The sequence below is a fragment of the Xenopus tropicalis genome, chromosome 4 (genome assembly GCF_000004195.4).
Source record: "Xenopus tropicalis strain Nigerian chromosome 4, UCB_Xtro_10.0, whole genome shotgun sequence".
Taxonomy (NCBI): domain Eukaryota; kingdom Metazoa; phylum Chordata; class Amphibia; order Anura; family Pipidae; genus Xenopus; species Xenopus tropicalis.
Genome location: NC_030680.2, coordinates 79879770 through 79951858, shown reverse-complemented (window position 1 = coordinate 79951858; position 72089 = coordinate 79879770). Strand labels below are relative to the sequence as shown.

Below are 72089 nucleotides of genomic sequence, written 5' to 3'. Positions count from 1 at the left end.
TCTGCAAACTGTGCTGCACTATTCATAACATAAAAATAGGCACAACATCGATTTGAAAAGTGTATGACCTGAAAGCAGGTGCCTGTATGGCTATTCCAGCTGGACCCAATAAAGCCCTATGTGGGTTATATGAGAGACTTTCCATACAAGGCTGGCTGGCCACTCTTATATCATGTATACTAACTGTATAAGCACATCGTTCCACAGTCTTTAAATGTTGATTGCATCAATGTTTTAAACAGATTTTGTGTCTGTATGTCTATGTATATCCAATAATATATACGTAATTATTATTACTTTTACTTGCATTATATTTTACATTTTGGTCCCAAAGCGGAAACAAAAACTTGGGCTATATTGCAACAATATTTATTTTTGATTATTAAAAGGAGTGTAAGTCGTTTTTTACACACACCTATATTACACCTAAGTATTTGTACTTATGTTACACCTGTCAGCGGCAAGGCTTTTACTGTAAATAAGTATGATTCTATTATAGGCACATATATTGTAGTGTCACCCACTGTGACCTACAGCACTTATACTGTATTTGCCTATTTGTGTCTGTAAGTTACCCTCCCATATAGATTGTAAGCTCTACGGGGCAGGGACCTCCATCCTCTTATGCCTTTGACTCTTAACTTATTGCAACTGTATCTCGTATTTATTTGTATTTATTATTATACTTTGTATTTATCTATTATTATATTAATAACCCCCTGTTTGTATTAATGTATTCTACTGTACAGCGCTGCGTACATAAGTAGCGCTTTATAAATAAAGATATACATACATACATAGAGTAACCTAGTGCATAAACTTGAGCGCAGAAGTAGAAGTTACATCGGTCATTAACACAGCTCTCCTTACCAAGCCTTTGCCTACCCTGCCACAGACAATCTAATGTGGTGTTGTGCACAGTTTATAGATTTTGCCTTTAATAATTAATTTAAAATTAATAAATTAAATGTTCTGTGCAACACCCAGGTACAGTTCTCTGACTTCAAATATTTTCCATCCAGACAGGCACTCAGACCAGCAATAAAGTTTTTGCCTATGAACTTTGTTCTTTGCAATCCAAAAAAGAATGACTTTGGCCAATGAACCCTTTACATAAAAGTTATTATTTATTATAGATATTGCCTTGTCACTGGCCTGATGTTGCGTCGAGTGCGTGTTTTCAGTCGCCTCAGTGCAGAACGTGTCCTGGGAGCGCAGAAGGCCCGTCACAGATATCTGCATAGGCGGAGGGTGACTTTTTTGTTTGGGGAGGCTAAAGATGGCCCATACACAGACTGACCTACAGCTAATGTGACACTTAGTGGATTCACTGCTGGCATAAAAAGTTAACCACCCAACACCTCTTGCTGTTCCTACTGACTCCCAGGGATACTGGGGGGGGGTGCTTTTTTTTACCCTAAAATGTTTAGGATGTAAAAGTATTCATACATGCACTTCTGTTAGGGGATCTGCAAACATTTGTGTTTGTGATCAGTTAGCTTAAAGGGGTAGTTCGCATTCAAATTCACTTTTATTTTTAATGGTTTTTCAGTTATTTAGCTTTTTGTTCAGCAGCTCTCCATTTGGTATTTCAGCAGCTATCTGGTTGCTAGGGTCTTATTTACCCTAACAACCAGGTAGTGGTTTAAACAAGAGATGGGAATATGAATAGTTAAGGGGCCTACTTGGAAAAATAAGTAATACAAAATTATAATAATAATAATAATATTGTAGCCTCACAGAGCAATATTTTTTGGCCCCCATTTGAAATCTGTATAGAGGCAGAAGAGAGGCAAATTATTCAAAAAAATTAATTGGGAAGACCAATTGCAAAGTTGCTAGGAATAGGCCATTTTATAACATACTAAAGGTTAACTTAAAAGTGAACCACCCCTTTAGATGTGTTTATGTTAGTTTTATAGCAAGAAAGGCAGTGGGTACTGACTCCGCATTATATACAGTGAGACGCAGTCCTTATTTACAAAACCAGCACATTATATACAGTGAGAAGCAGTGGGTACTGATGGCAGATATAGTGCCAGGGCCTGAATAACACTGGCACTGATACACAACATTGGCTCCACTGTAACTAACTAGAAATGAACAAAACAATGACAAAAAAAAAATAGTAAGTGCAAAAAACAACAACAAATATATAAACACACAATGAGCTTTTTCAGAGGGAAAGAGTTAACTTACCCTCCATCTGTTAGGGTAGGGGATAGATTATAAATTATTATAGATGTCAGGTCAGGAAAAAAAAAATTAATGTCAGCTAGTGATTCTTTAGAACTGTATAGTACCTGTGTATAGTGCCTTGGTATAGTGCCTGTGTATAGTGCCTGTGTATAGTACCTGTGTATAGTGCCTGGGTATAGTGCCTGTGTATAGTACCTGTGTATAGTACCTGTGTATAGTGCCTGGGTATAGTGCCTGTGTATAGTACCTGTGTATAGTACCTGTGTATAGTGCCTGGGTATAGTGCCTGTGTATAGTGCCTGTGTATAGTGCCTGTGTATAGTACCTGTGGGATGAAAACTGCAGCAAAAGTTGAGAGTTGGTTCTTAGGTAAAGTTACAGCTGCAGATTCTTCTTTTCAGTCTTCATTTCTGTTTCCAGTTTGCAAAATCTCCCAATCCCTGTGTGCATCTGTGCTCTGATTGGTCAATTTTACTGTCTGTCAAGAAAGCTGTGCTCTGATTGGAGAATCCACAAGAAGAAAGATCCAATCGGAGCACAGCAAAACGGGCTTGCAAGGAACAAATTTCCAGCACAGTGCAGAAACGGAGTAAGGATTTTTTTTTTGTTTTTTTAATGTGCCAAGCAGGTTTGGGGAGGCTTAGCCTCCCCTAGCCTTATGGAAAATCCGCCTATGCTTGCAGGTAGGGTTGCCACCTTGAATTTTAACAACCTTGTCAGTAAAAATGATGCTTGATGCCAATGTTATTAATAGGGTAAAAAGATAAAAATATAGGAAGGCTGGAATTTTTTTTCCAGAAAAGGTGACAACCCTACTTGCAGGTACATTTGTAAATGACCTCTATAAATGGACAAACAGTGGTATAACAATGAAGTGCCCAGTTTACCCCATTACCCAGCATCACACAACAAAGTACAGACTGCATTACCGCTGAAGACATGGGTCTTTTACTACTAGAAAACATAATAGTCCTCATAACCTTTTTCAATATAGAATGAATTACTTTTTTGATTATTGTGCCTTCATAACCACTCCTGTTATTCAGTGTAAGAAATACTGAATACTGTCAGAAAACCCCACATGTGAGAAAGTGATCAGTAGGAGCCTATGTGCTGTGTAAGGGTGAGGTCAGACGAAGCGTGTCTCTGCTTCTCTCAGCCCTGCGCTTTTCTGCCTGGCTGAGAGAAGCCGATCCGTTTCTGTAGGCTGCTTTGTGTGCCTGCACTAAAATGTATGGCAACAGAGTGGAGCGGATGTCGGCTTGGAAAACGCGAAAGCGAACGTTTTCCAGGCTGAGAGAAGCAGAGATACTTTGTCTGACCCCACCCTAACACTGGTAAAGGATGTTAGTGACTTCCTGGAAACCAGAAGCCATGTTATAGTGAACACAAGATGATTTTATGAAATACAGTGTACAAACAGCACATACTATATTGCAGCTGAAAGTCCTTATAACAGGCAAGTTGTTGAGGCAGGCAGCAGTCAATATCAAGTTCAGGCACGAGGTGTGGGCTGGTGGGAAAACAAGAGCAAGATTGTGTAGCAGGGCAGTGGTTGAGTTAGAAAGCAAACAAGACCAGTAGTTGAGGCCAGCAGCAAAAAAGAGCAAATCCCAATAGCTGGCCAATGGTCAAGGCAGGCAGCAAAGAAGAGCATTACCGTGTTCAGACCAGGAACATAGTAACATAGTAACTTGGGTTGAAAAAAGACATAAGTCCATCACGTTCAACCATAATGCCTATATACAGTATAACCTGCCTAACTTCAAGTTGATCCAGAGGAAGGCAAAAAACCCCATCTGAAGCCTCTTTAATTTGCCACAGAGGGGAAAAAATTCCTTCCTTACTTCAAGATGGCAATTGAACCAGTCCCTGGATCAGCTTGTACTAAGAGCTATCTCCCATAACCCTGTATTCCCTCACTTGTACTGAGAGCTATCTCCCCTACCCCTGTATTCCCTCACTTGTACTAAGAGCTATCTCCCATAACCCTGCATTCCCTCACTTGCTAAAAAGCTATCCAGCTCCTTCTTAAATTAATATAATGTATCAGCCAGTACAACTGGTTCAGGGAGGGAATTCCACAACTTCACAGCTCTCACAGCAAAAAAATCCTTTCCGAATATTTAAACGGAACCTCCCTTCTTCTAAACGGAGTGGGTGCCCTTGTGTCCGTTGGAAGGACCTACTGGTAAATAAAGCATTAGAGAGGTTATTATATGATCACCTTATATATTTATACATAGTTATCATGTCACCTCTTTAGCGCCTCTTCTCCAGTGTAAACAGACCCAACTCGGCCAGTCTTTCATCATAACTGAGACTTTCCATACCCTTTACCAGCTTAGTTGCCCTTCTCTGGACCCTCTATAATTCATTAATGTCCTGTTTGAGCACTGGAGACCAAAACTGAACAGCATATTCTAGATGGGGCCTTATCAGTGCTCTGTAAAGGGGAAGAATAACACCCTCCTCCATTTATGAACAAGTTAAACAAAAGTGGACCCAGTACAGAACCCTGAGGGACTCCACTGAGAACCTTATTCCAAGTAGAGAATGTACCATTAACAACCACCCTCTGTACCCGATCCTGTAGCCAGTTTTCTATCCATGTGCAAACGACTTCACTAAGACCAAAAGACCTTAGTTTAGAAAGCAGTCGTTTGTGGGGAACGGTATCAAATGCTTTGGCAAAATCCAAGTAGATTAAATCTACTGCATCCCCACTGTCCAGCTTCTTACTCACCTCATCATAAAAAGCAATTAAAATGGTCTGACATGACCTGTCCTTCATAAAGCCATGCTGATTACTGCTCATAATGCCATTCTCCAGTACATAATTTTGTATGTGATCCCTTAACAAGCCTTCAAATAACTTGCCCACCATGGATGTCAAACTTACAGGCCTATAATTGCCAGGCTGAGATCTTACTCACTTTTTAAATATAGGAATGACATTCGCCTTCTTCCAATCCCTAGGTACCATACCTGATGAAAACGAGTCTGAGAATATCAGAAACAAAGGCCACTGTAAATCTGCCCCTAGCTCTCTCAGTACCCAAGGGTGAATTCCATCTGGCCCAGGTGCCTTGTTTACATTTATTTTGTGTAACCCTTTAAGCACCATATCCTGTGTCAACCACTGCGTAGTTGGAGCTGAGGAAACAGTGCAGCTATTGGATGGGACTTGGCCCTCTTGCTCCTCTACTGTATACACAGAAGAAAAGAACTGGTTAAGCACATCTGCCTTTTCTGTATCCGCTGTAACCATATTGTTACTATAACTCAATGGGGCCACACCCTCAACCTTCATCTTTTTACTATTAATATACTTAAAAAACTTTTTGGGGTTAGTCTTGGCCTCTGCCGCAATGTGCTCCTCGTTTACTATCTTAGCCTTCCGGATTGCTGTTTTACAACACTTGTTATAGTGTTTATAATCATTAAACGCAGCTACTGTCCCCTCTGACTTATATTTCTTAAAAGCTTTCCTTTTTTTCCCTGTTAACTTCTTTACCTCAGAGTTAAGCCACATAGGGTGATTCTTAACACTTCTACTTTTTCTTATTAATGGAATGAATTGAGAACAGTAATGATTTAATATCATTTTAAATGACAACCATTTCTGCTCTGTGTTTTTATCAGAAAACATAATGCCCCAATCTATGCCCTGAAGTGCTGCCCTTATGGGGGTAAAATTTGCCTTTCTAAAATTCAGTGTCTTTGTTGACCCAGTGTAATTTTGTTTCCTGCACCAAACATAAAATGAAATAACATTATGGTCACTGTTACCCAGGGGTTCAACCACTTGCAGGAAATCTGACAATACAGGGGCAAACGTAAAGTTGGAGGAGTAGGCCAGCTTATATATATCCACTTAAGTGGGTAACTGCCTGCAGCTGCACCTAATGCAATTGCAGCTGAGTGCAAAGTCAGTCACAGACAGAAGGAAATAAAAATTACCATTGCTGCCCACCCTGGGACCTCCCTCCCAGTGCGGGCAGCCTAGTAACTTTTTTTTAAAAGTATTGTTTCCCCCAACCAGAGTGCTAGCTATATTAGCCCGCACATCCATATCTCTTGACTTATTTGGCTTTAAAGTGCTCAAAACAATGAAATTTGCGAATTATTAGATCAATACTTTCATTTAACATCCAAGGTCAACAGCAGTAATACATGTGGTAATGCATTAGTCACTGGAAATCTCGCAGGGCTCTGTGCTATGTCATACCAACCATAAATAACCATTTGAGTGCTAGTTAAATTAGAAAGGTTGATACCTGATATGCACAAAGTGGTTCTTTGCTAGTAACTAATAGCATGCCAAGTTTGAGTCTTGAGTTTGCTCATTACTAAACATATGATTCATCTGCTTATTTTTATAGACCAGCTGAAACCAAAATCCTCACCATGTAATAAGGATTACTGGGCAAATAGTCTGCATATTAGAATATCATGTTTACATTAATTTATAATCACAGGTCTGAAATAAAATTGTTGTTCTCGACAGCTAATTACTAAGCCACATACCTGTGGGGGAAAATTAAACAGTATTGCTTAAATTATTTGTATCAGACAAAGCCACAAGCTGGTTACCACGTTAAGCAGCTACTTGTTGTGCCTACCAAAATAGACAATGCTAATCATTTACTGATAATTGTCTCTATGTGTGTTTTAGGAGAGGCAATTCTCAGTATTGTCTATGGTGGGGTATTTTCTGGTGTTTAGCAGCCGTGAAGAAGTAGCTACTACTAGTAGCTCCATGTGTCTTTACACTACAATGATAAAACTTTCATATATGCTTTATAATTGCAATTCAGCTGCCATAGAAATACTAGGGGGTAAGGTGTAAAGGTATTACTTGCATTCCACCTTCCACAGTTCCTAGGAGCAGGTTGAAATACAACCTTTGTTTTCAAAAATGGCATACAAAAAGGGCGGGATGTGGGTAAAACTAGAGTGCACCTTGGCATGCCCTTAGATTGTGTGTCATTTAGAATTTGCCAGAAAGCCCGTTGGGAAATTACTTGGAAGCCTTGAGCTTAGCACCAGCTTACTAGCCAAAACTGTATTCTGTGTGTATGAATGCAAATTAACTTTGATGCATATTTGCTTTTTACAAGTGTGAAATGGAAGGCATCTTCCTCACTTTATTAACTTTATTAAACAGTGATTATCACTCAGCAGTCACTCCTTACATCCATAAAGACTGGACTCTTTTTTTGCCTCCTTCTTTACAAGAAAGCAGCTATTCCACACTGCAAGGCTCCCTCCCCTTCTCTGCCATAAACAGTTTTTCTTAAAGAAAAGAAAAACTTTATGCATCAAGTATACAAGATAACAATATACACTAATAATAATAGAACAACATACAGTATGTGTTAGTGCAGCGCACTGTATTTTTTCTAAAATGATTGTTTGCTGTACCGGTGGCACATTATTGTTGTGCAATGTGGGAACAGGTGGCACATTCTGGAAAATACTGGAGTAAGACATGCCAATTATGCACAAAGACCTGTACAGAAATTATGTACTGGGTAGTATGGGGAGTGTATGACAAGACAAACTGGAGACAGAAAGAAAGGAATTATAATTATATGTAATTACATTTAAGTAAATAAAACTTATGACAAATACTTTGCTTTTCAGCATTAGTGTGGGCAGAGGAGAAGAGTAGTTAGTGTGTGCATACTTCATTAAACCAACCACGTTGTTAGTTTGTGGAAAAATGTTACATTACTTAAATTGATTATATGCATTTAAAATGCAAATTGCAGATAATTCATATAATGAGCTCTGTTTGTTAAGATATACTTGAAGCAACTGAGCCAATGTGATAGCTCTTAATTTAGAACTGGACAAGATTCATCGGAAGTAAATAAAATGTTCTCTGTTTGTAAATATCAAGCTCTGCTTTTAACCATTATTGCTTTACTTTTGCTTTTATGGATATAATTTAGTAATCAAGGGCAATTTTTCTTTGGCATACCATAATTTCTCATAACTCCTATGAAAAATGAACAAGATGCAACTCTGTTGACTTACTGACTAGATGTTTTTTTTTCTCAGAACAGAATCATTACATTGTCGTTTTTCGGTTTATGGAGTATATCATGAAAAGATCACTATGAGTTGTCATGACAACAAAGGCATCAAAGATCTATTAATATGTCAACCTGGTCTCACGATCTAATTCCAGGTTGCGGTTTTAGAACAAAATGATGTTAGAGTGCTAAAAATGCCTCTTAGTAGAATCACTGCTGATGTGGTCTTTACAACATTATCTACTGGTTTTCTAATCATTCACTTTAGAGAAAGACAGCAGAAAATAAGCAATACGTATGTTAGGTTATTAGTTTAACTCTATAAATATACCCACTTATATTTGTTATTATACTGTAAGTCGTGTAAGACATAGGGGCTTGATATGACAATACCAGAATAGGGAATCTTGTTAGTCCCAGTAATTGGATATTTTGCCCATTTAACAAAATGTTCCTGGCTGCCATCAAGCATTTTTCTAACAGTCAGGAAAATTTTATCAGATGGACACATTTTTCAAACCTGATAACTCTGTCAATTCATTAGAATTGTGTTCAAATGCTTTCAACTGACTTACACCAGTCTGCCATGTGACATGATAGATCTCAGTTCTGCACTCAGTAAATCCCTTTGGTAGGAATGATTGGATCAGTGTTTTGTGGCATGGGGGATTAAATAAAGAAATAAACTGTTGTCTGTATTGCCATATTACCAATAAAAAATGGGCTTTGTTGATCAAAGTGTTGCTGCCAAGAATGAAAGAGATAATGAAAAATGTTTAAAGGTGGCCAAGCAAGCACCAACCTGTCATTTATCTGACTATAGATCCAGAAATGTAGACCTTTCCTTACATTGTTTGGTGTGTTTGTCTGGACAGGATAGCTGAGTCAAAACTGCTACCCATTATAAAAAAACACAGATAGAAGACAGTATTGTCATAACTGGCCAAACTAGTTATGTATGACTTACCTTTAGAGATATGAATCCATATTTATGTAAGCAAAGTGCAATACTATTCTCTATGTTTTTTACCCCACAATAAAATTTTTTCCAAGTTTTATGTCCAAGCATAATTTCAGGCACATGCTAGGAACCTTATGCACCTTATGCACCGTATGCACCAGTATGGATGCAAATTCGCACTGAATCACTTGGTGCAAGTCCTGCACTTTATTTTTTGTTTAAATGCTTCTAGTGTGCCACATTGATAGGACATCAACATCAGATACTAGAATAGCCAAAGCACACCCCAGCAAATTTAACACACCACAGTATAAGCAAAAGTGAGAAAAGGCTTTAATATATTTACATTACAAACAACCAGGGCCGGATTTCTCTCTGAGGCACCCCGAGGCCGCCCCTGTGGGTGTCCCCCTCTGCACATGTGCGAACGCGCCCCCCCAGTGCGCATGCGCGAACGCGACCCCCGTGCGCATGCGTGAACGCTCCTTTAAACTCCCATACGGAGCAGTGGGGAGAGGTCCCGACTGCTCCGTATGGGAGCCAAATTTAAACATTTTCTTGCGGCGGGGCGGCATGCCGCCCCTAATCTTCTGCCGCCCTAGGCCCGGGCCTTTGTGGCCTCTCCACAAATCCGGGCCTGCAAACAACTGCAAATACACATCACCAGCATTTACAGTGCAAATTAGCAAATGTGTTAAAATGTGTTCTAGATGTTCAATCCCATTCCTGTATTAAGTGTGTCATATGATATGATGCATTAACTGGTGAGCCATCTACAGAGAGGGTTGGACAGCGTAACAGAAATAACTAAAATATGTTACCGTGTGCATTAAAATGATTGACTGCTATAATGGAGCACTTGTACATGTAGCAGAGAAGGAAATTACTGTAAAGTGTTACTGATTTCACAGGGAGATTTAGTTTTCTATAGTCTGCCTTGAGCTAAGGATTCCAGGTCATGCAATTACAATACAATTACAATTCATGCAATTACAATACAAATCACATATCTGATGAGATTTTCCTATTATCAAAGCTAAATATAAACTTTGAAAAGGTTCTAATTTAGTGGAGTATGGTGCAAAAACATCAGTTTTTACTGTTGGTAAAGTCTTGGCTAAATTATGCAGAATCCATACTGGAAGAATAATTCTACTGCCCCTTTCAGGTTATTTGCCTTCTGACTCCTTCCAGTTTTCAAATGGGGGTCACTGACTCCAGCAGCCAAAAACTTTTGCTCTGGGAGGCTACAATGTTATCTCTATTGTTACTTTGTATTTCTTATCTTTCTATTTAGGTGCTCCTCTGTTCATATTCCTGTCCCCCTTTTAAACCACTGCCAGGCTGCTAGGTTACATTGGACCCTAGCACACATATAGCTGCTGAAAGTCCAACCCAGAGGGTAGCTGAACAAAAAGCTAAATAATTCAAAAACTGCAAAAAATAAAAAATAAAGACCAATTGCAACTTGGCTTAAAATAGCACTCTACATTATATTGGAAGTTAATTTAAGGTAAACAGCCCCTTTAAAGTACTTTGGTCCAAAATTGTATAGAGATTGGATTAGACAGCAATTGTAGTATATTGCTCCTCACTGCAGGCAGCATGGTGGTGTGATGGTGGAACTGCTTCTTTGCGATGTGCACCTGGGTTTGATTTTGTATATTCTTTCGATGCTTGTGTGGGCTTTCTCCAGGTACTCTGGTTCACTTCCAGACTACAAAAACATACACGCAGGTTAAATCGTTCTTGATAAAATATACCCTAATGTGTGTGAATGTGATAGGTACCTTATGTTGTAAGGTTTACTGGGAATGATAATCATGTGAAAAGCCCTTTTTAAATTGGACTTCATGCAGCACCAAAGCGTTACACATGCAAGCAATTTGTTTTATTATGTAAAGAAGCGAGCTGGCTGCAAGTTGTCCTTAAACCCAACAATAAATGTAAAATATTGATTTGTTTTTTGTCATAAAATGCAAGAACATTCCAAAAATCCCCACACTGAAAGCTGAGGAGAGTATTGATAGTGTCCTTAACCTTATTTTTACTTCTAGTCTGTGAGCTGGAATCTGGCTTCTGTTTGGAACATCATGTCCTCAACAGATTCCAAGAATGATGCTCCTTGCTCTGTGATCTATGAATATAAAGTTCTTGGACCACCCCTTCAAAAAACACAACGGAACTTGGTATTGAAAATAAATCGCTGGAATTTGCACTGTTTTTTTCCGTAATGCAAAAATCTTTTTTGGGCATAGTTATGACAAAGCAAAAAACTTTTAAGGGCATGTATATAAAGGGGCAGATTTATCAAGATGTTAGATTAGAGTTCATCATAGAAAAATGTACCCTTTTTCTATTCATTCCTATAGGATTTTTAAAAGTATGTTTATCGAGTGGTGAATTCTAACTTTCAACTTAATGATAATTACGGCACTAAAAATCCCATAGCACTTAATAAAGAGCTGTGAAACCTCCCTGCATTTCGCCTTTGGCAGATTTTTTCATGAAACGCGTCAAAAATTTGCTGCCCACGTCAAATGTTTTTTGACGTGCAATACTTTCTCTGACAGATTTTAGGACAGATTCACTCATTATTAGTGGTGAGCTTGATTTTCACTATTTTAAAATAAATATGCCTCTTTAATTGCTTGTTTACTGTTAGTATGTGGTTGATTCCTACTGCTGCTTGTGGGCTGCTTCCAAGTACAGGACATGAGTGCTTGAGCAATGTCAAAAACAGAGCAGGAAAAGACACAAACCATAAATCAATGCATGTATGTAATGTGTTATACTGTATGTATTGTAAAATAATACTAATGATCCTGTAGCATGTCAGGCAGTTAAGAAGCAATTACATTGCAGTGCATGGTGCTGCAGTCTAAAAGGTAAACATTGTAAGTGGATTATTATGCAGAATTAATAATGTATTCCATAGTAATATACCATGGTCCCATGTGTAACAGATCTTTCTCTTTACCCTTCGCCAGGCTGGAATTCCTCTTATTGATTCTAACTGCAAAGGATTACTGAAATTGTCAGCCTAAACCACACTTCTCACTCCGTTATTCCCTGAAGAGCACAGACTGATGTGACAATTGTTAGAATGTAATTGGATACTATGAACTGTGCTCTCCAGATGGCGAAGAAAGAGGACGAGTGAAATCGATAGAATACATGCAGAGTATGTTAGTACAATGACAGCTTGTGCTTGGCTCTACAGTGAATTCACTTTCCAAAGTTCCAAAATCCATAACTGGTGATGTCCCTTTAACAGTCACTTGTCTCCCATGTGGCTTTCCATGTAACAAAGCTCCTCACATTTCTTCTATGTGGCTGAGAGTACCAGGCCCATTAAAATCCTAACTGATGAGTAATTTCGCCATAAAATATATGGGAACAGCAGGTTATTTTCCTGAATGCTTGGGGAGCCCTAAAAACCTTTTTCTTTTGGGCCCAGTAACGTTTAAATAAACCACTATTTTAAAGCCTTATTCTACATTCTTTTTTTTTTTCATCTGCAATCTTACCTTCTTCTTTTGTGTTTCATATTGGATGATATATAGTATTTGTTTTTTATATTTATAGTTCTCTTTCTGTAAAAACAAGGAAAACCAGCTAATTAACTTTTAGTGAAGATTTTTCAGATATTATTGGATGTGTGTGGTAACCAAGGTGATGGACAGACAGTCTATGCAGCAGTAAGTAGTTTATTTTTTTTCTTCATGGTGGATTTGCCAAGCAGGAATGGAAAAACACAACCTGTATGCATGTAAACTCCTTATTTAAAAAAAGGGTGGAAAGAAAATACACAATTACCATCACCTCATGTTACTAGGAATGCTCTTGTGTTCCAACCAGATGTCCACCCACAAGTTTTTTTTACCCCTGCATAATGAAAAAAAAAATGTTATACTAAGCAACTTTTTTCTAAGGGTATTTGTAACTTAATTTGTAATTAAATGACGTCTCTGGTTGTTCTTTTATTGCTGTTCTTTTATTGTTTATTGCTGTTATTGCTGTCTCAGTTTGCCAGACTACAGAAACATTATGGCATATTAAAAAGTGAAAATAGAGCTTATTACAGGCACCAGAGTGAAATTTCACAACTTGTTATTCACATTTATGGGATTTTTAGGTGCATATTTATAAAGAGACGAAAGTGACTGACTGAAATAGAGAGCTGTCAAATTTTATTCTAGTAAACAGTACAAGCTTTATTGTAAAACTAAAGGTGGCCATACACGAGGCGATTTCGCTCGTTGTGCGATGAACGATTATATCGACAAACGATCGTATGGCGATCGAGTTCCCATACGATATGCCATCCACGGGCAATGATAATTCGGAAAGATTTTGTCGCATCATTATCGTAAAATACCTACGATCGTACATCTACGTACGATCAATGTCGTTGCTGGCAATCGTGACATGCGCAGAGAACAATCGTTGAAAGACAAATGTCTGACACTCACACCAACTGGCAGATTTTATCGTTAAACGACCAAAATTTTTAAACCTGGCCGATCGATTTTGGGGACGATAATGTCGGCTCGTTTAGTGGGCCGACGATCGTTCGTACACCACCAACTATACGATAACTTAACGATAGCATCGGATCGTTCGGGAATCGGTCGTTTGTAAGTAAAAAATCGGTCCGTGTATGGCCACCTTTAGGGTATATTTAAGACCAGTGAAACTAGCATTGATAGTAAACTGTGATGAACTCAACATTGATAAATGAGCCTCAGTATATCAGAACTGATCTTTCATTCAGGAGAGATCCAGTTTCCTTAACTGACATGTCATTTTGCCATCTGAGATTTAAACATTTTAAAGATTATGTTTTAGGCCACGCACAGTTACTTCCAGACACATCTTGATCCAACATCAAATCCCTGGCCCCTTTTGGCACTCACCACCCATTTTGGGACCCATGATTTAGAACAGTCTTGCCCAGACCGTTTGGTGTAAACATAGCACTCTCACAGAGCAACACATACAAATCCTTAAATAAGCAACTCTTGCTCTTTTGCAGAGACCTAGTAAAACCTTGGGTTCTCAAGTGTTGAGCAAAACTTTAAAAAAACATTTGATAGAAGCAAACTTTGTGTTCTCATAGCATGTCTCAAAGTCTTGTATACAGTGACATATGACTTAAAAGATGAAACTTAAATCTTGAAGAATCTTGTAGATGAATACAGTATCAGGGATCCCCAACCTTTTATACCCATGAGCCACATTCAAATGGAAAAAGTGTTGGGGAGCAACACAAGCGTAAAAAAAGTTCTGGAGATGCCAAATAAGAGCTATGGTTGGCTATTTGGTAGCCCCTATGGGGACTGGCAGCCTACAGAAGGCTCTTTTTGGCATTAAACTGGGTTTTTATGCAACTTAAACTTGCTTTCAAGCCACAAATGAACACCTACTTTGGGGCCACTGGGAGCAACATTCAATGTGTTGGTGAGCAACATGTTGCTCTCGAGCAACTGGTTGGGGATCACTGCAGTATATCATCAGCATTGTGCCCACACAGAAAGAGATTAGGATATTTTCTCCCTGAACAGAAAGAGACAAAGCAAACACACACACATAGGGGCAGATTTATCAAAACACGAGTTCAAATCCCGAATGGGAAAAATTCGGATTGGAAACGAAAATTTCTGAAGATCGCCAATATCACGAAAATGCTTATGAAAAAATCGTATTAGTCACGATAATATCGTATTGGCGATCCGAAAGTCCCGAAATTTTCGTACCGAACAATTGTAAACAGCGGCAAAACCAATCCAATTTTTCGCACTAAAAATACGCACAAGGTATGAAAAAGTCGCGGAAAATACAATTGGACTGATCAAACAAACGCTCGGAGCGTTCGTGGATAAGTAAATGTGCCCCATTGAGTTCTAGGGTTGCCATCTTGCCCATTTAAATTTGCAGGATACATGCACCCTCCAAAAGCTAAGGCTGACTAGCTGCGGCAGAATAAACTCAGGCTGAGAATCTGCCCCTACACTGCAAATACAGTGAGCAAATTGCAATCTCCAGTGCATTTATAATGTTTTTCCCTACAAAGAAGCATTTTTCCCAGAATTCCAACATCATTGTGGTCGCTAGAGGTGATGCATCTGATTAATCAAAATTACTGCAACTGTGCGCACATTTCAATGCAAATCAGACACAACTGCGTGAAAGTCCACCTAGGTTCTGGGTTCCACCTAGCACTAGGTTCAAAGGGAATGCTTGAGCTACTGCCTGGTCAGGAGGTGGTGATTGCTCCAGGTTCCCCTGCTTCAACTGATTTAGAATGGAAGGCAGGAGGGAGAGCAGCATCTAATGCAAATATATGGAAGTGTAAGCAGCACATTTTTACACAAGTACCTGTAATATGGGGTTTTACTCGCAACAGCATTAGGGGAGATTGCAGGGACTACACTGGACTTGTGGACATACATGAGCCCCATAAAGTTTTGTTAACCTACATACTATCATACAAACCTTGCTTTCATACAGCAATAGAAATTGCCAGTACTTGCACACTCATTAAAGAAACCCCCACATACTCATAGGGAGACATTAGCAGATTTTGCTCCCTTTGATAAAATAAATGCAAACCTATTAAGATCAATTTACAAAAACCCTGCCAGCACTGCTACTACACTCTGCATCTTACACTTTGCAGCTGAGCTTGAGTTTGTACATTAACACTAATGTATAAAACACGTGCACTAGTACCTATAAATCAGACTTAGATTAAAAGCCTCTGGACCCTATCTTCAGTGGACAGAGAAGGAATATATAATAGCTTCTGAAATCACAACTTTTTGTGAGTCCGGACTGACAGTTTTCTAACAAAGAAGACAACTTGCCAACACTAATACAGTAACTTAGACTGCTATGATTACAGGCTTGATTACAAGAATAATGCCTGAATTATGAAATCCATTAAAATGTGCTGTCCTAGATATAGATAAGCACTGAATTAAATTGCTGTATTCCAACAACACTTCCTGTAACATAAGCAGGACATAAAATACACAATAAATAGGCCCTTTCCAGAATTTACTAAAAGCAAAGCATTCAGGTGTGCAATGGCAGGCAGTGGGTAGGGAGCCTACAGCCAAACTGATTTATTTCAGCTGCAAACATCACAGCATCATACATATGCACTTCTCTTTTTTCTGGTTCATTTATATTTAATGCACTGCCGCCTAGAGATGCCTGTGACTGCCTTAGCTGTGAAAGATATAAGAAAACTTAGTAAAGCATAGCACAATGTAATTAAAATAAAAACACACTTTCAGAGCATGTATAAGTAATAGATGGGCTTATTTTGATAAAAGAGTATCTTGATTTTTAAATATATTGGTAGAAGATCCAAATTCTCTGATTGCAATTATACACAATGGTGGTGAATGGAACATTTTCTAATTGAGCCAGTGTGGTTAGTGGAGTACCGCAGGGGTCAGTCCTTGGTCGTTTGCTTTTTAACTTGAGCTGGAGGTGGGCATAGAGAGTACTGTTTCTATTTTTGCTAACAATACTAAATTGTGCAAAACTATAAGTTCCATGCAACATGCTGCCACTTTGCAGCTGATAAAACTGGAAAACTGGGCAACAAAATGGAAAATGAGGTTCAGTGTTGACAAGTGCAAAGTTATGCACTTTGGTTGAAATAATATAAATGCAAGTTATACACTAAATGGTAGAGTGTTGGGGGTATCCCTAATGGAGAAGGATCTGATTTTGTAGATAACAAGTTGTCTAATTCCAGGCAGTGTCATTCTGTGGCTACTAAAGCAAATAAAGTGCTGTCTTGTTTAAAAAAGGGCATTGACTCAAGGGATGAGAACATAATTTTGCCCCTTTATAGGTCCCTGGTAAGGCCTCACCTTGAGTATGCAGTGCAGTTTTGGGCTCCAGTCCTTAAGAAGGATATTAATGAGCTGGAGAGAGTACAGAGACGTGCAACTAAACTGGTAAAGGGGATGGAAGATTTAAGCTATCGAGGTTGGGGTTGTTTTCTTTGGAAAAAAGGTGCCTGCAAGGGGACATGATTACTCTTTACAAGCATAGGCGGATTTTCCATAAGGCTAGGGGAGGCTAAGCCTCCCCAAACCTGCTTGGCACATTAAAAAAACAAAAAAAAAATCCTTACTCCGTTTCTGCACCGTGCTGGAAATTTGTTCCTTGCAAGCCCGTTTTGCTGTGCTCCGATTGGATCTTTCTTCTTGTGGATTCTCCAATCAGAGCACAGCTTTCTTGACAGACAGTAAAATTGACCAATCAGAGCACAGATGCACACAGGGATTGGGAGATTTTGCAAACTGGAAACAGAAATGAAGACTGAAAAGAAGATTCTGCAGCTGTAACTTTACCTAAGAACCAACTCTCAACTTTTGCTGCAGTTTTCATCCCACAGGTACTATACAGTTCTAAAGAATCACTAGCTGACATTAAATTTTTTTTTCCTGACCTGACATCTATAATAATTTATAATCTATCCCCTACCCTAACAGATGGAGGGTAAGTTAACTCTTTCCCTCTGAAAAAGCTCATTGTGTGTTTATATATTTGTTGTTGTTTTTTGCACTTACTATTTTTTTTTTGTCATTGTTTTGTTCATTTCTAGTTAGTTACAGTGGAGCCAATGTTGTGTATCAGTGCCAGTGTTATTCAGGCCCTGGCACTATATCTGCCATCAGTACCCACTGCTTCTCACTGTATATAATGTGCTGGTTTTGTAAATAAGGACTGCGTCTCACTGTATATAATGCGGAGTCAGTACCCACTGCCTTTCTTGCTATAAAACTAACATAAACACATCTAAAGGGGTGGTTCACTTTTAAGTTAACCTTTAGTATGTTATAAAATGGCCTATTCCTAGCAACTTTGCAATTGGTCTTCCTAATTAATTTTTTTGAATAATTTGCCTCTCTTCTGCCTCTATACAGATTTCAAATGGGGGCCAAAAAATATTGCTCTGTGAGGCTACAATATTATTATTATTATAATTTTGTATTACTTATTTTTCCAAGTAGGCCCCTTAACTATTCATATTCCCATCTCTTGTTTAAACCACTACCTGGTTGTTAGGGTAAATAAGACCCTATCAACCAGATAGCTGCTGAAATACCAAATGGAGAGCTGCTGAACAAAAAGCTAAATAACTGAAAAACCATTAAAAATAAAAGTGAATTTGAATGCGAACTACCCCTTTAAGCTAACTGATCACAAACACAAATGTTTGCAGATCCCCTAACAGAAGTGCATGTATGAATACTTTTACATCCTAAACATTTTAGGGTAAAAAAAGCACCCCCCCCCGCACTTTTGTACAGTATCCCTGGGAGTCAGTAGGAACAGCAAGAGGTGTTGGGAGGTTAACTTTTTATGCCAGCAGTGAATCCACTAAGTGTCACATTAGCTGTAGGTCAGTCTGTGTATGGGCCATCTTTAGCCTCCCCAAACAAAAAAGTCACCCTCCGCCTATGCAGATATCTGTGACGGGCCTTCTGCGCTCCCAGGACACGTTCTGCACTGAGGCGACTGAAAACACGCACTCGACGCAACATCAGGCCAGTGACAAGGCAATATCTATAATAAATAATAACTTTTATGTAAAGGGTTCATTGGCCAAAGTCATTCTTTTTTGGATTGCAAAGAACAAATTCATAGGCAAAAACTTTATTGCTGGTCTGAGTGCCTGTCTGGATGGAACATATTTGAAGTCAGAGAACTGTACCTGGGTGTTGCACAGAACATTTAATTTATTAATTTTAAATTAATTATTAAAGGCAAAATCTATAAACTGTGCACAACACCACATTAGATTGTCTGTGGCAGGGTAGGCAAAGGCTTGGTAAGGAGAGCTGTGTTAATGACCGATGTAACTTCTACTTCTGCGCTCAAGTTTATGCACTAGGTTACTCTATGTATGTATGTATATCTTTATTTATAAAGCGCTACTTATGTACGCAGCGCTGTACAGTAGAATAGATTAATACAAACAGGGGGTTATTAATATAATAATAGATAAATACAAAGTATAATAATAAATACAAATAAATACGAGATACAGTTGCAATAAGTTAAGAGTCAAAGGCATAAGAGGATGGAGGTCCCTGCCCCGTAGAGCTTACAATCTATATGGGAGGGTAACTTACAGACACAAATAGACAAATACAGTATAAGTGCTGTAGGTCACAGTGGGTGACACTACAATATATGTGCCTATAATAGAATCATACTTATTTACAGTAAAAGCCTTGCCGCTGACAGGTGTAACATAAGTACAAATACTTAGGTGTAATATAGGTGTGTGTAAAAAACGACTTACACTCCTTTTAATAATCAAAAATAAATATTGTTGCAATATAGCCCAAGTTTTTGTTTCCGCTTTGGGACCAAAATGTAAAATATAATGCAAGTAAAAGTAATAATAATTACGTATATATTATTGGATATACATAGACATACAGACACAAAATCTGTTTAAAACGTTGATGCAATCAACATTTAAAGACTGTGGAACGATGTGCTTATACAGTTAGTATACATGATATAAGAGTGGCCAGCCAGCCTTGTATGGAAAGTCTCTCATATAACCCACATAGGGCTTTATTGGGTCCAGCTGGAATAGCCATACAGGCACCTGCTTTCAGGTCAAACACTTTTCAAATCGATGTTGTGCCTATTTTTATGTTATGAATAGTGCAGCACAGTTTGCAGATTCATTCTCTCTGCTTATGTAACAGTCCCCCTACTCATACAGGTCTTGGTGCAGCCGGCTTTAACCCTGCATGTTTCCTTCACACAGTGACGACATCACCGTCATATCTAAGACAAGAGAACGAATAGATCCTCTTATACTCGGGAGGTCCCAGGTAGCCGAGTGGTAGGGAGTCCGCCCTCAGTAGGGTCAACCCCCACTGGGACGCGGGTTCAATTCCACCCTTGGCCGCTGGCTGTACCCTGTGATGTTGGACAAGTCACTTCACCCAAAGTCCGGGTTGGCTGTATAGCCTTTTTGACTTTTTCAGTGGCTACATTTACCTTTCCCCACCAATCCTCTTTTTGCATTTTGATACCAGCTATAAAATTGCCTGCCTTAATTATGGCTGATTGTCCCTGCCACAGTTAGTGGAACTGAGCTGTCTATGGCAGCTGAAAGCAACTGTCACAGGAAAAATCTGTTTCTTTCCACTGGCAATAAAAAGTCAATTGATACACATCCCTGATGCTTGTGATATAACTATGAGAGCCCACTAGATATCAGACCAATGCCAATGGCAGTAAGAGACTGAAAGCAGTTGCATATCAGCAATAGCTGGATATCCTGAAGACAGGGGCGCTGCTGCCATAAGCCTGCAAGAAGCCACTCCTGGTAGCTTTAAATCGGATTTTTGACTCTGTACTAGCAATGTGGCCCCCTCTTTCCGCTATCTGGGAACCTGTTATCCAGAAAGCTCTGAATTACTTAAATACATTTTTAAAAATGATTTCCTTGTTCTTCAAGATAATAAAAGAGTATAGTGCTGGGCGGTATGACCAAAAATTTATATCACGGTATTTTTCAAAATTATATCGGTGTCACGGTATTTGACGGTATTTTTTTTGGTGGCCACAGAACGCTCTTAAAAATGTGCTATACTAAGCAAGATCCACATCCCAAGGCTGAATGAGTTCGAACACAGTGAATTCAAGTTTGGAGATGCAAGCTTTCAGTATAAGAATTTGTCTCCAGTGTGGGGGGGTTTCTTTAATTTAAATAAATGAATTTACACATATCCCTGTCATTTGTATATATTTACTATCAATTTTATTCAGACATTGCAGATAAATTCTGTCTTGTTAGCAGTTTATGTAAAACCTTAGTGTATTACTGGCTATGTCTGGGCAAGGTGGAGTGATTGGATGCTGTGGGGTGAAATACAAGTAGTCAGTCACTCTTGTAGCATTGTATAGGGTGCATGGTGCAAAGTAAAAGGAAGGAAGGTGGTGGATTTGAGGGTATTTTGAGGGATTTTCAGCTTGGTGGGTTCTAAGTAGTGCTGGGCGGTATGGCTAGCGATGCGGTCCGTGCCGCTTCTGGTGCGTACTGACGTCACGTATGCACGGGGCGCAACACAAACTACACCGGTATGGGGGTATTTCAAAAATTAATATCAGTTTTTTTTTAAAAAAAACGGTATTTGGTATATGGCGGTATACCGCCCAGCACTAAAAGAGTACCACGTATTTGATCCCAACTAAGATATAATGAATCCATATTGGAGTTGCATCCACTGTACCTATTTATATAGAAGGACATTTTAAGTTAACCTTTAGTATGTTATAAAATGGCCTATTCTTAGCAACTTTGCAATTGGTCTTCCTAATTAATTTTTTTGAATAATTTGCCTCTCTTCTGCCTCTATACAGATTTCAAATGGGGGCCAAAAAATATTGCTCTGTGAGGCTACAATATTATTATTATTATAATTTTGTATTACTTATTTTTCCAAGTAGGCCCCTTAACTATTCATATTCCCATCTTTTGTTTAAACCACTACCTGGTTGTTAGGGTAAATAAGACCCTAGCAACCAGATAGCTGCTGAAATACCAAATGGAGAGCTGCTGAACAAAAAGCTAAATAACTGAAAAACCATTAAAAATAAAAGTGAATTTGAATGCGAGCTACCCCTTTAAGCTAACTGATCACAAACACAAATGTTTGCAGATCCCCTAACAGAAGTGCATGTATGAATACTTTTACATCCTAAACATTTTAGGGTAAAAAAAAGCACCCCCCCCCCGCACTTTTGTACAGTATCCCTGGGAGTCAGTAGGAACAGCAAGAGGTGTTGGGTGGTTAACTTTTTATGCCAGCAGTGAATCCACTAAGTGTCACATTAGCTGTAGGTCAGTCTGTGTATGGGCCATCTTTAGCCTCCCCAAACAAAAAAGTCACCCTCCGCCTATGCAGATATCTGTGACGGGCCTTCTGCGCTCCCAGGACACGTTCTGCACTGAGGCGACTGAAAACACGCACTCGACGCAACATCAGGCCAGTGACAAGGCAATATCTATAATAAATAATAACTTTTATGTAAAGGGTTCATTGGCCAAAGTCATTCTTTTTTGGATTGCAAAGAACAAAGTTCATAGGCAAAAACTTTATTGCTGGTCTGAGTGCCTGTCTGGATGAAAAATATTTGAAGTCAGAGAACTGTACCTGGGTGTTGCACAGAACATTTAATTTATTAATTTTAAATTAATTATTAAAGGCAAAATCTATAAACTGTGCACAACACCACATTAGATTGTCTGTGGCAGGGTAGGCAAAGGCTTGGTAAGGAGAGCTGTGTTAATGACCGATGTAACTTCTACTTCTGCGCTCAAGTTTATGCACTAGGTTACTCTATGTATGTATGTATATCTTTATTTATAAAGCGCTACTTATGTACGCAGCGCTGTACAGTAGAATACATTAATACAAACAGGGGGTTATTAATATAATAATAGATAAATACAAAGTATAATAATAAATACAAATAAATACGAGATACAGTTGCAATAAGTTAAGAGTCAAAGGCATAAGAGGATGGAGGTCCCTGCCCCGTAGAGCTTACAATCTATATGGGAGGGTAACTTACAGACACAAATAGGCAAATACAGTATAAGTGCTGTAGGTCACAGTGGGTGACACTACAATATATGTGCCTATAATAGAATCATACTTATTTACAGTAAAAGCCTTGCCGCTGACAGGTGTAACATAAGTACAAATACTTAGGTGTAATATAGGTGTGTGTAAAAAACGACTTACACTCCTTTTAATAATCAAAAATAAATATTGTTGCAATATAGCCCAAGTTTTTGTTTCCGCTTTGGGACCAAAATGTAAAATATAATGCAAGTAAAAGTAATAATAATTACGTATATATTATTGGATATACATAGACATACAGACACAAAATCTGTTTAAAACGTTGATGCAATCAACATTTAAAGACTGTGGAACGATGTGCTTATACAGTTAGTATACATGATATAAGAGTGGCCAGCCAGCCTTGTATGGAAAGTCTCTCATATAACCCACATAGGGCTTTATTGGGTCCAGCTGGAATAGCCATACAGGCACCTGCTTTCAGGTCAAACACTTTTCAAATCGATGTTGTGCCTATTTTTATGTTATGAATAGTGCAGCACAGTTTGCAGATTCATTCTCTCTGCTTATGTAACAGTCCCCCTACTCATACAGGTCTTGGTGCAGCCGGCTTTAACCCTGCATGTTTCCTTCACACAGTGACGACATCACCGTCATATCTAAGACAAGAGAACGAATAGATCCTCTTATACTCGGGAGGTCCCAGGTAGCCGAGTGGTAGGGAGTCCGCCCTCAGTAGGGTCAACCCCCACTGAGACGCGGGTTCAATTCCACCCTTGGCCGCTGGCTGTACCCTGTGATGTTGGACAAGTCACTTCACCCAAAGTCCGGGTTGGCTGTATAGCCTTTTTGACTTTTTCAGTGGCTACATTTACCTTTCCCCACCAATCCTCTTTTTGCATTTTGATACCAGCTATAAAATTGCCTGCCTTAATTATGGCTGATTGTCCCTGCCACAGTTAGTGGAACTGAGCTGTCTATGGCAGCTGAAAGCAACTGTCACAGGAAAAATCTGTTTCTTTCCACTGGCAATAAAAAGTCAATTGATACACATCCCTGATGCTTGTGATATAACTATGAGAGCCCACTAGATATCAGACCAATGCCAATGGCAGTAAGAGACTGAAAGCAGTTGCAGATCAGCAATAGCTGGATATCCTGAAGACAGGGGCGCTGCTGCCATAAGCCTGCAAGAAGCCACTCCTGGTAGCTTTAAATCGGATTTTTGACTCTGTACTAGCAATGTGGCCCCCTCTTTCCGTTATCTGGGAACCTGTTATCCAGAAAGCTCTGAATTACTTAAATACATTTTTAAAAATGATTTCCTTGTTCTTCAAGATAATAAAAGAGTATAGTGCTGGGCGGTATGACCAAAAATTTATATCACGGTATTTTTCAAAATTATATCGGTGTGACGGTATTTGACGGTATTTTTTTTGGTGGCCACAGAACGCTCTTAAAAATGTGCTATACTAAGCAAGATCCACATCCCAAGGCTGAATGAGTTCGAACACAGTGAATTCAAGTTTGGAGATGCAAGCTTTCAGTATAAGAATTTGTCTCCAGTGTGGGGGGGTTTCTTTAATTTAAATAAATGAATTTACACATATCCCTGTCATTTGTATATATTTACTATCAATTTTATTCAGACATTGCAGATAAATTCTGTCTTGTTAGCAGTTTATGTGAAACCTTAGTGTATTACTGGCTATGTCTGGGCAAGGTGGAGTGATTGGATGCTGTGGGGTGAAATACAAGTAGTCAGTCACTCTTGTAGCATTGTATAGGGTGCATGGTGCAAAGTAAAAGGAAGGAAGGTGGTGGATTTGAGGGTATTTTGAGGGATTTTCAGCTTGGTGGGTTCTAAGTAGTGCTGGGCGGTATGGCTAGCGATGCGGTCCGTGCCGCTTCTGGTGCGTACTGACGTCACGTATGCACGGGGCGCAACACAAACTACACCGGTATGGGGGTATTTCAAAAATTAATATCAGTTTTTTTTTAAAAAAAACGGTATTTGGTATATGGCGGTATACCGCCCAGCACTAAAAGAGTACCACGTATTTGATCCCAACTAAGATATAATGAATCCATATTGGAGTTGCATCCACTGTACCTATTTATATAGAAGGACATTTTAAGTTAACCTTTAGTATGTTATAAAATGGCCTATTCCTAGCAACTTTGCAATTGGTCTTCCTAATTAATTTTTTTGAATAATTTGCCTCTCTTCTGCCTCTATACAGATTTCAAATGGGGGCCAAAAAATATTGCTCTGTGAGGCTACAATTTTATTATTATTATAATTTTGTATTACTTATTTTTCCAAGTAGGCCCCTTAACTATTCATATTCCCATCTCTTGTTTAAACCACTACCTGGTTGTTAGGGTAAATAAGACCCTAGCAACCAGATAGCTGCTGAAATACCAAATGGAGAGCTGCTGAACAAAAAGCTAAATAACTGAAAAACCATTAAAAATAAAAGTGAATTTGAATGCGAACTACCCCTTTAAGCTAACTGATCACAAACACAAATGTTTGCAGATCCCCTAACAGAAGTGCATGTATGAATACTTTTACATCCTAAACATTTTAGGGTAAAAAAAAGCACCCCCCCCCGCACATTTGTACAGTATCCCTGGGAGTCAGTAGGAACAGCAAGAGGTGTTGGGTGGTTAACTTTTTATGCCAGCAGTGAATCCACTAAGTGTCACATTAGCTGTAGGTCAGTCTGTGTATGGGCCATCTTTAGCCTCCCCAAACAAAAAAGTCACCCTCCGCCTATGATCATATTCAAAAGTGATAACAAGTATTTTTATAAATGACTGGATTCATTGTATTGAGTATTATTCTATGCCCAAACTAAACTCCTTGAACCGAGGGGCAACACATGCAGTTTTACAGTTTCAAAGAATCAAGTTTCTTGTCATTAGATTGATATATGATGCTGAAAGGCCTACAGCATCAATCTCTGCCACCAGAACAGTCCCTGTTCAAGCACATATACAATGGCTTTGCAGAATCGGACACATTCATTTTGCTACTAAAATATATCTTTTTCTTCATTACTCTTTCTACCAAGAACACTTTCTAGTAGAAAAACATATATTCAGTGTCTTGTCCAACATTATGTTCTACTTTTGTACCAGTAAAATATGATCTAAAATCCTTACCACCAACCAACCAAAACTGTATATTTCTAGCAGAAGAAACACAGAAAATGGATGATATTACAGCATTGATCCATAACAAATACTGGCATATATGGTCCTCATGGACAAAATTTCTTACAGTAATATTGACACTAAAAACCTACTTTTCAAAATATTATTGTACATTAAAGTTCACTTATAGGTCATATTGATCATTTTACGCTGATGGTCTGATTTTGTAAGTAATTGCTAATTGAAGTTCCTAATCCTGACTGTTTTGCCAACTAGACTTTTCCTTTCAACTTGTCAGTTATAGATTCTAATGGTAATGGGATACTGCTTTATAAATATGGCAGCCCTCTGATAAAGAAATATGGGGGATCAGATAAGTAATGTAAAGGCACTGGTAAAATACTTTTATGGCCCAATTATAAAGAGCATGCAAATACAATGTTATGATGTAAAAAGTTCAATTTGTGGTGTTAGTATCTCCTTAAGCTGGGCAAGGGATACTTTATTAAGGCACATAAGGTCAACTGCTCCTACCATTAGTCCTCTCTAAATATCCTCCCCATGTGAGTAGGTAGAAAGGGTTGATCACCCCTGAAACCGGGGCTGTGGAGTCAGTATCCTTTGACTCCTTAGTTTATGGTACTCTGACTCCTCAGTTTATGGTACCTCCGACTTCTCTGTTTTTAATATACTATGTATTTTCCATGTTGATTGAAAGAACCCCAAATACAAGGCATTTCATCACTGCCAAAACGCAACAGTTTTAAAGCTATATGATGATGGTGTCTGCTTTTTGGGAACAAACCAATGTCTGGCTAGGAAGCTGATGCAATACCCTATTGACCATCCAAGCCTGTCACTGCCAACAAGAATGAGGATACTGTTCAAGTTTGGGTCTAAAACTATAATTAGGTCTCCTTAAACCTAAAGTTTAATCAAAAAATGAACAAAAATGTAAACAATAATATAGTTGGACTTCACACTAGTGAAACAATTACACACTGGGTTTATTCTTACATTAGAAAAATACTTTATTAGGACTTTAAAATGTGAAAATATAATATATTGTATTTATATATTTTTATATTTTTTTAAATTACAATTTAAATTTACTAGGAGTCAGAGTCAGTACATTTTCGCTGACTTCAGATACTCAAAATTGCTTCTGACTCCGAATCCAAAACTCCAGAGCTCTGGCTTAAACCATATAGTAGACATAGAAAGCCATTATCAAAAAAGCTCTGAATTACAGGAAGGCCTTTTCCCACAGATTACATTTTAATCAATTAACTAATTTTTAAAAATGATCTTTGTCTCTGTAATAATAAAACAGTATTTTGCGCTCAATGTACTCTTAAATCTATATTGGTGGCAAAATAATCCTATTGGGTTTAAATGATTTTTAGTAGACAAAATATGGAGATCCAAATTAGTGATTAGATCCAAGTGTCTAGAAAAAAGATGAAAACAAATATCTCTTATTACATTATAATTTTTGTTCATTAACTTGTACAATTATTTTGATAAAGCATCTGCTTTACTTTCTATACACCCCCCATCCCATGATTCCTTTCTGTATCAAAAAACATTCTACAAATCCTACAAATAAGGAATTACAAAAATAAAATGAAATATGACCTAAAGGTTTTATACAAATAATTACAATACCACTGACTATTACAGGTGTGTGTTTGGCCAATAGAATGTGCGAGACAGGCTAAACTACATGTAAAGTGTATACTTGAGCTTCAGCAGTTTTTTGTTATTGATTCTTTATTTTGACAGATGTTCCTGATTATAGACCAGCAGAATTATATGATATCATGATATGTGTTAGGTGGTTTATTTTTCCAGCAAATTTCTCACTTATCTAAAGTTGTCTTAAGAGAGAGTTGAACTGTTCCTTGCTCATTCCTTTGCTAGCATCAGATATAGCAACTGAAGAATTCCAGATGGAAGATTCTATATATTTAGTTTGTCACTTCGAATTAATAGGCTAGAGACAAAACAATTTTTAAGAAGAATGCTGCAGCACACTCAATAATTATAAAAGTATTTTATTTTTTAAAAGCTCAAAAAAAACCATAGCAAAAAGTCAGCTGTTAAATGGACAGAAATGGACACTGTTACAAAATACTGGAGAAAAATTAGTAGCAGAATTTAGTTATAAAGCTTATACTATGCACAGATTCAAGTTTCCAATCCAGCAGGATATGATGAGTACAGAATATGAGAATTTTTATTAAATCTCTGGAGAAATGAAAGGCACTATATAGATGTATAGTGTTGTCTACACACTAATGATAATTACATCCAAATGAGCAAACTTGATATCTTAAAAAACCACATAAGCAAAGAAAGAAGCCATAATGGAGCCTTGTGGTAATCCTACAGTAATAATAAGCAAAGGAGAGCTCAGGTTGCCTGACAGACAGTAACAGAACATCCAGATTTGTAGGAGTAAAGAAAGAACATAAGCAGTTTTATTGCATACAGTGGTGTGAAAAACTATTTGCCCCCTTCCTGATTTCTTATTCTTTTGCACGTTTGTCACACAAAATGTTTCTGATCATCAAACACATTTAACTATTAGTCAAAGATAACACAAATAAACACAAAATGCAGTTTTTAAATGAGGGTTTTTATTATTTAGGGAGAAAAAAAATCCAAACCTACATGGCCCTGTGTGAAAAAGTAATTGCCCCCTGAACCTAATAACTGGTTGGGCCACCCTTAGCAGCAATAACTGCAATCAAGCGTTTGCGATAACTTGCAACAAGTCTTTTACAGCGCTCTGGAGGAATTTTGGCCCACTCATCTTTGCAGAATTGTTGTAATTCAGCTTTATTTGAGGGTTTTCTAGCATGATCCGCCTTTTTAAGGTCATGCCACAACATCTCAATAGGATTCAGGTCAGGACTTTGACTAGGCCACTCCAAAGTCTTCATTTTGTTTTTCTTCAGCCATTCAGAGGTGGATTTGCTGGTGTGTTTTGGGTCATTGTCCTGCTGCAGCACCCAAGATCGCTTCAGCTTGAGTTGACGAACAGATGGCCGGACATTCTCCTTCAGGATTTTTTGGTAGACAGTAGAATTCATGGTTCCATCTATCACAGCAAGCCTTCCAGGTCCTGAAGCAGCAAAACAACCCCAGACCATCACACTACCACCACCATATTTTACTGTTGGTATGATGTTCTTTTTCTGAAATGCTGTGTTACTTTTACGCCAGATGTAACGGGACACGCACCTTCCAAAAAGTTCAACTTTTGTCTCGTCGGTCCACAAGGTATTTTCCCAAAAGTCTTGGCAATCATTGAGATGTTTTTTAGCAAAATTGAGACGAGCCATAATGTTCTTTTTGCTTAAAAGTGGTTTGCGCCTTGGAAATCTGCCATGCAGGCCGTTTTTGCCCAGTCTCTTTCTTATGGTGGAGTCGTGAACACTGACCTTAATTGAGACAAGTGAGGCCTGCAGTTCTTTAGATGTTGTCCTGGGGTCTTTTGTGGCCCCTCGGATGAGTTTTCTCTGCGCTCTTGGGGTAATTTTGGTCGGCCGGCCACTCCTGGGAAGGTTCACCACTGTTCCATGTTTTTGCCATTTGTGGATAATGGCTCTCACTGTGGTTCGCTGGAGTCCCAAAGCTTTAGAAATGGCTTTATAACCTTTACCAGACTGATAGATCTCAATTACTTCTTTTCTCATTTGTTCCTGAATTTCTTTGGATCTTGGCATGATGTCTAGCTTTTGAGGTGCTTTTGGTCTACTTCTCTGTGTCAGGTAGCTCCTATTTAAGTGATTTCTTGATTGAAACAGGTGTGGCAGTAATCAGGCCTGGGGGTGACTACAGAAATTGAACTCAGGCGGGATAAACCCCAGTTAAGTTATTTTTTAACAAGGGGGGCAATCACTTTTTCACACAGGGCCATGCAGATTTGGAGTTTTTTTTCTCCCTTAATAACGTAAACCTTCATTTAAAAACTGCATTTTGTGTTCAATTATGTTATCTTTGACTAATAGTTAACTGTTTTTGATGAGCAGAAACATTTAAGTGTGACAAACATGCAAAAGAATAAGAAATAAGGAAGGGGGCAAATAGTTTTTCACACCACTGTATGCTGAGAGAGTGGAATCTAAATGATGACTGAGTGATCAGCATTAGCAAAAGCTGCAGCAGCATTTAGTCATAAAAGAGCTGGAGAAGGGAACACATTCTACTGTTTTCTAGGCTAGGAGCATGAAGCAACAAATAGGTATTGGGTCAAGTGGAAAAGTAATGGAGAAAAAAGGAGAATTTTAGAGCCTCGGTTACAGGAGAAATGAAGACTTTGGGAGGTAAAGCAGTTCAAGTTTTGCACAATAAGACTACACGGATATATTGTAAATTTAGTAATGTCAAACGCTTATTCTCTCTATCCTCAAACTTCAGGAATCCAAGTAGTTGTTGAGTACCTCTTATGGACACCTTTTAGATTCATTGTGCAGGTTAATGAGCATGCTTTGATCAGGAGAGATTATTTCAAGCCAAATTATATAGTGAGCATAATAATCCTTTAAAATTTGAAGCCTCTGATAGCAATGAATTCTTACAGCACACACACTTTAAGTGCTGTTCTTTTAATCCAGGACTTTAAAGAGGGCATTTACTATTGCACATTTTTTTCAGTTTTGGGTTTTTTTGACGCAAAAAAACCAATTTTGTAATGGAGAAAAAAACCTGTTTTTTTTCTCTATTTATTATGCAACAAATCAAAAGAAAAAATACTCCTGCTAAAACTTGTCAAGACCATGTAGAAGTCAATGTCAGATGTCCCTTTTACAACTGGAATATTATTCTTTGCTTTGTGGTTTTAGAGGTTTTCAGGTTTTTTTTTTACACTGGCTTTTGTGGGACAATACCAAAAATAGTGGTTTTATTGTGCAACAAATTGAAAAAGTTGCAGTATTTTTATGGGCTTTTCTAGTTTGGATCTTTTGATAAATGACTGCCATTCATGGAAATGAGTTTATTTGTGATTTCTAAAAACTAGAAAACCATGAATATCCAAATGTTAGTAAATCCTCCCTTAACTGTCCTTTGTCTAACCAAACATCCCGAAGAGCTCTGCTTACATTATGTTGTATGTCACTGGGTCTGTATGAAAAATAGTTTCAAGATTCACTTAAAGGATAAGGAAGACTTCACTCACTAAGGGGGTACCCCCCCTTTATAGTAATCATTTTACTGTTACCCCAGGCCAGTGCTCTTGTGAGCAAAAAAACTGCACCAGCTGGGGTACTTCTGTGTGAGCAATCTCTTTCCTGCCTTTTTTTTTGCACGGGTGTGCAAGTACAGTAAAGTGAAAAACTGCCCTGGGATATGGCATCTTTTTCACTCTACTGCCCTGGGTGTTTTGAAGAAAGAAGCAGAAGAGCAAAGAGGATTGCTCTATGGTGCTCACTGAGAAGTAGATTTCTGCTAACAGGAGCACTGACCCTGGGTATCATGCCTAATAACTTGCATCCCCTAGTGACTAAAGCTTTCCTTCTCCTTTAATGATACAAACTGTCTAAACTGCTTTTCTGCCATGTCCAAATAAATTGAATCAAAATAAATGATTGTTAAATATACATTGTTAAATATTGCATTTAAAATATTTACTGGATTTCGAGTTCCCTTCCTTCAATGTGGTGATGCTGCTTGGCAGCTTTACAGGGCTTCTTTTGGGATTTTTTACTCAGAAAAGTCTGCAGTTTCCTTATTGTGCAATAATATTATACAGTTTCTCTTGGTCCTGCAAATATTGTATGATGTTGTCATTGTTTGATTATATTAATTCTGTGTATAGAGACTTCATATAGTATAACGCATTAATAGCTCTGTATTATAGTTCCAAATATATAATAAAGGCAACTTCAATGATTTATTAAGGAGTTTATTTATAGATATACCAAAGAAAAAGTTGACTGAGTAGCAGAAAAATTAAAGCCTTTCAGCTTCTTCCTTTACAGCAAACATCACTATAGTGAAGGCAAAAACACGAATTAAAATAATTAAAAGACATGACGTCTTTCATTTTGCATGATTTCCAATAATTGCCTCAAATGTGATGAATCTCAAACCCTTTAAAATTTTGCTGATTAAATTCATGTTTACGTGGTATGGCTGCCCACACAAAACAGAATTGATGCTTTGCTTCTGGACAGGCAGATTGTTAGAGAGATATATGGTGCCTGGTTGAGGCTATGATTATTTGGCCAAGGTCCAGTTGTGAAGCTGAAATTATTTTTGCTTCTACATTCTACATAATGAACTCTTTGAATATCTCTGTCTGTCTAAATGCCTTTCTCTGTAGAGAAACTTTTAAAACATGTCTTCAAAGTATCTATCTATCTATCTATCTATCTATCTACAGTATCTATCTATCTACAGTATCTATCTATCTATATATCACCTATATATCTATCATCTATCTATCTATCATCTATCTATCTATCTATCTATCTATCTATCTATCTATATGCTGTTCTCTGTAGATAGGTATAGATAATCTGACTTTTATCCCAAAGAAGTATATTTTTTAGCTTGCTGACTGTATAGGCACGCAAATTTTAAAACTTTAAAAACTGTAAAATTACAATATAATGAAATCTGTGTTATTAAAGAAGCAGTGTTAATTTAAATCATGCTGCAGCATAGTTAATGAACATTTTTTTTATTCTATGAACCCTATATATATTAATACATTTCTGTATAATAAACTAATAATAATAATAAACTATCATACTGGATCCATTTACATGCCCAGAGTGTTTTTTATGTGGGGCATTAGCTATTCCCATATCCTCTGGAATTATCCATGAAATGTTAGTGCATATGACATAAATAAGTGTGTGCCCTCTCTCATAAATCAGGCTAAATGTGAATTCATTCAGTCCCAAAACCTAAAACCCAGCCAGCGCAAGCAACCACTGTTTGGAAAAAACACACACACATATCTGCCTTCCCATTGCAAAAAACAATTACTATTAACTTACCCAAAAGTTTAGCAGTACTGGCTGATCATTAGCTAGCAATTCTTCCCTCATAAAAATACATATTCAATACACACATGCACAATGCAATATGCTATTTACATTTGTAAGTTACCCCATCCTGCAGGCCTTTAACTAAAGCTGAGAAAGCCTCTACCTTTGTTTCAAGGTCAGCATTAGATTCTCTTGCACATAGTTCTACTTGTCCCAAACAATCTGTTATGTCCAAAGACCCACCACTTTTGTTTATTGCAGCAGAGTTAGATAAACTAAATAGACATTTGTTATACCTTACTAGGGGCTTACCAGTTTAAACAGATTAAATAAATTACAAGGTTAGGAGTTAGTTTATGTTTATGGAATTTCGGTACCACTTCAATATTTTCCCTATTTATTCTTCTAGCACTAAGACACTTTTCCATTATCATCATATTATTTCACTGCACATCAGTTTCAAATAAATAAATTGGATGCTAATTCCACTCCGTGATGCTCTTCTCACTGGAAAAAAAAAGTGTCACGTTTTCTATTAAAAATTTCCAAAGAAGATGCTAATTTACATACTTATTTTCTGGACATTTCTTATTTTATTCTCAGTTCTTTTTTTTTTGCTGCAATCTTTAGATTTATTGAAGCTGTAAGTATGTAGCACTGTGGCAGAGAGGGTTTCATGCCTGCAGCTACTCAGGCACGGTACTGCTACATGCATCTCTTTCGCTCAGGTAAACCTTTGCTGTATAGTGAAGAGGTAAAGGTTCTACAAACCAAAATATTGTATAACTTCTACACACTATCTATCTCACACTCCTAGCGTGTGGAATAACAGCCCCTACAATTACATTTACTACAAGCCCTCATTCACAGTGTCCCCTCGTCCAACTTCCATTAAGGTTCCAACCTACCTTTGGGTCCAAGTTTCTACGGGAATCTTGCCTCAGGCCATCTAGCATATGTCCATTTTTTCTTTGAGTGGATCTTTAGGATCATCTCCATTTTTTAGACTAGATACTTCCCATAATACCAGTGGGTACCGCAAGGTATAACTACACCTCACAGAATTGGGTGAAGTTAACTGTTTCTTATCATCTAGACCAGTGCTGTCCAACTTCTGTTGTACCGAGGGCCGGAATTTTTCCGACCTACGTGGTGGAGGGCCGATAATGGAAGCCAGTTTTGACCACTCCCCTTTTTGAAACCACACCCACTTGAAACCACACCCATGTTATCACATGACCATACCCATATTAATGGTTGTAGTACAGCAAAAACCTGCCATACTCTGCCTGCCCTACCCTGCCTGTGTGCCATACTCTGCCTGCCCTACCCTGCCTTTGTGTGTGCCATACTCTGCCTTCCCTACCCTGCCTGTGTGTGCCATACTCTGCCTGCCCTACCCTGCCTGCGTGCCATACTTTCACTGTGTGTGCCATTCTTGGCTGGTTTGTGCCATACTTGGCCTGTGTGTGCCATACTCTGCCTGCCCTACCCTGCCTGTGTGTGCCATACTCTGCCTTCCCTACCCTGCCTGTGTGTGCCATACTCTGCCTTCCCTACCCTGCCTGTGTGTGCCATTCTTGGCTGGTTTGTGCCAAACTTGGCCTGTGTGTGCCTTACTCTGCCTGCCCTACTCTGCCTGTGTGTGCCATACTCTGCCTTCCCTACCCTGCCTGTGTGTGCCATAATCTGCTTGCCCTATGCTGCCTGTGTGTATGGCACACACAGGCAGCCTACAGTGACACAATGCTGGCACTGCTCCTACAGTCTGCACAATAACTATATATTAAAAAACTTTTTAATTGCAGTACCACCACAGTATATGTTCTTTTTGTAGTATGCAGGGATTATTTGTGGGTTTCTACTGCTCCTGAGGTGTGAACAGGGGAACAATGTGGGTGATTACAGCCTGAGCCTGAGGTGTGAACACTGCAGGGGGTGAACAATGCAGAGATTAAAAGGTGTGAAAAACACAGGGGATTACATATTTAAACAATACAGCCTGATTACAGCCTGAATCTGAGGTGAGAACCATGCAGGGGGGCAGTTAATCACAGTACTGATACCATTTAAAGCTAACACAAAGGTAAGCCATCAAAGCAGCCAGACAGGTGGGGGGCCACACAGAGGGGGGTTGCCAGTTGGACAGCACTGATCTAGACTTTTCTACAGTAAAAATTGTTTACTGTAAACAGTGCTCAGAGCGCTTTCAATGATGCAGAATTCTTAAGCAATAAAATATGCAAATAGCATTAAAACAGGTATGGTGACTTAGACCTGTGCATTTCATACATGTCTGGCCAGGCTCCATAATACAACTGGGGGTTAGTTCTGTTAACTAAACCATATTCCTTCTATCATTTCTGGCTATAGGTTGGTCTAACCCCACAAGCATTTCCAGTGTTTGTATTGTGCTGTGACCAGACCAGGGCAACCCTATCCCCTGATACCTAGAGGCAGATCTATTAAATTGTGAGATTAGAGTTTACCACAGAAAGACTCACCTATTTCCTAATCATTCCTATGGGATTTTTAGAAGTATATTTATCAATCGGTAAACTCTACCTTTCACCCAATAATAAATAAACTTTTTTAAAATCCTATAGGAATAAACAAAAAGTAGGTGAAGTTTTCTGTGGTAAACTCTAACTCACATTTTGAGAAATGTTCCCTTTACTGATCTATAATGGCAAATGGTGCAGTGAGGAAGGATTACCTGAAATCATTTTGGCTGTTTGCGTAAAATGTACCTAGTAATTTATAGACTCTCTGAAAATGGCAACATTTGTATTTGTCTTTTCTATTTGTCAGGACAATTTTGTTCAGTTTAGCTGTGGTAGATAAAAGATTTATCCGCTTTATATAAAGAGCTAAGCAAAACATTCTGTTTCTCCTAAGATCCCTTTTCCTCAATAGTTTTTCAGTGTATAAATGGATCTGTCAGCATTTACCAAACACTTGAACCTATTTGAGTAAAACTGAGTGGTAGCACCCAAAAACATTTCCAGAATAAATTGGTTTCCTAAGCAGGGGGCTATATAAACCTATCCTCTCCTTTTTCTGCATCTGCGAATACTGCTGGTTTAATTGCACAGGTACAGTCTAAGGGGGAGATTTATCAAGACACGAACGCTCGGAGCGGTCATCCGAACGCTCCAATCGTATTTTCGCCGGTTTTCTCGTGCCTGTGCGACTTTTTCTGACGCTTGCGCGAAAAATTTGGAAAGGTTCTGCCGCTGTTTACAATCGTTCGGTACGAAAATTTCGTGACTTTCAGATCGCCAATACGATATTATTGTGACTAATACGATTTTTTCGTAAGCATTTTCGTGATATTTGTGATCTTCGGAAATTTTCGTTTCCAATCCAAATTTTTCCCATTCGGGATTCGAACTCATGTTTTGTTAATGCCATGTATCCAAACTTTCAGACAGCCTGTTTTAATCTCTTTAGATCCCATCAATGCAAGATATGTGAACATGACTTCTAAAGGGGTAAGACTTGGAGAGCAGTGATAAGAAGGAAAGAACCATCTACAAGTTTGGATATTTGGCTTTAATTATTATTCTGTATATATGTTATTTAACGAGTGGTTCTGGATGCATAGTTGGCCAAATGTCTCTACCCACACGTCAGGTAGTGAGGGGTAAAGCCTATTATTTTTGTTTTTAAGGCAGTGCTATGTGTGTGGCATGAGGCATGTAAATACATTGCTCATTGGCCCCTTGGTCCCTTGTTCTGACCTGTATCCCATCAATGTGATCCAATCATTCAGCCCGATGGCCAAACGATTGGCTCAATTCGATCCGTGGGCATTTTGGGGAAAGATCTGCTCATCTGGCGACCTAGCTAAACAAGCGGATCTGTTAGTATATGGCCAGCTTAAGTGCAGTGAGCACAAAAACAATGATAACATGCTGTATCCTGATACTTTCTCCCATTTTATTTACTTTTTATGTTTATAGATGGATTAGATTTTTATGATTTTAGGCCAGTCTAGAAAAGTCAAGTAAAATAAGTTATGTTATACAGTAAGGAGTAAAGATTATGTCAATAATATGTTATATATGAATTGAAATCACAATACACATTACTGTGATACTCAATATACACAAATGTTTTTCTTTTTCTAAACAGATTTCTTGCATCTTGATTTATGTGCACCACAGACTCTTGCCCTTTTCCCTTTCTCTTTTCGTCTTAGGTAATGTCATCAGTAGGTTTATTACAGCCACAATGTGGCCAGAAAAGCACACTGCCTTGCAATATTGGGTAATGTGTTTACTTTGACTAAAAGATAATTCGAAGACATGGGTCTAAGAGCCAATTCACCCTTCATTAATTATTGCTTAAGACCTGATAAAGGCAGCATTACCTTCTGAGAAAGAATGTCTAACACTTAACTATTTGTTTAAGAACAAATATATGACTGAATAGTCCAGATCATTTATTTATTTTACGCAATTGAAAAAAAATGTATATATTGTGGGGTCTGGTGCCCTGAAACACAATGTAGCTCTTATTATACCTGCACTCCAGCCTATATACACAATTATTCTTTAATACGCTGTGAGGAAAACAAATTAAGAATAATTTTGCACATAGGCTGGAGTGCGTGTGTACTTCATTAGTTTGTATCAGGATTTGACTGAGTACCCAGAAGTGGATATTTGGGATGAGTGCGGATTCTTTGGACTGCTTATTTAGATACTGTATCCCCTTGTTTTGTCTTGGTCGAACCCAGTAATGTTTGCTAGTAAGTAGACACAGTCTAGTTTGTGAACTAATAATGGGTGCTGGTAAAAAGGTGCATTTTTTGGACAGGATCATTTATATGTCTAAATATTGCTGCTGATATTATGAGCTGATACAACAGAGGTACAGCACCAGACAAATCACATGCTGAATGATAGGCAATCCTAGCATCTAGCTCTTTACCAGTACTGGGATCTTTTTGAAAGAATTGTTGCTAACGGACAGTGCAGTACAATGTATGCACAAAATCCGCCGGTGATTAAATGAGGAAATTCGATGCAAATTTATACCTGCTGAAAAATTTATGTTCATGTATTGCTATTTTTTTGGTTTTTATACAATGTTTATATTTTTGGGGGGGTATTTTTCTTGGAGTGTCATATCTGATAATGTCTCTGATATGCCTTTCCCACCACTGCATGCTTTTATTAACAAGATTGTGTCACTGTGAGAAATGCTAGTGAACTCTGCGAAATGCCAGTCTCCACAGAATACATTTTATATTAACTTCACCTAAGCTGTGGGAGTGCATTTCCTATTCTTGCTGGATCTTCTATTCTACTCAACACTAGACTGCACCCAGGCCATGAATCTCTGCTTAAAATTGAGTGCTGGCTTGTCTTGAACTGTGTATAAATATATATAACACAAAGGCTATTGTCAAAACGTTAGGGGGAATCTATCTTCATCATCTGGACTGCACCCCTCTAATATTCTTCTTAAATGTGAGTGGTGGCATTTGAACAGTGTTTTATATATATATATATATATATATATATATATATATCCATATAGATTTACTGTTTTGTTTCCTGTACTTATAAACTATGCAAGCATTGATGCATATGTGCATAAAAGCATTTTAAAAAGTTCTATAAACATAAACAAATGTCCCACAGAATGAGTTAATACATCACCTTAGCAAAGTAAAACATGTTATCCTGTATTTAAGTTACATTTTCTTTAGCTTCTTTTAATCGTTTTAATTAGTCGGTGACCAATATTAACATATGGTATAACCATAATAATAAGAATTGTTCATTAGTTGGATATTGTTTTCTTTAGAAAGGAAAAGGTTCTTACAATGTTGACTGAATAAAAAGCTATGAGTGATGCCTAAAGGACTGCTGGGAATATATGTGTGAACTCTTTGTCTCCCTGTTGTACAGTGCTCAGAAATAGAGCTTTAGAAATGAAGAATAATAAGAACGTATTGATGAGATAGGGATGCAAAGGTCTCACCTGCCTTGTACTGGACCAACAAAAAGGACCACATTCACATTCCGAATGCATACACTAGACTGATGCCACTAACTCGATTGTGCATTTTCAAACAGTTATTTTGTTCTGCTCTGTTCCACTGTGACATGCCTTGGGTTGGGTTCTTTGATTTCATTTTTTGCTGCCTCAGTGACTTTGTGTGTGTGTATTTTCCAACAGACTGGCTGTTCCTTGTACACATACATTGTATTTTCTGCTTGCATCCACAATTGAAATGAAATAAGCAAACTTAATCAGAGATTTCTAGATTCCATCAAAAGCAAAGGAAAAAGGTACAAAGGTACAGGATAGCACTATTAGTACCATCTCTGTTTGAGATTGAAGAACAACAGCATTAAAATGCTCTAAATAATGCTATATTTTAAATATGCAGGTAATTTTACACTAAGTAGGTGAGCCATATTCTACAAAGCTACTGTCTATATTTGAAATGATAATGCTTTGTCAAGTAAGTACTAAAATAAAACATGTTTATTAATAGCACTATTTCAATGTTGCATTTGCATCATCACTTTAAGCATCTGTGCATGGAAGGGGGGGCCTGTACTTCCCTAGCCTCGAAATGGTTAACAGCTGTGGGAGGAGTTGGGCAATCTGGCCAGCCTGTGGAACACTACATAGATTTTCAGTTCAGAGTGAGATACAGTCTGTTGCAAGTGAATTCAGCTCTGCTTAACTGCCTGTTTATACATGAAATGAGCCTACAAAAACTCAAACTGAAGCTAACAAGTTTTTACAAGGAAAATGTAAAAAGCACATCGGGATTCTGAGAACATCTTTCTTATACTGCTGGGATTTTCCCCACCCTATTGGAAACATTCAGGCTAAAGTACATTCACTCACGCTGCTGTCTGACAGAATGAAGACACAAGAACATGATGGGAAAATCAGTGACTGCTAATTGTGCCTGGGACAGCAACCTCGGCATGGTAAATTCTTTCTAATATGTGACTGCATTATTTATTTATGTATAGTAAATGTAAATATATTATGACATCTCTATCTATCTATCTATCTATCTATCTATCTATCTATCTATCTATCTATCTATCATCTATCTATCTATCTATCTATCTATCTATCTATCTATCTATCATCTATCATCTATCCCCTGCCTATAACTCTATAACTATTTTTTTGTAAGTCACATGTCAGTTTTTTCCATATACATAAATACGCACATGGGCTAGGGACAAATTTAAGTAAAAATAATTCTCTTCTGGTTCTTCCTAAAGAGATGAGGGGTCCAATGGGTTAAAAATAAATTGAGATATTCAGTATAAACACACGTAACATGTAGTGTACACACATAACACCCACGTATATATGTGTATATACATACATATATACTAACAATAAACTAATCCTAAGTCTGATTCAATTAAGCTAAAGTTTTAGTAATTTTAGGAGCTGTTGAGAAGCGCATAGAGCTCCATTTGCTTTAGCAATTCAGCAATGAGCCTTGTGGAGGCTAAACTTAGTAAGCTAGTTAAAATAATGGTTTCATATCCCTACTAAACTGACATATAGGGATGAAACATGCATTAGAGAAAGATAAGGGAGAATAAGTAATGGCTTACTCATTGTTCCAGGAATGGATTTATAAGGATATTACACTTTGTCTGGAAGCAACATAAATGCACAGTGTATACGACTATAAAAGTGCTTGTTATAGAAAATCTAGATACTTGCTGCTATAACATTAGAAAACTAAAATCATTTCTGTATGATAAAAAAACCTAAAATAGATTATTGATTATTTAACCACTTCATAAATTGTCCCATAGCAGAAGAACCTTTTTTTTTTTTTTAAATATATGCAATATATTTACTTTTTTAACTGCTAATGCTCAATACATGCATAGTCAGCTACTTAAGTTTGTCAAAATAAAAGATTGTGCTTTGAAAGAATTTTAAAAATATTCCTGAAAAGAAAAGAAAAAAATGTGAATTTGCCTTAAAATATTGCTTGTACCATTTGATAAAATGGTGAGGTTTATGTACAGGTATAGGATCTATTATCTGGCATGCTTAGGACCTGGTGTTTTCTGGAAAAGGGATCTTTCCATGATTTAGGTCACCACACCTTAAGTCTGCTAAATAAAATCATTTAAACATTAAATAAACCCAATAGGATTGTATTACTACCAATACGAATTCTTGCATTTTAGGGTCATGTACAAAGTTTTAATATCACAGAGAAAAAAAATTGTTTAAAAATATGTGAATTATTTGATTGAAATGCACTCTGTGGAAGATGGCCTTACCATAATTTAGAACTTTCTGGATAACAGGTTTCCGGATTAAAGATTTAATACCTTATCTATCTTGTTAACTGTACAGATATTAGGAAAATACAGTGTTGTATATTCTTACTTTAAAATATTGGTAATCCGGCAAATGTAAAGTATAAATTATTTCTAGTAGCTGTATGAATTGCTACAAGAGCATTTTCTGGTAGTTAATTGTTATCCCATGGATTTGGTAGCCTAATTTGTCTGTCTCTGTTTAGAAGAAAAATCCATCTACATTGCATTTCACGCCTTATCAATTTATAATTTAGTATTTATCATTAATGAATTAAAGGACCTTTTAAATATGAGGCTAAAATATGTTGTGTAACTGTGCTAAAGTAGGATATTAAATAATGTACTCCCTGTCAATAAGCAAAAGCCACAAACGTTCCATTAACATTTAAAGGCAAAGGCTTTAATACAGGTTTTAGAACTCTCAGGTGACTTCTTATATCCTTATACATTACAATGGGTGTACATACTTTTCTTTTTATTTCCAAAGTTTCAATAATTCTTGCAACACAGGTGACATCTCTAAAATATATAAAATTGTTAAGCCCCCCTTATAAAGATATATTTGCTTTTATTATTTGCTTGGTATTATAAAATCATTCTGTCACAAAGTAGTACAGGTATCGGATCTGTTATCCGGAAACCCATTATCCAGACAGTTCTGAATTACGGAAAGGCTGTCCCCCATAGACTCCATTATAAGCAAATAATTCTGATTTTTAAAAATAATTTCCTTTTTCTCTGTAATAATAAAACAGTACCTTGTACTTGATCCCAACTAATCCTTATTGGAGGCAAAACAGTCCTATTGGGTTTATTTAATGTTTAAATAAACTTTTAGTAGACTTAAGGTATGGAGATCCAAATTACAGACAGACCCCTTATCTGGAAAACCCCAAGTCCTGTGCATTCTGGATAATGGGTCCCATACCTGTATATTAATCTGGGTAATTTCTTTCCAGAGTCTTATGAAATCCTACAACAGGGTAAAAGCAGATTTGATTGAGATGTGTCTCACTAAAGAGCTGCATGTAGAATATGAACTCATTGACGGACTTGTGGCCTTCCATGTGTTATCATCTAGAGTTTAATCCAAAATGTTATTTCTTTATTTAAATCCTGCTAATAAATGAAAATATAGAACAATCGTTTTTTTCATGTTTCAAGCCTATAGTGTCATCACCCAGACACAGACTTTCTCATTAGGGGTAGATCATAATAGATCAAGAAGGATTTCCAGGAATCCTGTTCTGAGATTTATCAAAACTTTTCTGACTGTCAGTAATATTTTTTAGACAGTTTGGAAAGTTTTTAAGAAATTTACATATTTATCAAAGCTGATACCTGTATCTGTTCCTCAGAATATGTTTAACTAAATACCATTCACCCCCATGAATTGGTGGTGTTGCGAAACAGCTGTGAATGCTTGAAAATTAAATACAGTTACTTTGGTATATAATGTCTGCTCAGTAACGTTTGCCAGGCTTTGATGAATTGGCTTCTTAATGTGCAAATATTTAATATTCTTACATAATGACTTTGATTCCATGTATATATCTTATTAAATTCACCTTTTTTTTATTACATTTACAGATTTTACTTATTTGCAAGACTCTGGAAATGCTTTAAACCCCCCTTCCTTTTCCTTTTGAGAATGAACAACAGCTCAGGACTGACAGCATATGTTGAAAATGGCAATTCATCAAACTCAACAAATTTCATGAACCAGAAAATATCAGTATTTTTTTCAATCATATTTATGACAGTGGGGATAATATCCAACAGCCTGGCAATAGCAATCCTCCTTAAGGCCTATCAGAGATTCAAAAAGAAATCAAAGGCATCATTTCTACTGTTTGCCAGTGGGTTGGTGATCACTGATCTGTTTGGCCATCTCATTAATGGAACCATTGCTGTTTTCGTTTATGCATCCAAAAGGGACTGGCTACGGTTTGATTATTCAAATATTCTCTGCAGTGTTTTTGGCATGTGTATGGTATTTTTTGGTCTCTGTCCACTTTTACTTGGTAGTGTGATGGCAGTGGAACGATGCATAGGAGTCACACAGCCAATATTTCACTCTACAAAAATGACATCAAAACATGTAAAAATTATTTTGTCTTTGGTTTGGCTCTTTGCCTTTTTAGTTGCTTTGATGCCTATTCTCACCGAACGGGGATACCATATTCAGGCAACCAGAACTTGGTGCTTTATAAAAACTGAACATATTGAAGAGTGGAGAGATCAGTTTAATCTGCTGCTTTTCTCCTTCTTAGGGATATTGTCCCTTGCTGTTTCTTTCATGTGCAATGCAATTACTGGTATAACTCTTCTTAGATCTAAAATAAGGAATCACCAATATAGACAAGGAAGATCTCATCATATAGAAATGATTGTCCAACTTTTGGCGATAATGTGTGTCTCGTGCATTTGCTGGACTCCATTCCTGGTAAGTTTAGATAAAAATGATTTCTTAGATCATTTTCTGATGGTGCCAGTTCAATTAGCTTAATATTATTCTTTATTTAAATAGTTTATTTACATTATACATATTATTTTTCTTACTACTTGCTAGCATCTATTTCATCAGAAGCTCCTATATATTTGGATTAAAACTGGAAGAACATACAAATTCCATACAACCTCTGTGCTGCTCACATACTATTTATACGTTGGGATTTATTGTCTTATTGGCTTGGCCTTCTTTCGTGCATCGCAAATACATTACAACTTTAAAAATAACATAATAACTTCTGCCTTTTTCAAATGCCATGACTGAACAGAACTATTTGTAAATGGACAAAGAATTAGCAGCAGTAGTATAAATTTATTCATGCTGGGAACAAACTGTACAGTAAATATCTAAGGTAGATTCTTTTCCCTGTACATGGAAACAACATTGTCTACAGTTTCATTTCTAATCAGCACAAGTGGTTAGAAGTGTTCTTTTTAGTCTAATGTTTTTTTATATTTTAAGCTTACGTTTCCTAGATTCTGTGACCACGGAACTACAGTTACAAGAATATTTCTAAATACACACCAACTTTTGGTAAATGCAGCAACACTCAATGTTCTTTGTGTCGCTCTATTCCTTAACTTTGTGTTTATATTTAAGAACTAGAAGAGACAAAGGGGCCAGTTACATAAACATAATTTATGTAGAAATACACAGTTACTTATTTGTCATTACAAGGAAGGTTTGTTGCTTAACTTTCTTTCACCCCATAGTCAGTTTTACTGCGAAGAACAGTTGTTAGAAAAACCAGTGCTTTAGTAAAGCCATACGGTTTCCCAAATAGAGTCATTAAAATGAAGTGGCAAAAGTTGAACATTTACACTGTTAATTAACTGCACATTGTTTTAATTGGCCTTTTAAAAACTTGTTAACATCAGACCACCAGAAGGTTGAGTTTAATTTTAGCCATTAATGGGTCTTTGCAGTCACAAATGATTAACTAGAATACTTTATACATTTCTATCAGATTGTATGAAAATGGTAAATGTGATTGTAAAATTTCAAATGTAGCAAAGCTGATCTGAACTAAACGTGAATTCTCCATCTATTTTGTGTATTGTTAATAACAGTGGTAATGTCATAGTTGGCATATTTTTTATATTTGCATATTAATTTTTTGCAGCAACTCAGCTTTGATCAATCAAGGGCAGTTAGATAATTAAAGCAAATTTTATTTTTCCTTGGGTTACCACATTGGGGTAAATATGTTCAACAAATTTCAGTGACCTATATGAAATTGTAAATCCTGAATAAAGGGACATGTCTGTGCCATGGCCCACGTGTATAAAACAACGCTCTGTTGCAGTTATCACTATATTATAATACCTGTATAATTATTTGGTGAGTTTCAGGCTGCACAAAAATCAGACATTTTGCTAATTTGTAATAGTTCAGTTGTAGACTTTAGTTAATGGGACCCATGCAAGGCATAAAGCATACACCTAGATTTCTATCTGCATTTAATAGGAAAAAACATGTAAACATAGTTTCTGTACCTAGAAAATAACATTTATTGTCAGCTTTAGATTATAGCTCTTGATTTCAAAGTCTGCTCTTTGTCAGGGTGAAAAATTCTAGCATAGATACACTTAATCCAAATCATTTTGAAACATTTTGAGTACAAAACCTGTATGTGCTCACGTATATTCCAGTTCCAGTACCCATAACACATCTTATAAATAAAAAATGGACAGCTGTAGCTCTTTCTAGCTTACATTATTGACATTAGAAATCTTTAAGGGATAAGGGAATTAATAATATAGTGCTTTTAAACTCTAGGCCAGCTCTTTCTCCTTTAGATAGTACTGTATGTCACCCTGTGTTCAGCCTGCTATCACTATATATAGACATACCATAATACATCTCTGAGGAACTTTTTACATCTACATATTTGCCAATTGTCCCTCCTTTCCAAAGATGGTTCATATCTTTTTAATCAAGAATATATTTTCCTCTGGAAAATGCCATTTAAAATAACAATACCAATCACCAATAGCTGGCTTGTGTCCCTTAAGCTGGACTAAATAAAAAGGTACACTTGTACTGAAACAACATATTCCACCTTTGGATCAAGTTTTGTGTGATGTACAAGTTTTGAATCAAAATGTCCCTGGAAATCATTTTGTATTTGTTGGCAAACCAAACATGTGGTGTAGTTTCATGTACAGGCTAGCCATTTAAAATAACTCCAACAAAGCTACAATACATATACTAACTAAATATATAACTAACTTGTATTTAGACCTGCAGTAGCATTGTCAACAACATTCAAGTGAGAACATGTAATGTCTTCATTGAACAAGAAAGGTTGAAACTTAATAAGGCCTTTTGTATTATCAACATGGAAGGAACATAATAATTCATCTGTGTCAACTCACACGCTGCTAATAACACAACTACATATTATATACCTCCTTTTTAATTAGTAACTAAACATAAGGCATTCTGGGAGCTGCAGTCCAGCAACATCATTGTATTCCTAAATTATCATCACTCAACAACAAGTTTCTTTAGCTCTCCAATGAGCAGTGTACCTGGTGTGTATATATGTGTCTCCGTATCCTTTGCTTTGCATTAGGAGCTGAAACCATTAAAAAGATTTTCTAGCACTGACCAAGTAAACAGCAGTATGTTTTCTCTCCTCATATTTGACTACCATGCATTATCAGGAAGGCAGCCATGATGTGGCACAAAGAATTGTGCTGCAACCTTTACTAATTATGTGCACACGCATCACTTAACATGTCCACCCACACCAGTAAATCCTCCCAGTGCAGGCAGCACTTAGTGCTCACAGAGGGCATTTAAAAAGAATCCAAAAAACTATTGTTTCCTCCTACCGGAGTGCGGGCTTTATTAGCCTGCACCACCAGTGTGGTAAACACTTTAGGGCAACAGGTGAACCATGGTGGCACTGTCTTATATTTTTACAATTTGTTCAATTCCAGAGATTAAAATAGAAACTGTTTATTAAATCTGGTGGAAATCTAAGTGGGATTCAATTCAATGAACCAGGGTGACACTGTCTTATATTTTTACAATTTGTTCAATTCCAGAGATTAAAATAGAAACTGTTTATTAAATCTGGTGGAAATCTAAGTGGGATTCAATTCAGAGCTTAATCTCATTTATTAATGTCAGAGAGCAAGTTAAGGATGTTTGTGGGTATTCTTATTCAATCAGGGAAGGCTCAACAGGAATAGTTTTTTTTACAAAAAAAATATACTTTATTATATATAAAATATGTTAAAAAAAACAATACTTTACATAAATATTTGCATTGCAACACTTTTTTTATGCTACAATACTATAATAAAGCTATGGGAGGCAGGGGAGGAGGATGAGGGAGAGGTAAGTGGGTAAAGGGTAGATGAGCACACAGGCCCTGAACTACAAAAATAGATGCCATGCTTCAGCACCACCACTATTTTTTTTAATAAATAGGGGCACAACAATTACTTTAAGAGATATATTTATCAGATGCTTTGCTTTGGTTTTCTAACTGGTGAAATCTAATCAGTGTCGGACTGGGATGACAGGGGCCCACCAGAAAACCCTAGACCATAGGCTCACTCTCCAAAATACTTTTCATTTACTCCCCACTCAACCTCTATATTTCCCTAGTCTTTTATCTTTACATACTATAATCTATTCTTCTTTATATTTAGTCTCTTTGTTCCCATAGAGAAATAGGAAATGACCATAAATTAGGCCAAATGGTAAGAGGCAGGAGGGCCCACTGACACCTGGGCCCACCGGGAGTTTTCCTGGTATCCCTATGGGCCAGTCTGGCACTGAATCTAATTGCTGATTGGCTGTCCTGGGCAACATCACCGATAATGCTTCACTCCACTTTTTAACCAGCACGATAAATATACCCTAGGAGTTATTCTCTTGACGTATTATGATTGAAAGCACACATTTCCTATTTTAGTATTTCTGTGCTTAATACACATTCACACTGCCCCAGCTTATGAATACTCATAATGTTGTTATTTTGTTAAGAGAACTATGAGCCAAGTCTATGACTGAATGCTAACTGAATGCAAGCTATATGCCAGTGAGCTTGAGTGGAACTTTCATGTCATGACTCAGGTACACATAATAATGATGGGAGTTATGTTACCAGGTTTGCCTGAACACTGTACGACATATGTTTTTATATGATGATGGATATTACTTTACTTATAGCAACCCATATAGAAACATTCTTATAAACCTATTTGTTTGTGTTATTATGTAAAATTTTTATAGGAATCTTTGGCAGTAGGGACACAGCTTCTGGCGCCCTCTCTACACCGGAATCATTTACAGGGATTGATTGCACTGTATCTAGCTAATAGCTTTGACCTGTAGTTTATTTTATTGCATTGGTTTCAATCCAGAGTCTCCTCAAATACTTCCTTTGCTTTCTTGAGATTAAGTTCCAGTGTCTTGTGCAGTCGCTAAGTTTTTCTCCCTTCTGTCACTAGAAGGAAATTAGAAAAACAAATCAACCACCATTTAGAGTGTGCCTAATGCAATAGCTACAGTAATACATTGACAGTTTGTTAGGGTAATGCCCATTAGCCATTTAAGCTTTGAAGGCATGCTGTGAAATGTGCTTTTACTTAAGGGTATATTCAAAGCGGAAAAGAAAAATGAGGTGGTAAGCAAATTTATTTAGTTTGTTGCTTAGTTAGTCAAAGCTGGATTTACTACTTCCACAAATGAACAAACCAGATATAATAAACAAATGTGTACATTTCCATGCAATCTATATAGATCATATATAGATTACAAATGTATGAATGTATCTAGATGCAAAATCTGTTTATTGGATTAACATTGTTTCCAGTACAGTTTTTTTTATAAAAATGTTTTCGCAATACACCCCTTTAGGATATGGACATTTTTATTTTCATTGTTTCCTGTAAAGACAAATTGCTTTTAAGAATTGTTTTTATTTCATTTTATAGGGTTCCACCAATAGATCTTATTAAACAGGCAATATATGTAATGTCAGATTAATAGACTTCACAGTGGCCGAGAGTTGACAGTTGCATTGATTTTCAATAAACAGATTTTAGCAATTCAGTAGCTGACAAGTTTCCTTACAGTAATTGCTTTTTGGTCTCACAGTTTATCTGTTTCTAGATGAGCAGTTTATGCAGCATCTTATTGTACCCATGTGTTTTCGGGCTGTTTTAAAGATAATAGGTATGAGGCACCAGAAGATATCGGCCATGGTGTAGCACTGCTCGCAGCATGAAAGTAATGGCTTCATCAGATGTAGGCTGAAGCCTCAGAACCAAAGAAGGCCATAAAAGGCTTTGCTAACTCCAAAAGCTAAATGTAGAGTTGATTCTGAAATGCTGTTACAACTATAATAGACTCCTTCTGCTATAAACAACACAAACTGGACAACAGTTAGTAAACCACATTTTATTTGTTGAAAAAAACATGCTGATTTCAGGTTTTGCGTTATAAAACACATTTGCAGTCCATTATATGATTGGAACTGTAATGTGTTTCTGCTTCTACATATATAAATATACCTTTCTAATGCAGTAAAGAAGACAAGTACACCAACTTATCTAGATAAGAACAATGAACTTACATAAAGAATCTAGAAAGTGTCCAGTAAGCAAATCCTTGATATACTGTATAAACTGGCAAATGTACCTTATGGAAACTTGTAGCTGCTACTTGTAGTTGACTCTATATCATTTTTTTTTTAATTGCTGGATCTGTTTTCTTCTAAAACCTTTGTGCAACAGCCACCAGATTATTTTTAGGCCAAAAGGTGCAATGCCAGGTGTTACCCTTCGAAGTAGATGGGAACCACAGGAGGCAACTAAAATAATGTATTCTGAATAAATTGAGTAAAAAAGCATAGGAAGTAATGTCAGTGCCAACAGACAGGGAACCAAGTACATTTGATTTGTATGTCCTATAAATATCTTATTTGTTTTGTTCTTTCCTTCTGTAGAGACCTATAGGGTAAACAATTCCTATAGCTTTAGTCCCTACCTTCCTTATTTCCATTGTTACTGGGCATGTATCGATTTTTCCTATTTACATAATGTATTTTATTGGCCCATAGGTATGACCACTTCCTGTGTTTAGAAGGGGGAGGGTCTTCCTTTTTGGGCTTCAGCAGTGGATCTGTGTGGATGTGCTCCAGGACTCCTGGGATCCACATAGGCAAGAAATGTTCAACCCTATAGAAAGCCTAGTGAAGTTGGGAAGCAGAGACCCCGTAAACAAGGATTTAGTAGGTTCAGGGGATCTTTTGTAATAGCACGTTCTTGGAACATGAGTTTAGTCAGCTATAGCTTGCAAGAGCAGTTTCTTTGCTTCAACCAGAAGAAATAGCTGTGAGTATTCTCCTTTACAGGCTCTGCTGCCTTAGTGAAGGGACAGCAGTAGTGACAAGGGTATCAGGCTTAGATCATTCTCCCTGATCCAGGTCTGCTGCATGTGGTCCAGATCACTAGAGGTAGAAACCCTACCCTACTAAAGCTACTCCCCACAGTGGTGCATCCTTATTTCGCTTGCTTGCATTGGTCCTGCCAGTCCATTGCTCTACATCTGTATTGTGAATATTTAGTGCTATCATCTTGTGCTTATTAATGTGGATCACTTGTCTTGGACAATAAAACCGGTTCTGTTTGAGTTTGCTGCAGGAACCATCTGGCATCCATTATTTCTAATATTTCTGCACACAGCATAAGTGAGTTGTAGTCCAACGTGCCCCATACTCTGTAGCCATTCTAGCTGGCCATTGTCTGTTTTACAGCCAAAAAGGGGTTACACTTTCTTCAGCTGAAGCACTTGAAAAAACCTTCTATTAAAATGAGTGATCTTATTACTTAACCTCACTTCACAGATTAGGTCACTGGAATATATCTAAAAAAGGCCTTGATAAAGGTTCATCACAGACGGAGATCTTTGTCAATACGCTTTTTAAAATGATCCTTTTTAACATGTTATAGCTTTTTATTAGAGAGATCTTTATTAGATATTTTAAAATCTTCAGGTTCTACAATGGTGGCAATTAATTCTGTTTCCTTTTTGCATAAATGCAATATGTAAAACTCTCTTATTTATAAAGGTTTGTACTTACAGACTACATCCCGGATTCTCAAACAACCTCCCGCCACCATTGAGAGTCTACTTGAGTTTTCCCAGAACAACTGGGACTGCTCACTTGAGCCAAAATCCACCCCGCATACAGAGTCATAAGAGGCTATTGATGTAATTAACAGTCTGACCTGGTAGTACTGAGTGTTCCTATATCAGCAGAAATCCACTGGGGGAGAAAACACAGGTTGGGGGTTTGAAATGTTTAATAAATAATTAGTAAGCCACTTTGCTCTGCTTTTTTACCACTGTTTTACAGTAAATTTGAATTAATGTATAGCATTTTAATTACAGTGGGCAATTGAATGTATACCTTAATGGGTCTTTCCATGTAGCAAAATGTACATGAATTGATTAGATTTTGAAGTTTTTTAATCTTGACAAATAGCTTGGCATTTAGATTACATCCCTTGTTTAGACACCCACAGCATTCTTAGTGAGTTATAAGACTATTAATGTGTCATCATTCTACAAATGATGCAGCTAAAACTAATACTAGTGCTTTTTGATGCCTTTTTTAAGCCATAATTTAAAACTGCATATTACTAAGAAGAACTGACATTACAATGTGTTTCACTGTTTAATAGGCTAGTAAAATTGGTTTTATTTATTTCAGTACTGTCAAAGGAATGTATTCATGTGGGCAGAGCTACTGCCCTAAGCATAATAATTGTAGAGATTCACAGTGATCTTGTATAAGACCCTTTTTGACCTCACATCCTGTAATTTTATTTTTTTGAATGGCGCCAGTGATAGACAGGACCTGTCTGTTTAATGCTATAGTAGCCTTGGGGTTAAATACAGAGGCAAGGTATTACTGTGTGCTCTGTAATGCCCTACAGCACATAAATTACATGATCTACTCCCTCATTATTGTGCCATCTAAATAAATATCTCTCAGCATCATTTTTAACATGTGCCCAAATTGTAGTGGATGCTTAGCAGTTCTTTTCCACAAATAGTTTATGAGATATATATGCTTTATTGGTGTGCTCCTACTAGCTACTACAAGCTACAGTTCCTATACCAAACATCTCAAAGCTGTATTTCTGTAAAAACTGCTGACTTAGGGGTATATTTATCATGCTGTGTAAAAAGTGGAGTAAAACATCACCAGTGATGTTGTTTATAGCAGCCAATCAGATGCTTTGATTTTATTTTCTAACTGTTGAAATCTAATTGCTGATTGGTTGCTCTGGGTAACATCACCAGTAATGCTTTACTCCACTTTTTACACAGCATGATAAATATACCCCTTAGTTAGACCTGGTAAAGTCAGAAACTCACAGCATGACAGTTTTGTTTGCAGCTCATGTAGAATAGAATGCCACACTGAAATACATTTTTAAATATAACCATAGGAAAAAGTAATAATTAACATTTGTGAAACAAAAATATAAGTTGGGTAACATTTTTATGATACTTATACTACCCATTTAAACAATGCATTTCACAATGTTTTCCAGCACTTTGAGAAATATTATTTTAGTTCATATTTAGATGCAATACATTACTTAACATTAATTAAAGGTGTGCATGGCTGTATCTAATGCAATATGAAGTGAGTGGAAATGTATGTGTAGCCAATGACAGTATAATTGCCAGACTGTAACATGCAGTTTTTTTTTTTACAACAAGTAGGGTGCACCTAGGAAGAGGCGAGATATTTATTTTTTTTCTTTTGATAAATTGCATTGTATAGTATAACTTTTAGGATAAAAAGGGCATTTGCTCACCTTTGGAAGTTCCCTGTTATTTTTAAAAAATTTCTGCAAAAGTAAATCTTTTCCTTCTTTGTTCTTGTCCCATTGCTGATGAGCAAGGCTCACTTTAGGGGGTTGTTGATGTAAAGTGTCGGAGACATAGGTATAGGCTAGAAGTACTTATCCTACATACAGTATCATTAGGGAAGACATAGGGCATGTAAAACACTGTTTGAAGTACAGAGCACTTTGGACGTTCGTTATATCATGGGGGCCTCATTGAGGTAAAGTGATACATCTTTGACACATTTTGGGGGTTTTGTGATGGAAGCATTGATCAAATAATGTCAATTTACAGCTTCAGCAGTAAATTATAAAATCAAAGGGGACCGTATAACTTATTTACTTAAGTAAATGCTAAATTAAAGAACAGTAATGTAACCCACAACAGCCATTAACCAATTAGGTTTAGTCAAATGACTGCAGAACACTTCAGCAATGTGACCCTAGAACATTTTACAGTTTCTGCTCACCATATTACTGTGAGAAACTTACCTCTCTATCCTGCAAAGTACTTATGCAATAAGTAAGTGGAATGTTCTACAGATGTGGAAATATGAGCTTCTAAATCTTGCACGTGTATACATGTATCTAAATGTTCAGTTCCTCTATGCCCAACTGAGCACCAAAAAACTTTTTTCCTTGTATTCTATTTATTTGTGAGACCTGTTTCTTTCCAGCTGCTATACAATTAAAACTCACAAATAAAGAAGAAAAACAATCATATATTATGGGTGCTCTATAGCCAGGATAAAAATCAACAATGTCTGATTAAAATCTAAGTTTATAAAACTTATATAAAAATAGATTAAGTCCAATACTTTAAATATGTGTCGTTATGTATTATCCTCAGTTCTGGGTAATTTGTTATGCAGTATCCCTTGGCATTTTTAGGGTCTTATACCGTGTGGTGCTAGATGTCAGCAATTATGAGCCAGGGACCTTATCCCTGATACTCCTTGTTATCTTCATATACATGTTATCCAATAATTTATTTTTTTTACTGAGGATCAAATATAAAGGTACTATTTGAAAAAATAAATCCGTTTTAACCAATCATTACTTATTTTAACCCTGGCGACAGTGGATCGCAGTGCATCTGTCCAAAAATGTAATCTGCAAATACACTACGCTAGCAAAAAGTGATAGGAGCTGCAGTATTATTAATTGTATCTATCTGTCCATTTGGTCTGCGGGACAGTCATTCAATTACGCTGAAGATGGTCAACAGTGTTTTTTTTAGCAATTCATTAGTTGACAAATAAGAATGATACGACATTATGCCTTATTCACAGGAGCTTCATGAAAAACATCATTATAGAGTATTGCTTCAGAAAATGATTGCATTTATGCATACCAGGGAAATACAAACGGCACTGAAATGTATAATAAAGCCATTTGAAAATCAAAAGCAGGTACCAAAAGCTTTTTAACACGCATTGACAAAAAATCTTTAGTGACTGAGTTTATTTACAAAATGAAACACTATTATTACAATGTTAGAAAATCTCTTAAAATTCATATAACAATCAATCCATATTTCAGATTTAAAGTTACATAATAAAACTACCAAGTAAAAAGATCTGCTGTCTGCATGTAACCCCCTAAAAAAACCATTTTGGTCAGACATCAGGTTTGGGATATACAAACACCCTAGTTAGTTGTTTCACTAACAAGGGTTTTAGGCATTGATTACTTTTTTTTTTGAACACATTTTTTCCCCACAATCCTGTTTTTCAAGCCATTATTATCAGTCATATCGCCAAACCCAACACCCAACTAATAAATCTGCCCCTTAATGTATAAACCCTAAAATGTGTTTATATTCAATGCATCATACTGATTCAGTGCATCATAATGTATTCATATAATTTTCTATTCTTCAGGAAAGAATTGCATTTACACAGCAAAACAAATATTACACTGATAAATTATTAATTTTTAAAACCCTAAAAAAGAAATACTGAATCACTGAAAATATTAAAAACTTTTCTTGCACAGTAAAATTCTCTTTATGTCACTTCTGTGTCTTAATTAGAATTACTACATTCCAAAGTAATGGTTTGGTAAAGTTGGTATTTAGCCATTTTAATGCCAAATTGGTTGCAGTAGTGTTGGTATGTGATCTATTATCTGGAATGCATGGGATCTATTGCTTCTAGATTAGGGGTTTTTCTGTAATTTGGATCAACATACCGTAAGTCTAAAAAAATTAAAACATTACATTTTTGCCATCAGCATGGATTTATGCACCTTAGTTACCATCAAATACAAGGTACTATTTTATTATTACAGAGAAAAAAGGAAATTATGAAAATGAAAATTAGAAATAATTGCTTAGAGTGATTTCCATGGAGATGGCTTATGGCTGATGCAGCTACAGTTTCAGGCTCCCTTATTAAAATACACAGGGAAGCTTTGTCTGGTATGAGTTTGAAAAAGGCTTGGCTAACTATAACACGCAATATTCACATTGGTTCAGGCATGAATACAAAGAGCAGCACGGTGGCACTATGGTCCTCTATTCAAATTCATTCGGGGCACTATTTTCTCCCCCTGCTTGCATGGATTTTCGTCCAGATTACTCTCCCACACACTGAAAACATAAAGGCAGGTTATTGGCTCCTGATAAAACTGCCCATAGTGTGTAATATTAATTGTGATAGTGACGGATGTGAATGATGTATAATCCTTGTACATCTCCACAAACTATGCTGGCGCTGTATTAAAAAAGAATGATGTCAATAGGTAAAGAACTAAAGAATGAAAGACCTCTATAGAAAAAATTAGGTTAAGTAAGAGACGGATACTGTATGTTAACATTTATTTGTGTTTTACTAGATATCTAATTTGCTTTTGTGGCCAAATGAGTTCTGATTCCATAATCATAAAAACCTCCTGTTATCAAAATGTAAAGTGGATATTTTTTGGGAAATGGTTACTGCTGGAATACAAATTGTTAGTTTTAAATTTAGAAATGCATTCTGGAGCTATTTAGTGATAAATATATGATGCAAACAATGTGATATAAAATGTCATCCAATAGACTAGGAATGTATTAAAATGAATGCAAAGCTTGTTCTTTTTTTTACAAATTGGTTTCCAGAATTTACAGAGCCTTGCAAGATTTTTGCCTACAGGGAAAATGGAATTTGACAGATTTAACCAGCCTTCCATTTGGGAGCCATTCGGACCACAGGGGGAATTGGGAAATAGTAACAATTCTGTTGAAAAGTCACAGAAATTTTCCACAATGCCTGGGAAAGCTTAATATGTGTGATAAAATCTTCACTCCTTAAAAAATGCTAGGACCAAATATTGATGCTCTTTAAGACAAATTGCTCAAATATAGAAAAATGTGGCATTTCATGAATGTAAACGATGTGGCAGAGTCAACTTGTTTCTGGGTTCAGGTTCAGGGTTTATTGGAGTCCTCAAGAGATCTTTTCACTTTAAAAAACAAAACAAAACAGCAGAACATCAATTTCAAAAGCTAATGTTACAACACAATAATCAAAATTCTAAAATCCAAACGTCATTGCCAAATAGGTTTTACCAACACCTGGTTTCTTTTAGACATCAATGGTTTCTTTGCAAGATTCACATCATTTGAGAACTATTTTAAAGATGCTCGCAGCTTTACCAGACAATTGAGATATTTCTTGCTGGCTGTTTTATTTGCCATTACTAAAAGTCACACAACATTGTGATTCATAATATCAGCACGGACATTCACATTGGTACTGTTAGTGAAACACTGCATGGAAGTTGCAGGGTGTTACATCTTGAGATGAAAAGTTTTGTTATAAAAAAAATAATGCTTCTGAGGATTTGGCTCTTTTAATATGAGGATTCGTGTATTTGGATTCGTGTATTTTGTTATTTTATTTTATGTTGGTTACAGCTTACCTTTGGTGTTTCTTATCTTGCTCTGCACAGCAAAAACAGTCTGCTGAAGGTCATGCTGTGCTCTTCTTGCATATGAATACGTCTGTTATATAATAGATTCTTGACCTGTCTCACTGCCTTGGAGAGGTGGATCAAGAGCTATTTTCAAACTTTTTCACTCACATTGACAATCACAATTTATCTGTTCATAGTGATATATATTTTTGGATGTTTGAATGGAAAATGTTGAAAGCATTTAATCCCAGTTTGTCTTATTTTAGCATAACATGTATGGTACATCCTGTATTCTATAAACCCTAGCCTTTGTTCTGTTCCAAATAAGTACTGGATCAATTATCCTTTTTTTAGTATTGGGAACATTTATGAAAATTTTATGAAATTGAGAATGATACAGATACGCATTAAACCAAACTCAAAATTTTGCTCGCTCAAAATTAAAGTAAATACAAGTAATAATTTAAGGACCAGACATTGATCTAATCAACTGGTTCAAACAGCAAAAGTCAAATTCTACCAAATGTAGAGTCAAGACCCGGGTGTTCAAACCCCGGGTCTATCGCTCAAGTAGAAAACAGAAAGGTCTGATAAGCGATATAGAAGTGCTCACCGTAGTCCTGTAGTGGTCCGGGTGCTCGGGGCCCCGAACCCGTAGCCAAGGCAAAAATCCAAAGATTATAAAGGGTGAATCCAAGCGCACCGGACAAGAGGATATACTCTTTAAACTGAATCTTTATTCATCCATTTTAAAACATGCCATGCCTGATGCGTTTCGTGCACAGATGCACTTAATCATAGGCAGATGCGCTTGGATTCACCCTTTATAATCTTTTTAATACTGAAATATGAGAAACCTTACACAATAATCCTTTCTTTCATTGCAGGTTACGATGGCTAACATTGTATTCAGTGGAGATGAACCACTGCAGACTCGTGCAACAATTCTATTCGCTCTTCGAATGGCCACATGGAATCAGATTTTAGATCCTTGGGTGTACATCCTTCTGAGGAAAACAGTCCTAAAAAAACTCTTCAGGATTGCAAGGCGTTGCTGCGGCATAGAAGTCATAAGTTTACACACTTGGGAATTTAGCTCTATCAAAAATTCACTTAAAGGTGCCACATTATCTGACTCGCCAAGCTGTACCCCAGCAAATGCATTCAAAAGTAGTCACAAAACTGACACTGAAAGAAAATGTGAACTCAGTGAAACCAAATAAATTGCTTAGGCCCTTTTCAGATTAAAAAGCATATTTGAGCAGTATTTTTTGATTAATACATTTCACTACAAGTTGTTCAATTTCCAGACAAATTGACTTGTTAGTTACCTGCAGCTCTGCCTAGTCACACAAATAATCCTGGCTCAGAATGCCTCAGCACCATGGCAAACTGTTACTGGACCTTTGCCAGGATATCATCACACTCTGCTAAATAAAGCAAAAGGTAAATAAGCCAATGTGAGTTATTGGAATAAATCAGCTTATTGGTATTATGTATGTGAAATTTGAGTAACACGTTTTAATGATTAGATTACTTTTACACAGTTCAAACAGCCAAAGAATGCTTCCCCTACTATGTTAATAGTTATAAATAAAAAAGCCAAAAGCTAAACTCTGTGAATATAGCAAGCACTTTGGAATTCTCCAAATATATATTTTTGTTACAAAATAAATATAGCTCTTTTTATTGTTTAGTTTCATTTGTATGTTTAAATGTGCAATACCACTATATGTATAAGCTGCAAAAAGAATTCCTGGTAGTATTTAATTTAAGAGAGAGTTAAGCTATCTTCTACCTGCCCAACCCATTGCCTTGTTTTATTATGTTATGTTTTTCTTTTAGAACTGTCCTGGTGACTGAATGTTTTATGTCTCTCCCCACGGGGATAAAATCATTTTAATAAGGAGAAAAAACTTTGCAGTTGAACAAATGAATTTATTTCCCAGTAAACAAGGAAATAATCCTGGTTTTACTTCCGCATGATATCAGGAAAATGACAAAGACTTTCTTAGTCACAATTATCCCTGAGGGTTAATGTTTATACATTTTATTTATATAAGGTTATCCATTCTGAAAGTTAAGGCTACAGGGTTTGACTGATGTAAATTGTTTTGTGCAATATTTGTAAATATATGTAGATCATGCATACATTAAATGGTCTTTATTTCCAAACAATTTATCCTTTTGTTTCTTTGTATGTGCATTCTAGGGGGCTGGTTTATCAATGTTCACAATTTTTGCGCTATAACTTATAAACTCGAAGTAGGGTTTTCAAAACTTGAATGTTCAGTATTTATTGTGATTAAAAAATTTGAAAACCTTAAATGCAAAACTTTGGCATCTAAAAGACTGCAAGTTTATGTAGAAGTCAATGGAAGTTGTCTAAGGCAAAACTTAAAGAATGTTTCATATATTTTCATATATCTTACGTATATTTCAGTTTTTTTCTAAAGTTTGAGTTTATAGACCCATTGAAAAAGATGAGTATAATAGTAAGAATGAACTGAACAAGTTTGAACTTCCATTTGGTTGTGTCCTTCTTGTTCCCGTGCACGTCTTTGTCCTGGCAGGAGGGCTCCCACGGAGTACTAAATTTACAGTTTGCAGTCAGGAACCCTAACAAATAGGAATTCAGTGCATTTGAGATTGTAATATGTCAAGTCTATTTAAATTGAAAAAAAGCATGCAGGTTCATGTAGAAGTCAATGGGAGTTATCCTAGGCAAAATTTAAAGAACAGAAAATTCTGTTTTTTGACTTTTTATATTTTTTTGAGAGTTGTGGACCCATTGAAAAAGATGAGTACAATCCATTTGAAAATTGGAAAATGTCAAGTCTATTTAAATTGCAAAAAAATCTAAAATTCACAAATTTGAATTTTAATAAATGAGCCTCCCCATGTTTGCTAATGCTCTTATTGTGTCCATGTCTATGGCTTTCAATGTTCATGTTATAGTACTTAATATTTTCTTAGTAATATGTTAAGGTGTTGTCTTTTCAGAGACTGTCTATGAGAATGACCATGCAGTCAACTTTCCTATGAAGGCATATTTTTCTTTTTCTGTACCTACATTTTTTATGCTGGGGTGTCTGTTTCTATTTTTGTGTGCTTTCCTTTGTGTCTGTTGTTTGTGTATTTTACTGAGTGCCTATACTGTATGTGTACTGACCAGCTTGTGTGTTATGAATGACGTGTGTTATGAACAATGTTCCTAGGGATGTCCATGTGGTCCCTACCACCTGTCTCCTATATGCAGCACTGCAGAAAGTAGGCTTCTCCATTCTAGAAGCATTAGGGGCATTAACAAGTTGTTAAGGATTTTGTCCCACTACTATAAAAGTGAGAAAAAAGCAAAATTTCAGGGATAAAAATTTCCATTCTTTATAATTTGATGATATAGTGGCTCCTTACTTTACCAGTGACACATGCAGTCATTACACTTTACAAGTTTAAAACCTTTGGTTGAAAGGTTGGGTACGTTTCTTTATGGATAGGCTGAAATTAAACAAATGGCTGATATACTGTATAAATGTAGTGGAGATAAAACATATTCAGTAATATAGGATTATTTAAATACCTATCTATATCCATTTATGTATCTATCATCTATCTATCTATTTATCTATCTATCATCTATCTATCTATCCGTCTATATATCTATCTTCTATCTATCTGTCTGTCTATTCGTCAGTCTGTCTATCTATTCATCTATCTATCTATCTATCTATCTATCTATCTGTCCATCTATCTATCTATCTATCTATCTATCTTTCTATCTATCTATCCAAAGAACCCACAATCCCCCAGTGTAAATACCCCTTATTGCTCCATCTACCAAGGTAACATTGCCAGCTTAGCTCACAGGACTGACGTGCCTTGTTGGATAGAAGAATGTCCTACCATGCCAAACACCTGCACAAAATGAATCAAGTTTGTATTTGTTGTGATGTAATTGAAGATGTAATGAGTTTCCTATTTCCCTCTGAAGTGAAATTACATTTTAACTAAATAGAGTTTTTTGTATTTCGATAAGGCACCTGCTAGCATCTATTTTCACATTATATACTGATCTCAATAGATAGCCAAATCTGTCATTTTGTTTTGTAATTTCAGATTTTCCAGAAACAGAAATCTTTCAATGCGTGCTATTTGTGCTACCATGGGGTAGATGAAAATGTTTTCCAAATGGATTAAATGAGCCAGAACGCCAAAGTGTGATCTACAGTTGCTCATCAGTTAAAATGACCATAAAACAAAGAGGTTTATAGCTTTAAAGAAGGAGCTTTCCTTTAAAACCTCTTTAAACTAAAATAAATAATTAAAAAAAAAAACAATCCCATTTTACAATTGCAAATTTTTGTTCTAGGATGTTTGAATATTTTACCATTAAAAATGATAATGGTTTTATTTTTACTGACCCTGCCAGGTTTCCTTATTAGTAGTTTCCTTATTCGCCCGCTCCCACCATCACAGATAGCAGATAAGATTTACATTTCCCACGATCTAAGTAGTTAAGTGAAATTTATGCTATGAAATTCATTCAGTGTTTATGTCTGTAATAACAGGAAGTAGCTTATTAAATTATTCCTGATAGTTAGAGCATCCTCTATCTGAACAGTAGGGTATCTAGGAATAGATGAACAGTCCATTTACCGTGCTCCTGTGGCACTCAGTCCTTATAATATAGAAAATTACTTTTGTTCATGAATAATTTAACTATATTAAAAAAGAAATGCAATACTTGCACACATCAATTGACATTTTCACGTGGAAAGATATTAATTGCTAAATATAGTTTTGGACTGCTTGAATGTCAAAAGCCTGCTAAATTCCGAACTTATTATAAATATGCTAAAGACATAAAGAAATTTTGTGCACTAAGCTGCCAAAAATTCCCTCCCTTTTGACAAAACAGGGATTGTTTGTCCATATATCGCAATATATTCAAGCTGCTCAACTACATCAAAGTCATCCCTGGTCTGGCCAGTCGTACACTCACTTTTATCTGATTCATTAAGAATTCTACTGCTTCATTATACAAACCGGATTCCAAAAAAATTGGGACACTAAACAAATTGTGAATAAAAACTGAATGCAATGATGTGGAGGTGCCAACTTCTAATATTTTATTCAGAATAGAACATAAATCACAGAACAAAAGTTTAAACTGAGAAAATGTACCATTTTAAGGGAAAAATATGTTGATTCAGAATTTCATGGTGTCAACAAATCCCAAAAAAGTTGGGACAAGGCCATTTTCACCACTGTGTGGCATCTCCCCTTCTTCTTACAACACTCAACAGACGTCTGGGCACCGAGGAGACCAGTTTCTCAAGTTTAGGAATAGGAATGCTCTCCCATTCTTGTCTAATACAGGCCTCTAACTGTTCAATCGTCTTGGGCCTTCTTTGTCGCACCTTCCTCTTTATGATGCGCCAAATATTCTCTATAGGTGAAAGATCTGGACTGCAGACTGGCCATTTCAGTACCTGGATCCTTCTCCTATGCAGCCATGATGTTGTGATTGATGCAGAATGTGGTCTGGCATTATCTTGTTGAAAAATGCAGGGTCTTCCCTGAAAGAGATGACGTCTGGATGGGAGCATATGTTGTTCTAGAACCTGAATATATTTTTCTGCATTGATGCTGCCTTTCCAGACATGCAAGCTGCCCATGCCACACGCACTCATGCAACCCCATACCATCAGAGATGCAGGCTTCTGAACTGAGCGTTGATAACAACTTGGGTTGTCCTTGTCCTCTTTGGTCCGGGTGACATGGCGTCCCAGATTTCCAAAAAGAACTTCGAATCGGGACTCGTCTGACCACAGAACAGTCTTTCATTTTGCCACAATCCATTTTAAATGATCCCTGGCCCAGTGGAAATGCCTGAGCTTGTGGATCTTGCTTAGAAATGGCTTCTTCTTTGCACTGTAGAGTTTCAGCTGGCAACGGCGGATGGCACGGTGGATTGTGTTCACTGACAATGGGTTCTGGAAGTATTCCTGAGCCCATTCTGTGATTTCCTTTACAGTAGCATTCCTGTTTGTGGTGCAGTGTCGTTTAAGGGCCCGGAGATCACGGGCATCCAGTATGGTTTTACGGCCTTGACCCTTACGCACAGAGATTGTTCCAGATTCTCTGAATCTTCGGATGATGTTATGCACAGTTGATGATGATAGATGCAAAATCTTTGCAATTTTTCGCTGGGTAACACCTTTCTGATATAGCTCCACTATCTTTCTGCGCAACATTGTGGGAATTGGTGATCCTCTACCCATCTTGGCTTCTGAGAGACACTGCCACTCTGAGAAGCTCTTTTTATACCCAATCATGTTGCCAATTGACCTAATAAGTGTTATTTGTTCTTCCAGCTCTTCGTTATGCTCAAATTTACTTTTTCCAGCCTCTTATTGCTACTTGTCCCAACTTTTTTGGGATTTGTTGACACCATGAAATTCTGAATCAACATATTTTTCCCTTAAAATGGTACATTTTCTCAGTTTAAACTTTTGTTCCGTGATTTATGTTCTATTCTGAATAAAATATTAGAAGTTGGCACCTCCACATAATTGCGTTAAATTTTTATTCACAATTTGTTTAGTGTCCCAAATTTTTTGGAATCCAGTTTGTACATTTTACACAGGAACTGAGTTTTACCTGTAACTTGCTTGCTTTCAGGGTTAAAACCCACAACTGGTTGCCCTTTTATTGGGCCATTGGGATCAACTGACTATAGCTGGAAATGATGGGAGCTACAACATCAAGCTGGCCATTGCTCCTTTATACACTACAGCAAAAAAAAAAAAAAAAAGGGAAAATTGTGCTCACCACTAAATATTAAAATTTTAGCTGGGGTTGCAATGACTCACAAAATTCACACAGACAAAGACAAGATGTCCTCATTATCAATATATATAGAACATTAACACATTTTAGTTACTAATGGGGAGGGCATATTTTAGTAGCTTAAGGTCTTAATATCCTTAGCATATTTTTAATGGGTGAAGAGGACTTCTTGTCTCTCTCTGTATATTTGTATATTTAATATTAAATAGTGTAACCAATAATTCATATAGGCAGCCCATTAAAAAAAAGGTTGCTTACTTTTGGTTGCATCTAAAAATAGTAAATTAGTATTGAATATTAGCAGGGTCATCCTTTTAGTAAATAATGCCCTGTCTCTTGGCATTCACAATGATGTTAAAAACTACTGGGCCGATTCACTAAAGATCGATAACGCTTATCGCATGCTTTTTTGCGTTAACAAGCATGCGATAATTAAGTCGAGTTCATCAAAGTCATATCGCATGCGCAAAAAAACGCAATGTGTAATTTACCTCGCATTGCGATAATTCTTACATAGAAATAATACTAACGCATGATTCACAAACACATATGAAGTGTTAAACTCGCTAAATATCGCATTAGTCTGTGCGAATATTAACACCTACTTGGGGCAGGCGGTACTAAAGAAAATTGTGGTTCGTGAGCTTTTGGCAACACAACATGGACTTTGCAGTGGGATTTTTTCAAGTATGTGTTGGCCCTAGAGTGATGCAGCCTCCAGTTTTCAGGGAAATGGTCATTTTCAAACAGTAGTTTTCTGAAATTAATGGTTACGTGCATGAAATTATGCGCTAATATAGCACGCAGCGAAATATATCACACGCAGCGGGAAATAACGGAAGAAAAACGCTCATCATGAGTTAAACAACGCAAAGAGCATCGCATCTTAATTATGACGCCTGTCCTTTTAGTGAATCGAGCGTTAAGTCGCAAAAAATAAGAAGTGATAAAATTTTTAACGCATGCTATAAATAGCGCTCGTTTTATCGACTTTTAGTGAATCGGCCCCTATATGTTTTTCTCCTTTCAAGGCAAATACAAAAGGGGAATTTATTTATTCATATGTGCTTTAGTTTTTTCTCTGTGTTGCAAAATGCAATATATCCAACAAGGGTTCCACTCTATAAACACAAGAAACACTTATGTGACCTATGCCACTAATAATATATCAAACTTTTCAAAACCTAAATATATTTGTAGCATAAAATACAGTTTGCCATTTTGGTTTTAAGAGATTCTTAAGTACAGTAGAAGCAATACTAGCTAGAAGGAATAAAAACCAAAAGGACAACTCTCTCTCAGCTTTGGTATTCTTACTAACAGAGTTTTTTTATGTACTTGTTGGGAAATCAACAATCGTGTAATTTTAAGTAAACGTTTCTCTCTCTAAATCAAAACCGGATCTTATTTGGCAGGAGGAAAACATCTGCAACACAAAGAGAAGGTATGCATGAAAACTTTTCCTGGCATCTCAACTACTGCAGGACAAATGGTTCTTGTTTACACTTGTCAAATAGTTTTCTGTGGGCTCCTTCTGAAGGTTCAAACTTTGATCAGGTCCCCCTTAGCTCATAAAGTTAGAACGGATAAAGAAAAAATGTTTTTTTTCCAGTTCTCACCCTAACTGGTGTTCAGGCAGAGCTTTACCTGCTGCTGCTCCAAGCCAACTGGGGAGCAGGCTATCAGCTTGGAAACTATTGTTATATACTGTATACTGAGAGCAACCTTACTGCATTATTATTTACCACAAGACTGGGGCTTTGGGGTTTAAATATTATAAATGAGGGGCCCCCAACTCTCTTCACTTGTGAGCCACAGTCAAATGTAAAAATTGTTGGGATGCAACATCGGCATGAAAAAAAAGTCCTGGAGGTGGGCTGGGGGGGGGGCTATGATTGGCCACTATGTGAACTGGCAGCCTACAAAAGGCTCTTTTTGGCAGCACTTGTTTTTATGCAACCAAAACTTACCTTCCAGCCAGGAATTAAAAATTTAGTACCTGCTTTAAGGAATAAGCCAAAGGTGATTTTTTTTTGTTTGGGGGGAGGCCAAACTTGCCCATATGTGTCAGTAAATGCAATTTTACACTAATGTAAAAATACCCCTATAATTATCTCCTGGAGCTTCCATTTACTTTAATAGGAAATATGCAGAAGCAGAGCAGGCTCGTTATATACAGTGTCGTATCGTAAAAAACTTTCGTACAATAATTGGTAAGTGTATGGCAGGAGACAAAGCGACCAATATCGGCAAAGGCCTTGCATATTGGTTGTCTCATCAATTGGGCAAGTTGGAAAAGTTTGATTCAAAGGCGTCGAACACTGGCAAACATTTAGTACTGAATCATCAGATAGGGGTATAATTATTTTGTTTCCACATGCATGATGATTCAGCTCTGAACGTTAGTCTAGTCTACGAATTATCTTTCCTGAGAAGATCATAATTGTAACGTGTATGGTCACCATAGGCAGAGGATGGCCCCAGTTAAACTAACTTAATTTAATTATTAGTTAATCCTGTCTCATTACACACAAATAATGCTTACAGTCTACACAAGCCCCACTCTAAATGCCTTCTCCCCTTTGCAGTCTGCAAATTGACCCTTGCACTTTTCAAGGCCCCCCCACTTCCACATTGTTCCTGACTGAACTCCCCCGTGAAAGCTCTGCTTCTGCCTAGGTATCAATGACTCCACAATTTATTTTATTTTCCTGGCCATCCCCCGTCAACATGAAAAACTGATGGCGAAAGTGGATCGGCGCCAAACAATTTTAAATCCATCAGTTTTTCATGTTGACGGGGAGGATGGCCAGGAAAAGAAAACTTCGGTAAGTATGAAATAGTTTTCTCCTTTCCTGGCCATCCCCCGTCAACATGAAAAACTGATGGATTTAAAATTGTTTGGCGCCGATCCACTTTCGCCATCAGTTTTTCATGTTGACGGGGAGGATGGCCAGGAAAAGAAAACTTCGGTAAGTATGAAATAGTTTTCTCCTTTCCTTCCCCTATCTTCCATTCATGTATGCTCTCCTAGTCTCTGCATCCCTCCCTGATTCTAAATACTTCTTCTTCCCTTAACCTTTTTGGCTGCCCTTTTTATTTCTTTTCTATACTATGTTCCACCACTATTCCCTGTAATCTACTCAATTGTTTGTTTTTTCTTCTTACCTTTGAGTGTACCACTCCTACTGTAAAAACATTATACCTACAGTCTTCCATGCTGATAGTTTTGCCATTAAAGTTTAAGCTCCAATACAGCTGTGCAGGTATTGGCTTGAGGGAGGTTCAAAGTTCATCCTCCAGTCAATCCTGCAAAGCTGTACAGGAATTTAAAGGGACACTAAACCCTGCTGCACAGCACTGCTCAACCAAACGTTACTCAACTGGTGCTGGACTACAAACCCCAGAATAATGTAAAATATAATAAGGTTGAGGCATTCTGGGAGCTGTAGTCCAGCAACATCAGGGTTGTATTCTTAAAGTAATATTGCACAATAAAAACTTTTCCAGAACTTTTCACCAAATCTCCACAGCCAGCAGGTACATCAAGATGCAAATAATCGTCCAATGATAATCCCAGCTGATCTGTATAAATCTGTTTCCATATTCCTTGTTCCTGTAAGGGCTCTGGTACACGGGGAGATTAGTCGCCCGCGGCAAAACTCCCTGCTCGCGGGCGACTAATCTCCCCGAGTTGCCTTCCCTCTGCCATCCCACCGGCGAACATGTAAGTCGCCGGCGGGATGGCAGACGCGGCAGCGCGATTTCGCGCAAATCGCCGAAAAAGCCTCGCGAGTCTTTTTCGGCGATTTGCGCGAAATCGCCCCGCCGCGTCTGCCATCCCGCCGGCGACTTACATGTTCCCCGGTGGGATGGCAGAGGGAAGGCAACTCGGGGAGATTAGTCGCCCGCGAGCAGGGAGTTTTGCCGCGGGCGACTAATCTCCCCGTGTACCAGAGCCCTAAGTGGAGTTGGGAGCACTAAGCACAGTTTGCCAGCACTGAAAAAGTATTTTATCCCAATGTCTGATTCCATTGTCATATAATGAAGATAATGAAGGATAGATGCCATAATTATCTCTATATATAAGATACCAGTAAGATGCCTGACATAGTGCTGGGAATCAGCATTCTCATTGGTCACTTCTCTTGCATTTACTGCATAATGATGTTTTGTTCAGTAAAATTCTCATCTGTGAATTTTCTCACATCTATGATTGCATTTTTACTGCTTTAAATTATTAAATTACTGTTATAAATGAATATCTGGAATATGAACTCACTCAAGCAATTATGGAAGAATTGGCAGGCATTGCTAAAATTTCCAAACAATTGTGACTCAATTGTTTCACAGGAACAATTGTGTTTCATATTTAAATAGTAAATCCCAAAGAACCACACATTACACAACTAAAAAACTACTTATACAAGTTTACAGTTCATGGATGAGGCAAACTGTGCCAAATGTTGTTATTTTTACAAGTTTTCCCTGCTTACAAAACAGAGGAAACTGAATCACAGAATGAGGGATTTGTAGAAAACCAGCCCATATTGCAAAAAAGAATATGTGAGATCGGTATAAAGATTATATTTTTTTTCATCTAAGGAAGGTGTCCAATGACAATTCCAGAAAATTGGACCTTGGGGCACTGGGCAATGAATAAGTAGTCTAATACATCTGTGAAAACATAGATTCTAAAACTTCTGTGATGTATTCCAAAAATGTCAGCAAAATAAATACTTGTCAGAAATGTCTTGTTTGTGGTTTAATAACAAAACTGGCATCTTCTGTTTTCCAGTCAGCAGACAACCTGCTGTTTCTGGGGCTAAAAAAGATTATCTATGGAGATGTATACATTGGTCCAAACATGCACACATAAGACACCCAGGTTTAATAAAGGAATCATTTTTAGTGATGAGCGAATCTGTCCCATTTCGCTTCGTCAATAAAATTCGCGAAATGACAAGAAAATTCGCAAAAACGCAAAAAATCTGCAAAACAAATTGTTGCACAGTATTTTTGTCATCCGCATCTTTTTTTTTTGCTCACATCTTTTTTGTCGTCAGTGGTCTTTTCGCAAAACAATTCGCCAAAGCCGAAATGCGGAGATTTGATGCAAATCCATGCCTGGCAAAAAAAATTCGCTCATCACTAATAATTTTACCAATCATGGAATACATGCTGTCAGCACCATACTATTTAACAGACAAACAAATCTGCTGACTAACAAATACGCCCTCTGACACATATCTTTTCCAGATGTTCAATTTCTGCTCAGTTATTTCTATAATAACCCTCTTGGGGCGTTATGTAATAAAAGGCACTAAATTTGGCCAGTTGCAGTTACCCATACATACCTCATTAAAAGCCAACATCTTATTGACTGCTTTAAGTTACTGCTACTGGGCAAATTTAGTGCCTTTTATTACATATGGGTGTTTGTGGGTAGTTGTTTAAGTGAGCAGGAGGGGGTTCAGCTCCTGTTGCAAATAGAAAAGGCTGCTAGTTTGTGGCAAGTCATAATAATGGGGGATTTTAATTATTCTGATATTGACTGGAGCCATAGTACTGCCAGGACAGTAAATGGGAACAAGTTTATAAACTTGCTGCATGACAACTTTATGTCACAAGTTGTTGAGCAGCCAACCAGGAACCATGCTATACTGGATCTAGGGATCTCTAATGACCCAGAACGTATAGCAAATGTGCAAGTGGTTTAACCCTTGGGTAATAGTGACCATAATGTTATTTCATTTGATGTTTGGTGCAGGAAACAAATTTACACAGGGGCAACAAAGACACTGAATTTTATAAAAGCAAATTTTAGCTCCTTAAGGGCAGCGCTTCAGGGCATAGATTGGGGCATTATGTTTTCTGATAAAAATGGTTCTCATTTAAAATGATATTAAATCATTACTGTTCTCAATTCATTCTATTAATAAGAAAAAGTAGAATTGTTAAGAATCACCCTATGTGGCTTAACACTGAGGTAAAGAAGTTAATAGGGAAAAAAAAGGAAAGCTTTTAAGAAATATAAGTCAGAGGGGACAGTAGCTGTGTTTAATGAATATAAGCGCATTGCGGCAGAGGCCAAGACTAACCCCAAAAAGTTTTTTAAGTATATTAATAGTAAAAAGATGCAGGTTGAGGGTGTGGCCCCATTGAGTTATAATAACAATATGGTTACAGCAGATACAGAAAAGGCAGATGTGCTTAACCAGTTCTTTTCTTCTGTGTATACAGTAGACGAGCCAGAGTGCCAAGTCCCACCCAATAGCTGCACTGTTGCCTCAGCTCCAACTACGCAGTGGTGCTTAAAGGGTTACACAAGATAAATGTAAACAAGGCACCTGGGCCAGATGGAATACACCCGCGGGTACTGAGAGAGCTATGGTCAGAATTACAGTGGCCCTTGTTTCTGATATTCTCAGACTCGCCTTGTTAAGGGATCACATACAAAATTATGTTGTGGAGAATGGCATTATGAGCAGTAATCAGCATGGCTTTATGAAGGACAGGTCATGTCAGACCAATTTAATTGCTTGTTATGATGAGGTAAGTAAGAAGCTGGACAGTGGGGATATAGTAGTAGATATAATCTATTTGGATTTTGCCAAAGTATTGCCATTCGACTGCTTTCTAAACTAAGGTCTATTGGTCTTAGTGAAGTCATTTGCACATGGATAAAAAACTGGCTACAGGATCGGGTACAGAGGGTGGTTGTTAATGGTACATTCTCTACTTGGAATAAGGTTCTCAGTGGGGTCCCTCAGGGTTCTGTACTGGGTCCACTTTTGTTTAACTTGTTCGTAAATGACTTAGGGGGGGTATCATATGTAATGTATCAGTGTTTGCAGATGACACAAAACTCTGCAGACCAGTCAATTCTATCCAGGATGTGGCATCCTTGCAGCAGGATCTTGACCAACTGGCAATCTGGGCGGCTAAGTGGCAGATGAGATTTAATGTGGATAAATGTAAGGTCATGCACCTGGGATGTAAAAATATGCAAGCCCCGTATAACCTTAATGGGACTGCACTAGGCAAATCCATAATGGAGAAGGACCTTGGAGTCCTTGTAGATAATAAACTTGGCTGTAGCAAGCAATGCCAGGCAGCAGCTGCAAGGGCAAACAAGGTTTTGAGCTGTATTTAAAGGGGTATAGATTCACGGGAGGAGGTTATTCTTCCCCTTTACAGATCGCTGGTAAGGCACCATCTTGAAGGCCCCATATGCTGTTCAGTTTTGGTCTCCAGTGCACACTCCACACATCTACATATCCACAGGTCATGTAGACATGCTCCCCTAAACTACATGTCTAAATAATGTGCAAATTAGGTGAAACATAGGGGCAGTTTTGTCTTTGTGCTAGTAGGGGAGCAAAGTGCAAAAAAAGAATGGTTTATGGCACCTGTTTTCTGCACTTTGGACCCTGGCCTGTACAGTATATAGTAAATTACCCCATTCATTATTTTTGTATGGCTTATTGTTGACATGGCAACAGACAGCATAGATCAGCCAACCATTTTCCACAAAAGGGGTAATAAACATGAACATTATGATGCCTTATACTATATCTCAGGGATCCTCAAACTATGGCCAGATCCGGTCCTCCAAGGTAATTTACTTGGCCTCCGCTGCATCCTCACCTCTGGCAGCAGGGAGCAGGAGGGGGGAGTTAGGGGAGGGAGGATGGAGTGGGGAGCGGGAGGACACAGCAGGGAAGACTATAGCCAAGCCCCCCAACAGTTTGAGGGACCATGAACTGGCCCTCTGCTATATCTCAAGACAATGAAACATACTGCAGCATCCTATTAGTTGGCGTGATAACAAAAAGGTGTGGCATGTTGAACCTGGCTAACTTTACTACAGCAATATGTAGATCAACATGTAGACAGCTATATAAAATGTTTAGAAGCGACTGTAACTCCAGAAGTGTATAAAGCCACACATTAACAAAAATGCTAATGTTATTTAGAAAATGCAGAAGTTGACTAAATGATCCATATAGTTACATAGGGTTGAAAAAAGAGTCCATCAAGTTCAACCCTTCCAAGTAAACCCAGCACACACAAACCTATACTTACCAATCTATACTATCACATATATAAACTATATATACAAACATTAATACTAACTGCAGATAACACCTTTTTCAATTCACTTCAATCAGCTTCTCTAGGTCCATTATTTTGTCATGAATTCCTACCTGGCTTATGAACTTTAATCTAAGTATCTTCTATTTCTAGATGTCCATCTCCCTGAAGAGTTCTGGTGCACTGGCATATGTAGCTTGTTTTAAAACATGTACTTATACCTTGGTATGTGCTTTAGTTTTGATTTTTGCCTTCAGCATCCTGGCAGCTAGCCTTTTTTTGGTTTGAATAGCTCGAAACTTCCTTTCGTTTCTGGCCTGCTCTCCATTTCTTTGTTCCATACCAAAAATCCAGTACTTATTTAATAAAACAGACTGTAATAAAAACAAAACTATATACTGTTTAGGCCTTGGCTCATGAAATTCAGTAAAACATGACACCTAAGAAAACACCTGCTTCTTGTAAAT

At 37.2% G+C, this 72089-nt stretch overlaps 1 protein-coding gene across 1 annotated transcript; it reads left to right on the top strand.

Moving 5' to 3' along the window:
* The first annotated feature begins 39710 nt into the window (after positions 1-39710).
* On the top strand, positions 39711-58848 carry ptgfr (prostaglandin F receptor (FP)). Its single transcript, NM_001128018.1, is given in 3 exon segments — positions 39711-39990; positions 42961-43816; positions 57561-58848. Coding segments are annotated over 2 exon segments (1131 nt in total). The 5' UTR covers positions 39711-39990; positions 42961-43021; the 3' UTR covers positions 57897-58848.
* Positions 58849-72089: the final 13241 nt, after the last annotated feature.